Source organism: Silurus meridionalis, chromosome 15 (genome assembly GCF_014805685.1).
Source record: "Silurus meridionalis isolate SWU-2019-XX chromosome 15, ASM1480568v1, whole genome shotgun sequence".
NCBI classification, from domain to species: Eukaryota; Metazoa; Chordata; class Actinopteri; order Siluriformes; family Siluridae; genus Silurus; species Silurus meridionalis.
The window spans coordinates 6108618-6180706 of record NC_060898.1 but is presented as its reverse complement, the minus strand read 5'-3'; the positions used below and the strand labels follow the sequence as shown (position 1 = coordinate 6180706).

Sequence of the window (72089 nt, the reverse complement as noted above, 5' to 3'; positions counted from 1 at the left end):
TCTATTGTAGTGTACATTGTTTCAGTCATTTAGCATACAAATTCACTTGTTTCTATTGACATTCTCGATAGACCTACAGCCACTTCTGAAATGTGTCCTGAAGTCTTCTTTTTGAAGCATGGCAAGCACCTTCTGCGATTCGTGTTGGATCTCCACAATGGTGTCAAAATGGCGACCTATGAGCAGGATCTTTTTCGAGAAGACAGTAATTCAGTGATTCTGATCATGTGGAGTATAGATTGCTGAATGGTTTCGACATTTTGATTTCTTTGAAGGTCTTCCTGATTTCTTATCATCTTCCAGTGATGTTCTTTGCCTTTTGAAGCACGCAAGCCATGTCATGTCAAACGTTTCTGTGGGGGATTTGCCCAGTTTCATGCAGAATTTCTCATTTGCTCTTTGTATTACCTTGCTGTCCATGATGAAATTGCAAATATGGTAATGCACGTGGTCGAAAATCTCATTTATGATTACCTTTAACCTATGATAAAATTTATCCAGGCATGGCTTAAGTAGTCTTGTCCAAGATGAGCCCCCAAATACACTAGAAAAAAAGTCCACTTAATAATTTGTAAAAAAAAAATGCTGCAACTCAACTGTCAAGATGTAACCCAGAAAGACTTTTATTAGTGCAGTGACCAGACCTTAACCCAAATGAATACTACTGTAGATTGCTTATCACCTACAACAGTTTAATTTGTTATTCATCAACTATTGTTGAAGATCTAGATTGAAGCACTTTTCCACAAACTTCTGTACATAGAGAATTAGCTAGGCTCACTTTGCTCTCTCTGGTGCTCTGTGTGTGGGACCACTTCGCAGCCAGAGTGGTAATTATTGCTGCACTCTAAACTCTTAATTACTTTCTTACATTCCCTCACTTGATATGCATAGCAAATGCAGCAAATAGCATCATCAACATATAGGTAGTTGGAAGGCAAATGTATTCCATTTTCAATATTTTTGAAGTTGTTAAACACTGTATCCATGTTCTATCATTTTATACTATTTTATTTATGTAGATCACTTTTCATTAGGTATGTGCTTTTTAATAAATTTGCCTTGCCATGGTTTATTCAACATTATACCAGTGACTTTTGCATTAACTTTGGAAGTGGTGAGGTAGTTTTCAATAATGGATCGACCCTCCTGTCTGTGTCGATGAAACTTCTCATTTTGCTGCTTTGGTCCAAAGGATTATTTCAGTAGATTTCAAGGCGTCAGGTTGTTAAAGCCCAATTCCTGTTTATAGTAAAACTTTCAGTCTTCCGCAAGAGAATCTTTCACGAGCCATAAGATGTATCCAGACTTTACCAATCCATGTCCAGTCTAGTGGCTGTCTGGTTGATATGGACTGGTTGATAATCATTCTAGCATGTTGTGGTGACTCAATACTTAATGAGAAGATAAAACTGATCAATAGGTTTAAGTATTAGGTCCTCCATTGCATCGAACAAGCTGAATGTCCTGATGAATAAACGATTGCTGGTTGATTGTTGTCATTATGTTTATGTGGTTTATAAGTATATTGCAGTATTAACAAATCACTGGGACTGAATATTTTCTTCACATTAATATCAGAGATTTTCTAGAATGGAAATTTTGCTCTTGTGGGAATTTAAGCGGAAAATATTGGACACTGGCATTAGTGGACTGTGGCCAGCACATCGAACTGTTCAGTGTATATAATCTGTAAAATGTTAGCAGTGTCTGAAGCTTCAGTGCTGAGTTCAATAGGAGTGTGATTTTGCTGAAACGCTAAATGAGTTTGGACAGATTTGTCAGTGTGACAGCGTGACTGCTGAAATGGTGATGCGATGTCCACTAGTGCGTTCACCGTTTTCTAGCGATGCTGTCTCAGCATTACACATTTCTTTAAGGGCATTCAGTACCTTTAATGCACACCCTATTATGACGTTTCTTCAATTCGTGCTCATTTTTTTGTAGCTTCATTTCTATTTCACATTTTTACATATGCAGCTTTATTCAAGTGCATGAGCTGTAGGAAACTGGAATCCTGATAGCCACTTTATGAGAATATTGGTAAAAGTATGGCATTCTCAGACTGAAGTCAATTACATGTGTTACATTGAGTAACCAATGTAGAATTCATGAAATGGCATCAATTAATTATATTGCATTAAAATGCATATTAATTATATTATATTATTAATTATAAGGCATCAAGGAATAGTTACTGTGAGTTGTTAACAATAAACTCTGAGTGCTGAGAGTTTTTTAAGGTATTAGGGTAGACGCTGAGGAAGAAAGCATGCGTGACACTGTGATCATGTTTGTTTACAATTCACCGCACATTTTAATGACTCCTGACATCCATCCTCAAACTCTATATTAAAGGTACAATTTAGACATTAAAATTTAATTTAATTGTTTTTCTTGTTTAAAATGTTACATTATATATTATAAAGCATCAGATTTTTTATGAGTATGAGCATAAATGATGCTTTTACAATCAGGGCAGTTTCTACAGCAGCATCTTGAGAACAAATATTACAACAAAATGATTTTGTATTTCATAGACATGCTCTTTGCAGAAATTCATTGCATTTACTTCTGATTATTTGCTGCAAAAAAAAAGGCTTGGGGATTGTGGAGTAGTTTAAAGCTAGACTAATGTGGCGTAAAATCATGACCTTGGCAGCCCTGTCGTTAAATGCTCCACTGCTTGCTCATCCTCTGCTGAAAAGGCTGATAGAGAATGCATGGGGCAGCATGAAGGTGGGCGGATCAATGATGCATTGACTTATATCTGTCAAATAGCAATGCTTTTTCAATTGTTGATTACTTAAAATCAGGTAATTAGAATTGCAAGAGAATTTGAAATGTATGGAGCTGTGAATGCACTAGGGATGGGCCATCAATTGATTTTTTTTCAGCAAGATGATGGCATTTTGACAATTTGACCCTACTTATGGCTTTTTACTTTGTTGCCACAACACTCTGCTGCCACCTAGAGATCAAACTGTGTGAAATTCTGGTTTTACTTGATTTATTAAAATGGTACAATAAAACCCAGCCATTAGGGTTGCACAAGCCAGTGCGCTCTTAGTGCCAGTTACAAGCCCGGATAAATGGTGAGGATTGCGTAAGGAAGGGCATCCAGCGTAAAACATGTGCCAAATCAAATATGTGGATCACGAAACAGAATTTCATACTGATCGGTCGAGGCCCGGGTTACCAACGACCGCCACAGGTATCGTTAGCCAACAGGGTACCGGTTGAAATTGGGCTAACGATAGGAAGGAAGACTGTAGTGTGAGATTCAGGGAAGAGGTCAGACAGGGGCTTGGTGGTGGTGAAGAGGTGCTGGATAATTGGGCAACTACTGCAGAAGTGATAAGGGAGACAGCTAGAAATGTACTGGGTGTGACATCTGGAAATAGAAAGGAAGACAAAGAGACGTGGTGGTGGAATGAGGAAGTGCAGGAGAGCATAAGGAGAAAGAGGTTGGCAAAACAGAATTGGGATCGACAGAGTGATGAGAAAAGTAGACAGGAGTACAAGGAGATGCGACAGCAGGTGAAGAGGGATGTGGCGAAAACCAAGGAAAAGGCATATGAGGAGCTGTATGAGAAGTTGAACACTAAGGATGGAGAAAAGGATTTATAACAATTGGCCAGGCAGAGGGACCGAGCTGGAAAGGATGTGTTGCAAGTTAGAGCAATAAAGGATGGAGATGGAAATGTGTTGACTAGTGAGGAGAGTGTGTTGAGAAGATGGAGAAGATTGAGATGGTTTGGACATGTGCAGAGGAGGGACATGGGGTATATTGATAGGAGAATGCTGAGGATGGAGCCACCAGGAAGGAGGAAAAGAGGAAGTCCAAGGAGGAGGTTTATGGATGTTGTGAGGGAAGACATGCAGGTAGTTTGTTTGAAAGAGGCAGATGTAGAGGACAGAAGGTTATGGAGACGGATGATCCGCTGTGGCGACCCCTAATGGGAGCAGCCAAAGAAGAAGAAGAAGAATTAAAATAGTACAAAAAACAGCTATTGGCAGAAACAAGAAAAATAACAAAACGCTAAACACCCATAAATCATTTTAAAACAGTTCACTGCTTCTATGTTTAGAATGTGTAGAGGTATTTACCACAAAAATCCAGATAGAATGCTAATGTGTTTACTTTTTAAAAGATTATGACAATGATAAAATCACTATAAAGATAACATATATTAAGCTAATTTTTAGACACTAGGATGAATGTAATAGGATTAATAGATGGATGCACAACTTGAAGACCTCCTGGCTTGGCTTTTTTTATTGTGGGGGGACAAACCTGTCAACCCCCTTCCACAGCTATCACTTGTATTTGTTTTGTAATATGTTTTTAAATGCATTCTAAAAAGCTTGTTTCATTTATAAAAAGGTCCTATGTGTTGTATTTCTTCAACATATAAATTCATTATTCTGTTATTGCTGACAGAAGTGATCAATATTGGCAGGTACAGTATCTACTAAAAAATGAAAGGTGCAATCAAAAACAGTAAACTGAGTTTGATGATCTAGTCTGGGATGTCACATCTCATCTGATTACTTTAATTAAATATGTCAGGCATGGAGTAAATCCTTGTGTCAATATTAACAGCATTACCACAAGGTATAAGTACACTGAAGTAAGCATTCCCTTCAACTGAACTTAAATGATATTTTGCAGATAGCTATCACTTTAAAAATGATATTTGACATGTCCTCATGAGATATAATGATAAACACACACACACACACACACACACACACACACACACACACACACACACACACAAAGAGCCAAAAGAAATCTAATTTGGGTTACTTATTTTAAGAGTCAAGTTGCATTTAGGTTTAGGCATAGCACTGATTACTGAATTAATAATTATGTCAATGTCTATGCTGTTAGTCTCAGCCCAGAGGCTTCTTGAGGCAATCTTGAAAATGAGAACAAGACAAGTTATATATAATTACCATCAACTATTACATACTTTTGCATTTTCTCCCTTTTCCTTTCAGAGTCATTTCCATTGTCAGTCTGTCAACCTTTTTCTTCCCAACTTAAACAGCATAAATTATGCTTCAAGTCCCATAATAGCCAGACTAAAAAGCTCCTGCTACCTCACAGTCGAAAGGTAAGAATAGCACTTATTTTGCGGTACATCTGTGTATGAAGCACGAGAAAAAACACTCCTCACTGCTATTTCTCTTCTTGAAATGGAGTCGTAGACATATAGCGAAGTCTCGAAAATATTTTCAAAAGAGTCTGTTCAATAAAAAGAGCCTTTGAATAAATCAATGTAGACAGCAATTTGATCTCCTGCTCTGCTCCCAGACTCGAACCAGAAGCGTGCAAAGCTATATCTGAGGCTACTGAGTGAAAACAGTGAAAAACCTTGTTTAAATAACCAAAGAACAAAGATAAGCTTCTCCCCAAGACAATTTTATATGTAGTTCTCAGGATAATGGCTGGAAGCAAGTTACTGTGGTTGCAGTGTTGATAATAATTAGATTAGATTAGTAATACATTTTTAGTAGTTATACAACATTTACTGGTATAATGACTATAAAAACATAGAATTTGATATAATAACAAGAAGGGTCAGTTTTTAATTCTTAAATCTGATTGGTCAAAAAGTAGCTAAAAAGTGTACTTTTTTAATGCTCTCATTGTAATACGATGTGGTTTCTATAGCAACCACTCACTCACAGGGATGTGTATGGAGTTGCTTTCACTTAAGTTAAATAAATGGATTAAGAAAAAACTAACAAAGAAATGCTTTGTCATCAAATATGAGTTCATATAGTGTTGATTTTACTGTATATCTCTTATAACAATAAAAATGATCGTTCAGCAGAGTTTTAATAAGATTTAATGTAACTATACGTTGTATTTATAACTCAAAAGCATGACAATTTTCTCTGTTATAAACAACATTTTAAGCATTTGCTGTGGTAGAAGAGGCACTTCAGGATGCGCAGTTATAGCAAAACAATCAAGTTAAGGTAATGGCATCACGTTATCTAATGTAAGTTTTAATCATTTTTATTGACAAGTATCATTGGTTGCATGTACAAGGAATTTATCATGGAGTGCTGGTGCTATAAAAAGTATGAAAAATTATACAAAATAAAATAATAAATTAATAAAGAAACAAAGACATTAACTATACAGGGTATGTAACGTGAGGTGGTGCAAATAATAATGTAAGGATTGCACTATAGTGGACCTTGTTGATTGTGTTAATGTAACACATATGAAATGAACAGTGTGGGATTTACATTACTATAATGTTAGTGTTTATGGAAGCAGGTCAGAGATTATGTTTGGTCTTTGGTATTGCTGATGAGGTTGGTTGTATTTGATGTATTTAATTAGTCACCATTTTCAATCACCCGTGGTTTTAAGGTAATTGTGGAATGTAATGAAGGTACATTACATCTGATTTCTCACGGAACTGCATTTCTTTTTTGAATAACTTCTGGCCTCAAAGTGTTTCCAAAGATTTAAATCAATACATAAATCAATTACTTTCCTGCTCTGTGTTTGTGTGTGTGTGTGTGTGTGTGTGTGTGTGTGTGTGTGTGTGTGTGTAAGGAGACTGAAAAAGATGAAAAGAGTGCAAGTGACTCTTTTAAAGAACTTCGAATCATCATATATATCAGTGCAAAAGAAACACCACCAAGTCAATTGTGCAGTGGTGGGCTGTGCATTTGTAACCTGGGCCTTCAGTGGGGACGTACCCAACTTAATCCACCTCTTAATACCACCACTATCACATCGCAACTATAGAAACCATCAATACTATACAAGTACGCAATATAACAATGCGTGTCATTACAGAGAGAGAGTCATTTCACATATGGAGGGTGATCACCATTTTACTAAAGCAAGAAACCCAGTTAAGACTCCAAACCTCTACACTACCACCACAACACCACAACAAATCTGCCACCTACAACATCTGGAGAAGTTCAGAATCAATATTTGTCCAATATTAGACAAAAACATGTTACATGAAGTGGAGAACAAACCCTTTCCCGGGCTAAGACAAGCTAGCTAGCTTCAAGGTTGGCCGAACTCTCCTCACAATATCTAGCTTTTCTTGAAAATTTATTTTTTAAATATGTTCAAACCAAATCAATTTCTGTTCCTCCGTAGGCATAAAAAGTCTAACTCAGATGTATTAATGTGTGCAGAGCGCTTCAGAATTAGGCTGTAACAGTTTCCCTCTGACCAACCAATCAGAGGATGGAAAAATGCTGACACTATTCTGGGCTAGCTGGCCCTGTGAGGATAATATGGAATCTGATTGGTTAAAGAAACAGCTAATTCTTAATGAGACCATGGTCAAAACGCCAGCAGTATTGACTTTGAAGGCCCTGGGCAGATTAGACTGACATGGCAGCACATAGAGGCTGAAATCTGATTGGACAAAAAATCTAACATCCACATACACGTTCTGGAAGCAGTGCAGCCAAGAGAAACGCTACGAAATGAAGAGAATAAACTATTGGGAATAAATTAATACAATTTCATGGAACAAATATTAGAATTTAGGTTGTAAATGTAAGTCACTGCTTCTGATAGTGTTTAGGCCAGCAGAGAAGGTCTTGCTGGCCATGAACACACTGCAATTGTGTAGGTGTGAGCAAACATCTACATGAACTGCGGTTATCACATGTATTAAATTGCCACACAGGCTTTTATTTTCCCTGACAACCTACATTTTCGGTCAAATACCGTCTGAAATAACACAACACCCCTGGATGTCATATAAAATTGATATTCCATAACACAGTGTTAGAATACTTAAAACTGATGAACAGGCACAACAATACAGTTAAATAAACGTTTTAGAGTCAGTGTAATTCTCCTCTGCTTTCTCATGGACTTCGTCTTTCACAGAATGGTGCTCATTAAAATAAATCTGTCATCATTAGAGGGTAATTTGGGATTTGCGAGGTGGGTAAGCCTGGATTCTTTCATGGGTGCCAACAATGTGGGAACAGTTCACTTTAGGTGTAATTATATATTCTTATAGTTCCCAATGCTAACTGAAATGGAATAAAAGAAGCATATCTTATGCAATGTTCTGCCACTAAATTGTTAGAAAGGCAGTTGTTTTTAAACAAAGATGTTGCTTAACAAAGTATGATGGAAAATGTATGGCGAAGCAATAATATCAAAAAGAATGAAGAGATAAAAAAAAGTGTTATACCAATAAAGGTGCAGGTACACTATATGACAAAGGTATGACCATGCACCAGAGGTGGAAAGTAACGAATTACATTTACTCATGTACTGTAACTTAGTAGTTGTTAGTGATTTTCTTTCGTGTGCATGTTTAAAAACTAATTTTATGCGAAGGTGTTTTACATGAGTACATTTTAAATGAGCTACTTTTAGCATTTATCTTACTTGTACTTAAGTAAAGTTTCATTGAAGTACCATCACTTTTAATTGAGTAGAATATTTTTTTACTCTTTTCACCTGTGCCATGCCACTGTGCATAAGGTGAGGTCTTGGATTTATGGTTTACATGAGATTTTGAGTGGCCTGTTAGAGAGATCTGACCTCAAACTTAATGAACACATTTGGGATTAATTGGAACACTGATGTGCAACCCAGGACTCCTTACTGTACATCGGTACCTGACTTTACTAACATCCTTGTGAGTAAAAATTTTCCAGGAGCATACTTTAAAATCTAGTGGAACATCTTCTCAGAAAAGTGGAGGTTATTATACAGTAACTGCGAACAGGGACTAGATGTGGAATGCAATGTTCATTTAACACATAAAAAATCTTATAGTCAAGTGTTCACAAAATTTTGTCAGAATCTTTTCAGAATCTTGATTATTTTATGACATTATTTTATGACTCTTGATTATTACTCTTGTCATGCACCGATCTCTTTTTTTTAGCAGTATCATAATTATGTAATTATAATTTCATTGTATTATCATTTTCACTGTTGTTTTAAGATGACTGAATCTTTACAAACATGTTCTAAATGAAAAGCATGAACCCAGCCATTGGGGTTGCACAAGCCAGTGCACTCTTAGTACCGGTCCCAAGCCTGGATAAATAGGGAGGGTTGCGTTAGGAAGGGCATGCAGCGTAAAACATGTGCCAAATCAAATATGCCAATCACAAACCAGAATTTTATACCGGATCGGTTGAGTCCCGGATTACCAATCACCCGACCTTTTCATATCATTTGCATTGTTCAAGCATTCTTTGGAGCTACAATAACTCATTTCTGTTTATCAATCTATCTGTTTTTTCAGCAATTTGTTGACTGTTGATCTTTTTTCACTTCATCTTGCATGCACTGCTTTATCAGTCTACCCTTCTTTGCTTATTCCTTTGAAAATCTGGGTGCCATTATTGCCTTTATTTCTCTTCATTCTGACCATATTATATCTGTGGACTCGACTAAACAAGAACCTGTTAAGCGCATATGTTTAGCTATGATCATATTACTTGCAAGAACAATATGCTGTTTTATTTGTACCTGCCTTGTCAATAGTAAAATTTCATGGAAATCCTGTTTCTCCAGGTCTTTAAGACCTTTACTCTGCTTCAAATATCTTTTGCAAGACTGGAGCTATTGAGTCGAGGGGGTAAAAGGAGAAGGAAGTTAAATCAGGGGGATGGATGGAAAAGAAGGATAGCTGGATATTCTTTTCATCTAGAGGCATATTAGAGCCATACATAGTCATTTTGTGATTAAAAAACTAAACTAAACAAAGCACTTAATGATGAAATGAAAAATATAAATGTAAAATACAAAAACAAATTAGGGAAAACTACTTCGTCATTTAAATTTCGTGTCAAATTTAGTGCACTTACTGGAATGGCACAAGTTTGTTTTTGATTTCTTTAGTTATTGTGATCTGATTGGCATTTTAGTAAAATTAATTTTAAAAGCAGATGTAGACTATAATCTTGAGTTTTTATAGCATTTATATATTAAGGGGCTCTAGATGCTGCTATCTACAAAATGCAATGCTACGAAATTATAATGAATAAAAGCACATTGTAATAGACTGATAGTAATTTAAAGAATACTCAAAATATTACTTATTTAAAACAAATCAAACTGCTCAGGCAACTATATTTTCACCTTTTTTTTTACTGTATGTCAGGATTATGACATTAGATTATACCATTATATCACAGTCAAAACAGCCACTGCATCTCACCATGTAACATGATTGTCTGTGCACCTAATGTACTATATAGCATCACCTCTTCAGCACTTTTTGTCACAAATTTGTATTTTCATGTTTGTTCCTGGTTTCCATGTCCTCGTTTTTCATGCTCAGTTTATGAAATTTTTGTTACTTGGGGGGTGGGGGGTGGGGGGTTGTGTTTCTGTTTGATGTTTAAAAGTAGCTTAATTATAAATTGGCATCCTTTTTGTCATGCAGTTATAAGCCTCTGAATGACCTCACAAGCAAGAAACAGGCAAAATTCAGCCTGGCCAAAAAACTTCAGATATTGAAGAAACTATATTGGAAAGAAAGCAACAGTGGGGGATCCGATAATAACACTGGAGCTGCCCCCTGCTGAAGGGTTATTTCTGCATAAATCCCTTAGTGCATACAATGTACCTTCATCACTTTCCTTTATAATATGTTCAAAAGACAAAAGGACAAGAAGCAAAATTTTGCCCTCTTCCCTTTTTAATTGTGCCAGATGCAAATGTTTGAATGACAGGTGAAAAAAAATATTCTGCCTGGATATAACTCTGGAAGCCTGCCAAGACATGCAAAGCATTTAAATTCCAGGTGTTCAGCTGGAGATAACATAAGACGCAATGATTAAAGGTTATGGTCATATGTGTATACATATAGGATGTATATATTAAGCATAAACTTTTTCCAATTTTCTTAGTGTTCTTGTTCTTGGCTGAGAGGACTGAAACCTGATTTGGTTTTCTCCTGAAGCTCTTCCATCTCAACATGGGTTTTTTTTTTTTTTTTTTTTTTTGCTTAACACAGTTATTAAGAGTGGGTCAATTAGTTACATTGCCTTCCTGTGAGTGTGAAGCAGCCTGGCTATTTTTTTCAGACTTCTCTCATCAGACTGTACGACTGAGAAGGGGTCTGATGGCCTGATTTCTGGTTCATTCCTGATATTCAAGTATTCTATGCAGTTAAAGGCAAAGAAGCTTTTAAGGACTACAATATATCCTGTCCACAATCAAACCAGATGCTACTATTTTAGGCACATTGTATGACGGACTAATAGGTGTTCTGGCGGGAGATTTGCTAGTGTATGTTAAAAATATCAAAACAAGTCTTCCCTTTAGTACAACGTTGGAAACATTGGCTTCTTAAAGTACATGTGTGTATTTATAATTTAGGAACCCCATGGGTGAAGAATTTACTGGCTGTTATTTGTTGTAGAGCATTTAAGCTGGTCCAACAGTGCTAAAAATAAAAAATAAAATGTATGTGTACCATACCTGCATTGTATATAATTCCAGTACCAATATAGAGAGCCCAACCTGGAGACCTGTATGTGCTACATGCTCTCTGCTGTTCCTCATAGCACACAAAAAATAATTATTACAAATGTAATGTAATTATATAAAAACAACACAAATACATTAGATAAAATTAACTTAGTAGAGCTTAAACAGAACCTGGTCACACACATACATACACCAGAACATATATCTTAATAATGGAAAGAAAACAAATAGTGTGTAAGATATATAGGTGGAGGCGGAGAAGATAGAAAGGGAGTGTCAAAGGTATGTGCATGTTTGTGCGAGTGTGTGTGTGTGAGTGTGTGTGTGTGTGTGTGTGTGTGTGTGTGTGTGTGTGTGTGTTCTCCATTTAAAAGAGGGTTACAGCATGCTCTGCAGCGTTATTCAAGGTTTTAAGTCTCACTGCATCTGTGGCATTATGGGAAGGCAGAAGGTTTTCATGGACAAAATGATGCAGATGTTTCACATCCAAAACCTACTGATGCGTCAGGCTCTTGCGGAATGCCTGGGCACCCTCATCCTGGTGGTGAAAATGAAAATTGTTTGTACCCTACACCTCTGTAAATAGCATTAACCTTTTATCAATGGTGATAATTTAACAGTTTCTATTTAGCACTAAATCATTTCTAAAAAAAATTTTACAGCCTGGGTTTTTGCCCTACAAAGAGTAAAAACTGAGGTCATAGAAGGTCTGCTTTATTTCTGAGGTCAACAAATTTACTCCTTTGTCTTTATTTATTTGTCTGTTTGCTTTTTTGGTTTTATCTACAAAATAATTCAAAATAAAGAAATCTATATTTAATTCCAGTTATAAATCTGGAAGGATTTGGCCTAGATAAAACCTTGGGTGTAGCATCCATTAAAGAAGAAATGCTCTTACTTAAGTCCTTAAGAAATTGAGTATGAAAGATTACAATGTGCCTCAAGGAAACAGAAAACTGTTGCTATTCAATTCAATTAGAAAATGATTGAAATATAATAAAACATCTCCCACAGGGACACAGACCGATTTATTTAATACCATTGCATTTTGTCAGCACACTTCTTTCCACTCTAATCCAACTGTTTTTAACTTGTTTTTTTTTTTTTTACTTTATAACAACTAAAGAACCTAAACAACCCTGAACATGAATTTCCTGCATATGTATTCATTTACATAAAAAATGGCTGAAATTCAGACATTATTTGTGTAGTAATGCATAATACAAATCAATAAATTAACAATGAAATAAATACGCTGTTAATTAAGTTAATAAATAAATAAATAATCCCCAAAATAGGGGGCACATCCACTGACAGTATCTTTGCACTTCAGTATCCTATCATCTTTCACTCACACACACACACACACACACACACACACACACACACACACACACACACACACACTGACCTTTATGTACACATGGGTTTTAATAGCATTTCACTTTTTTTATGAAGGAATGTGTGCAATTCATGTCAATAACGTGAAAGTTTAGAAATAGATTTCTGCTGAATGGGGTATAAAATACACCTTAATGCCCGAGGTTTTCCTGTTTGCTATGTCTAGTTTGTTTGTTTGCTTGTAATATATGTATATATGTATATATATTTAAGTATGCTTTACACATTACTAAAGTTTGCAGTACCTTGTGGTATATACTGTATCATAATATAGTATGTAGAAATGCTGCAAATGATTGAATCTGCTGTATTTTCCACCTTTCCGACTTGAAAATCAGACTTGAATAATACAGTAATTCAACAAAATACAAAAAATATTTAGTAATGTACAAGGCATAAGGGGGAAATACATCTTGGAGAAGACTCCATTTGACAGGGCACCACACACATGCACACATGAACACACTCATTTGGAGGTCTAAGTGCAAAACTATGTACAAACAGAAACCCAACCTCAGGATTAAACCTGTAAAGTGACCATTGCTTTATTCTATGCCTTTTTTGTCAAAGCATTGAAAACTGATCTACAGTTCAGATTACACCGAAATTATGCAACAAATGACTATTGTAATAAACAATACAAATAATAAATACAAGCTTATATTCAGGGTAAAGTTTTGTGTATTGTTTCATTGATTAATTTATCTTATAAATCATTTCCATAACCATATGACTAAATAAATGAATTGAATAGTATCTAGTAAAAAGAATACTTTATAAGCCAAAAACCTCTGTGCACCTTCAAAAGATAAAAAAAGTAAAACAGTGTTCATCAAGTCATTGGAACACTGTGTGAAATCCTAAAATGATGATTAAGCCATTTTGTCATAACATAGTTTCTCCCCTTCATCAAGATGTTTGGCTGTGGTGCTGTTGCTCAGTTAGTATTGAGTAAAGGATCACATGGAATGTTTCTGACGGTTAATTTCGCATTTGGTTTCGCTGCCACACTTGGGATTTTGGTGTGTGGCCAGGTTTCAGGTGAGATGTTCTGAATGCGGTTTTTTCTTTGATAAACTGCAATTCCATCTAGGGTGTACTGGTTTTATTGCTAATAAATTCACTTTCATTTATTTTATCTGAGATTAGATTTTATGCACTCATAGTTTCTCTTTTTTCAAGTTCAAAAAGTTTAAAAGTTATGTGGTGGCAATTCTGCAGACAGAGAAAACATATGTATATTATATAGTTTTTGTTTCTTATTTTATTTTATTTTATTTAATGCACAATTTTCTGAGCAGATTTACATTTTATTGCAAATTATATGTTTGTGACAAATCTGGACTTTTGAATATCAAATAGAGCATTAGATAATTCATGAAAGTTATTTATACTTGGCAGTTTTAGTTTACTTTGTTTAAATCTTGTGTAAGTTGTTTGCTAATTTTTTTTTTTGCAAAGGGTGCCAATAATTTTGCTATAATGCTAGTAAGATTAATTGCAATTGCCAAGTTATGTAATTATCTCATCTGAATTCTGCATCATCCTAAAAAATGTCATTTCTTGTTGCATTACAGGTGGCCATTTAAACCCAACTGTAACCTTTGCCCTTTGCATTCTGGGTAGAGAACCATGGAGGAAGTTTCCTGTGTACTTTATATTTCAGACTTCTGGTGCCTTTCTTGGATCTGGAATAATATTCGCCATGTATTATGGTGAGTTTTTGTGAACGGGAAAATACATAAATGAATTATTTTTTTAATATCTAAGTTGAAAATATTTGTCACATAAAACTAATTAGCTAGTTCATAGAACTAGGACATCAGTTTGATCTCATAAAATGTATACTGTATAGTGTTTGATAGGTAAGCTCCTTTCTTTCTTTTCACTATATTTGGATGGTCCAGTTAATGATTTATGGATCTTTTTCTATTGATTATTGGCTCTGCTGCTTCAACAATTTTTAACTCAGTTCATTTTGTGCGATTGCAGATGCACTTTGGGAGTATCGCAAGGGAAGTTTGATTGTGTTTGAGGAAAATGCTACAGCTGGAATATTTGCTACGTATCCATCTGAACATCTCAGCTTGTTCAATGGCTTCTTTGACCAAGTAAGACACAAGTTTAAGTACATTTCACTATTTTAACTGACTTAAAAAAAATCTTCTGATATGATATACAGCATAAGCCATGAGAAAATAGAGAAAATAAATAAATAACAATAATAGTGATTTCAAACTATCCTGGCTTTTAAAGATTTCCCATGTACAACTTTTTAATAAAAATTTTTGGTTTTTTTGTGTAGGTGATTGGCACAGCAGCACTGATCGTGTGTATTCTTGCCATCGTGGACCCATTTAACAACCCAATCCTATGTGGGCTAGAAGCTTTCACTGTCGGATTCGTGGTTTTGGTTATTGGCCTTTCTATGGGATTTAACTCGGGCTATGCCGTGAACCCTGCCAGAGACCTTGGACCCCGAATCTTTACCTCAATTGGGATAGGGGTTAGGATGGGGTAGTGAAGTCTTCACGTAAGTACTTTAACTATATTAAGTAGAGGAGATATTTGAATGCATCAGATTCAATGCTTACATAATACGTAATAGCAAAGTGACTAATGATTAGCCACTTAAACATTATGTATTCTATAAACTGATATTTCTCTTACCTGTGTCACAGAACTTCCATAAAATAGCAATACAAAAGCAGAAAATGTGGCTATATTTAACAGTCAGCTTTTCCAACGTGATGGAAAAAAAACAATTCAAATTGCGAGTAGGATACCAAATTTGACTTGTGAATGCTTGCAACAGACATGAACTAGTTTACTATCAGGTAAGCAGGAGACTGACTATGCACCTATGTTATTTATATAATATAGAGGTAGTGAATGAAGATAAAAAAATTAATTAACTAATTCTGATCTGTTCTGTCAACAAGATTTTTCTTATTGGACAGATTTCTCGCTTTTTGTATTAACGTAGTTTAGTAAGGTAGTGGGTAACCCAGCCATTAGGGGGGCACAAGCCAGTGCACTCTTAGTGCCGGTCCCAAGCCCGGGTAAATGGGGAGGGTTGCGTTAGGAAGGGCATCCAGCGTAAAACATGTGCCAAATCAAATATGCGGATCACAAAGGAGAATTTCATACCGGATCGGTCGAGGCCCGGGTTAACAACGACCGCCACAGGTATCGTTAGCCGACAGGGTACCGGTGGAAATTGGGCTACTGTTGGAGAAGGAGGAGAAGGAGAGGAGGAAGAACTCTACAGAGACGGCAGGAAAAGAAGCAGTGTAGGAGAGTAGAGGTTCGGGTTGGTACTTTAAATGTTGGTACTATGACGGGTAAAGGGAGAGAGATAGCTGATATGATGGAGAGGAGAAAGGTAGATATGCTGTGTGTTCAGGAGACCAAGTGGAAAGGGAGTAAGGCCAGGAACATTGGAGGTGGATTTAAACTGTTTTATCATGGTGTGGATGGGAAGAGAAATGGTGTAGGGGTGATTCTGAAGGAAGAGTACAGTAAGAGTGTAGTGGAGGTGAAGAGAGTTTCTGATAGGGTGATGATCGTGAAGGTGGAAGTTGAAGGATGATGATAAATGTCATCAGTGCCTATGCTCCACAAGTTGGCTGTGAGATGGAGGAAAAGGAAAGATTCTGGAGTGAATTAGATGACGTGGTAGATGGTGTACCTAGGAAAGAACGATTGGTGATTGGGGCAGACTTTAATGGGCATGTAGGTGAAGGGAACAGAGGTGATGAGGAGGTGATGGGTAGGTATGGTTTTAAGGAGAGGAATGTGGAAGGGCAGATGGTGGTAGATTTTGCTAAAAGGATGGAAATGGCAGTGGTGAACACGTATTTTAAGAAGAAGGAGGATCATAGGGTGACGTATAAGAGTGGAGGAAGGTGCACACAGGTGGACTATGTGCTATGCAGGAGATGCAACCTGAAGGAGATTGAGACTGTAAGGTGTTGGCGGGGACAGTGTAGCTAGACAGCATCGGATGGTGGTCTGTAGGATGGTTTTGGAGGCGAAGAAGAAGAGGAGGAATGTAAGGATTGAAAGAAGAATAAGATGGTGGAAACTGAAGGAGGAAGAGTGTAGTGAGGTTCAGGAAGAGGTCAGACAGGGGCTCGGTGGTGGTGAAGAGGTGCGGATGATTGGGGAACTACTGCAGGAGTGATGAGGGAGGCAGCTAGAAAAGTACTTGGTGTGACATCTGGAAGTAGAAAGCAAGACAAGGAGACGTGGTGGTGGAATGAGGAAGTGCAGGAGAGCATTAGGGGAAAGAGGTTGGCAAAACAGAAGTCGGATCGACAGAGTGTCAAGTTTCAAGTCAAGTCAAGTTTATTTGTATAGCGCTTTTCACAACAGACATTGTCTCAAAGCAGCTTTACACAAATCAACAGTGATGGTGAATGGTGTGCATTTGTCTCTGATGAGCAAGCCGTGGCGACTGTGGCAAGGAAAAACTCCCTTAGATGTTATGAGGAAGAAACCTTGAGAGGAACCAGACTCAAAAGGGGAACCCATCCTCATCTGGGTGACATCAAGAGTTTGATCATAAATCTTTCAGCAATACAGAACACTGGAGAGTGAGAACTAACATGATTACTGGAGTAATTAAGATTATAAGTAATGTTCTTTCTGCAGTCTTAAACAGTCTATATGGTTAGTAGCTCCGAGTTTTATAAGCTCAGCATTTGTGATCACCACAGATCCAGCATCAGCTTCTCCATGCCAGAGCCTTTAAACACTCCAGGAGGTCCAATGTCAAAACTCCACACATGTAGCGGGATCCAAATGGCACTGGTACGCCTCTAGATGGTTCAGGATGTTTGTGAGTTCGGCATCTACTTCTTTAAAGGTCCGTAATCATCACGAGGTGGGAGGTGACTGAGCTGGAGCAACCTCAGGATGCCTCGGGATGGGGAGAGAAAGAGAAGCAGTGGAGAGGAATTAGCGTAGCTGCTGTTCATGATATTAACAGCACAAGTTGATAATGTGCATGTGATCAGATGTTCTGGAGCACAAGGTTATGATGTGATGTGTGTTATGTGTAGGCTTTGCTAAAAGATATGTTTTAATCTACACTTAAATTGGGTGAGTGTGTCTGAGCCCCGAACACTGTCAGGAGACTATTCCAGAGTTTAGGAGCTAAATGTGAAAATGCTCTACCACCTTTAGTGGACTTTGCTATTCTAGGAACTACTAGAAGCCCAGAGTTTTGAGATCTCAGGAGCGTGGCGGATTGTAGCGTGTTAAAAGACTGGATAGATACACGGAGCCAAACCATTTAGTGCTTTATAAGTGAGAAGTAATAGTTTGTAGTCTATTCGAAACTTAACAGGAAGCCAATGTAGGGACGATAAGATCGGGGTTATGTGATCATATTTTTTGACCTTGTAAGAACTCTGGCTGCTGCATTCTGGACTAACTGAAGCTTGTTTATTAATGAAGCAGGACATCCACCTAGTAACGCATTACAGTAGTCTATTCTGGAGGTCATAAACGCATGGACGAGCTTCTCTGCATCGGATATAGACAACATATTTCTTAGCTTAGAAATATTTCTAAGGTGAAAGAAGGCTGTTTTGTAACCTGATTGATGTGATTTTTGAAAGACAAGTCGCTGTCTAAAATAACACCCAGGTCTTTTACCGTTGAACTAGTGGTTACAGAACATCCGTCTAAATGCAGGTTGAGATGCTGGAGCATCTGTATACCAGTTTTGGGCCGATGAGCAAAATCTCAGTCTTATCAGAATTTAAAAGTAGAAAGTTATGGGTCATCCAATCTCTTAGTTCCTTAACACACTCAGTCATCCGGGTTAATTGAGCTGTATCGCCTGGTTTAGATGAAATATATAGCTGAGTATCATCAGCATAACAATGGAAGCTAATTCCATGCCTTCTAATAATATTTCCTAACGGAAGCATGTATATTGTGAAGAGCAGGGTCCTAGAACTGAACCTTGCGGCACGCCATAATTTACTTGCATTAGCCTGGATAGCTCTCCATTCAAATCTACGAAATGGTAACGATCGGACAGGTAGGATTTAAACCAGCTTAATGCCTGTCCCTGAATGCCGATGTAATTTTGTAAGCGATCTAGGAGGAGATCATGGTCTATAGTGTCGAATGCAGCACTAAGATCTAGTAAAACCAACAGCGAGATGAAGCCTTGGTCTGAAGCTAAAAACAGGTCATTAGTTATTTTAACTAGAGCAGTTTCTGTGCTATGATGGGGCCTAAAACCTGACTGAAATTCTTCAAAGATATTGTTCTCTTGCAGGTAGGAACATAACTGTGCAGCGACAATCTTTTCTAAAATCTTAGACATAAATGGGAGATTTGAAATTGGTCTGTAATTTGATAACGTGTTTGGATCCAGATTAGGTTTTTAATGAGGGGCTTAATAACTGCTAACTTGAGGGATTTAGGACGTGACCTAAAGATAGTGAGGAGTTAATAATATTTAGAAGAGGCTCACCAGTTGTATATAACACTTCCTTCAGTAATTTAGTAGGAACTGGAGCTGGAGCAACCTCAGGATGCCTCGGGATGGGAGAGAAAGAGAAGCAGTGGAGGAATTAGCGTAGCTGCTGTTCATGATATTAACAGCACAAGTTGATAATGTGCATGTGATCAGATGTTCTGGAGCACAAGGTTATGATGTGATGTGTGTTATGTGTAGGCTTTGCTAAAAGATATGTTTTAATCTACACTTAAATTGGGTGAGTGTGTCTGAGCCCCGAACACTGTCAGGAAGACTATTCCAGAGTTTAGGAGCTAAATGTGAAAATGCTCTACCACCTTTAGTGGACTTTGCTATTCTAGGAACTACTAGAAGCCCAGAGTTTTGAGATCTCAGGAGCGTGGCGGATTGTAGCGTGTTAAAAGACTGGATAGATACACGGAGCCAAACCATTTAGTGCTTTATAAGTGAGAAGTAATAGTTTGTAGTCTATTCGAAACTTAACAGGAAGCCAATGTAGGGACGATAAGATCGGGGTTATGTGATCATATTTTTTTGACCTTGTAAGAACTCTGGCTGCTGCATTCTGGACTAACTGAAGCTTGTTTATTAATGAAGCAGGACATCCACCTAGTAACGCATTACAGTAGTCTATTCTGGAGGTCATAAACGCATGGACGAGCTTCTCTGCATCGGATATAGACAACATATTTCTTAGCTTAGAAATATTTCTAAGGTGAAAGAAGGCTGTTTTGTAACCTGATTGATGTGATTTTTGAAAGACAAGTCGCTGTCTAAAATAACACCCAGGTCTTTTACCGTTGAACTAGTGGTTACAGAACATCCGTCTAAATGCAGGTTGAGATGCTGGAGCATCTGTATACCAGTTTTGGGCGATGAGCAAAATCTCAGTCTTATCAGAATTTAAAAGTAGAAAGTTATGGGTCATCCAATCTCTTAGTTCCTTAACACACTCAGTCATCCGGGTTAATTGAGCTGTATCGCCTGGTTTAGATGAAATATATAGCTGAGTATCATCAGCATAACAATGGAAGCTAATTCCATGCCTTCTAATAATATTTCCTAACGGAAGCATGTATATTGTGAAGAGCAGGGTCCTAGAACTGAACCTTGCGGCACGCCATAATTTACTTGCATTAGCCTGGATAGCTCTCCATTCAAATCTACGAAATGGTAACGATCGGACAGGTAGGATTTAAACCAGCTTAATGCCTGTCCCTGAATGCCGATGTAATTTTGTAAGCGATCTAGGAGGAGATCATGGTCTATAGTGTCGAATGCAGCACTAAGATCTAGTAAAACCAACAGCGAGATGAAGCCTTGGTCTGAAGCTAAAAACAGGTCATTAGTTATTTTAACTAGAGCAGTTTCTGTGCTATGATGGGGCCTAAAACCTGACTGAAATTCTTCAAAGATATTGTTCTCTTGCAGGTAGGAACATAACTGTGCAGCGACAATCTTTTCTAAAATCTTAGACATAAATGGGAGATTTGAAATTGGTCTGTAATTTGATAACGTGTTTGGATCCAGATTAGGTTTTTAATGAGGGGCTTAATAACTGCTAACTTGAGGGATTTAGGACGTGACCTAAAGATAGTGAGGAGTTAATAATATTTAGAAGAGGCTCACCAGTTGTATATAACACTTCCTTCAGTAATTTAGTAGGAATTGGATCTAACTGACATGTTGTCGATTTAGCTTTGGCAATAACATTATACAGCTCTTCCTGTCCTATACATGTAAAACAGTGGAGTTGTGGAGTTGAAGGTAACACTGTCTCAGGAGATGCTGTAAGAGGTTGAACTGCCACAATTGTTTTTCTAATGTTATCTATTTTTTCAGTGAAGAAAATCATAAAGTCCTCACTACTAAACTGTGATGGAACACAATTTTCAGAGCCCTGATTTGTAGTTAGTTTAGCTACTGTACTGAAAAGGAACCTGGGATTGTTTTTGTTGTTTTCTATAAGTTTGCTCAGGTGTTCAGCTCTAGCAGCTTTTAGCGCCCGTCTGTAGCTGAGCATACTGTCTTTATACGCGATTCTAAATACCTCCAATTTAGTTAGAGTGATGAGAAAAGTAGGCAGAAGTACAAGGAGATGCGGCAGCAGGTAAAAAGGGATGTGGCGAAAGCCAAGGAAAAGGCATATGAGGAGCTGTATAAGAGGTTGGACACTAAGGAAGGAGAAAAGGAGTTATACCGATTGGCCAGGCAGAGGGACCGAGCTGGGAAGGATGTACTGCAAGTTAGAGCAATAAAGGATGGAGAGGGAAATGTGTTGACTAGTGAGGAGAGTGTGTTGAGAAGGTGGAGGGAGTATTTTGAGCAGCTGATGAATGAGGAAAATCACAGAGAGAGAAGGTTGGAGGATGTGCGATTAAGAGGATGAAGAATGGAAAGTCGGTTGGACCAGATGACATACCGGTAGAGGCGTGAGATGTTTAGGAGAGATGGCAGTGGAGTTTTTAACCAGATTGTTTAACAGGATTCTGGAAGGGGAGAGGATGCCTGAGGAATGGAGAAGGAGTGTGCTGGTACCGATCTTTAAGCATAAGGGAGATGTGCAGACCTGCAGTAACTACAGGGGAATTAAGTTGATCAGTCACACCATGAAGTTATGGGAAAGAGTAGTGGAAGCCAGGCTGAGAGAAGAGGTGACCATCTGTGAGCAACAGTATGGTTTCATGCCGAGGAAGAGCACCACAGATGCCTTATTTGCTTTGAGGATGTTGATGGAGAAGTATAGAGAAGGACAGAAGGAATTGCATTGTGTATTTGTGGATTTAGAGAAAGACAGAGTGCCAAGAGAGGAGTTGTGGTATTGTATGAGGAAGTCAGGTGTGTCAGAGAAGTATGTAAGGGTGGTGCAGGACATGTATGAGGACAGTGTGACGGCAGTGAAGTGTGCAGTAGGTACGACAGACTGGTTCAGAGTGAAGGTTGGACTGCATCAAGGATCGGCCCTGAGCCCTTTCCTGTTTGCAGTGGTGATGGACAGGTTGAGGTCAGACAGGGGCTCGGTGGTGGTGAAGAGGTGCCGGATGATTGGGGAACTACTGCAGGAGTGATGAGGGAGGCAGCTAGAAAAGTACTTGGTGTGACATCTGGAAATAGAAAGCAAGACAAGGAGACGTGGTGGTGGAATGAGGAAGTGCAGGAGAGCATTAGGGGAAAGAGGTTGGCAAAACAGAAGTCGGATCGACAGAGTGATGAGAAAAGTAGGCAGAAGTACAAGGAGATGCGGCAGCAGGTAAAAGGGATGTGGCGAAAGCCAAGGAAAAGGCATATGAGGAGCTGTATAAGAGGTTGGACACTAAGGAAGGAGAAAAGGAGTTATACCGATTGGCCAGGCAGAGGGACCGAGCTGGGAAGGATGTACTGCAAGTTAGAGCAATAAAGGATGGAGAGGGAAATGTGTTGACTAGTGAGGAGAGTGTGTTGAGAAGGTGGAGGGAGTATTTTGAGCAGCTGATGAATGAGGAAAATCACAGAGAGAGAAGGTTGGAGGATGTGCGATTAAGAGGATGAAGAATGGAAAGTCGGTTGGACCAGATGACATACCGGTAGAGGCGTGAGATGTTTAGGAGAGATGGCAGTGGAGTTTTTAACCAGATTGTTTAACAGGATTCTGGAAGGGGAGAGGATGCCTGAGGAATGGAGAAGGAGTGTGCTGGTACCGATCTTTAAGCATAAGGGAGATGTGCAGACCTGCAGTAACTACAGGGGAATTAAGTTGATCAGTCACACCATGAAGTTATGGGAAAGAGTAGTGGAAGCCAGGCTGAGAGAAGAGGTGACCATCTGTGAGCAACAGTATGGTTTCATGCCGAGGAAGAGCACCACAGATGCCTTATTTGCTTTGAGGATGTTGATGGAGAAGTATAGAGAAGGACAGAAGGAATTGCATTGTGTATTTGTGGATTTAGAGAAAGCGTCGACAGAGTGCCAAGAGAGGAGTTGTGGTATTGTATGAGGAAGTCAGGTGTGTCAGAGAAGTATGTAAGGGTGGTGCAGGACATGTATGAGGACAGTGTGACGGCAGTGAAGTGTGCAGTAGGTACGACAGACTGGTTCAGAGTGAAGGTTGGACTGCATCAAGGATCGGCCCTGAGCCCTTTCCTGTTTGCAGTGGTGATGGACAGGTTGAGGTCAGACAGGAGTCTCCTGGACTATGATGTTTGCAGATGATATTGTGATTTGTGGTGAGAGTAGAGAGCAGGTTGAGAAGAGCCTGGAGAGGTGGAGATATGCGCTGGAGAGAAGGGGAATGAAAGTCAGTAGGAGTAAGACAGAGTACATGTGTGTGAATGAGAGGGAGGGCAGTGGAGTAATGCGGTTGCAGGGAGAAGAGGTGGAGAAGGTGGAGGAGTTCAGGTACCTGGGGTCAACAGTGCAAGGTTATGATGTGATGTGTGTTATGTGTAGGCTTTGCTAAAAGATACGTTTTAATCTACACTTAAATTGGGTGAGTGTGTCTGAGCCCCGAACACCGTCAGGAAGACTATTCCAGAGTTTAGGAGCTAAATGTGAAAATGCTCTACCACCTTTAGTGGACTTTGCTATTCTAGGAACTACTAGAAGCCCAGAGTTTTGAGATCTCAGGGAGCGTGGCGGATTGTAGCGTGTTAAAAGACTGGATAGATACACGGAGCCAAACCATTTAGTGCTTTATAAGTGAGAAGTAATAGTTTGTAGTCTATTCGAAACTTAACAGGAAGCCAATGTAGGGACGATAAGATCGGGGTTATGTGATCATATTTTTTTGACCTTGTAAGAACTCTGGCTGCTGCATTCTGGACTAACTGAAGCTTGTTTATTAATGAAGCAGGACATCCACCTAGTAACGCATTACAGTAGTCTATTCTGGAGGTCATAAACGCATGGACGAGCTTCTCTGCATCGGATATAGACAACATATTTCTTAGCTTAGAAATATTTCTAAGGTGAAAGAAGGCTGTTTTGTAACCTGATTGATGTGATTTTTGAAAGACAAGTCGCTGTCTAAAATAACACCCAGGTCTTTTACCGTTGAACTAGTGGTTACAGAACATCCGTCTAAATGCAGGTTGAGATGCTGGAGCATCTGTATACCAGTTTTGGGCCGATGAGCAAAATCTCAGTCTTATCAGAATTTAAAAGTAGAAAGTTATGGGTCATCCAATCTCTTAGTTCCTTAACACACTCAGTCATCCGGGTTAATTGAGCTGTATCGCCTGGTTTAGATGAAATATATAGCTGAGTATCATCAGCATAACAATGGAAGCTAATTCCATGGCTTTTAAAGATTTCCATGTACAACTTTTTAATAAAAATTTTTGGTTTTTGTGTAGGTGATTGGCACAGCAGCACTGATCGTGTGTATTCTTGCCATCGTGGACCCATTTAACAACCCAATCCTACGTGGGCTAGAAGCTTTCACTGTCGGATTCGTGGTTTTGGTTATTGGCCTTTCTATGGGATTTAACTCGGCTATGCCGTGAACCCTGCCAGAGACCTTGGACCCCGAATCTTTACCTCAATTGGGATAGGGGTTAGGATGGGGTAGTGAAGTCTTCACGTAAGTACTTTAACTATATTAAGTAGAGGAGATATTTGAATGCATCAGATTCAATGCTTACATAATACGTAATAGCAAAGTGACTAATGATTAGCCACTTAAACATTATGTATTCTATAAACTGATATTTCTCTTACCTGTGTCACAGAACTTCCATAAAATAGCAATACAAAAGCAGAAAATGTGGCTATATTTAACAGTCAGCTTTTCCAACGTGATGAAAAAAACAATTCAAATTGCAGTAGGATACCAAATTTGACTTGTGAATGCTTGCAACAGACATGAACTAGTTTACTATCAGGTAAGCAGGAGACTGACTATGCACCTATGTTATTTATATAATATAGAGGTAGTGAATGAAGATAAAAAAATTAATTAACTAATTCTGATCTGTTCTGTCAACAAGATTTTTCTTATTGGACAGATTTCTCGCTTTTGTATTAACGTAGTTTAGTAAGGTAGTGGGTAACCCAGCCATTAGGGGGGCACAAGCCAGTGCACTCTTAGTGCCGGTCCCAAGCCCGGTAAATGGGGAGGGTTGCGTTAGGAAGGGCATCCAGCGAAAACATGTGCCAAATCAAATATGCGGATCACAAAGGAGAATTTCATACCGGATCGGTCGAGGCCGGGTTAACAACGACCGCCACAGGTATCGTTAGCCGACAGGGTACCGTGGAAATTGGGCTACTGTTGGTCAAGGAGGAGAAGGAGAGGAGGAAGACGCCTACAGAGACGGCAGGAAAAGGAGCAGTGTAGGAGAGTAGAGGTTCGGGTTGGTACTTTAAATGTTGGTACTATGACGGGTAAAGGGAGAGAGATAGCTGATATGATGGAGAGGAGAAAGGTAGATATGCTGTGTGTTCAGGAGACCAAGTGGAAAGGGAGTAAGGCCAGGAACATTGGAGGTGGATTTAAACTGTTTTATCATGGTGTGGATGGGAAGAGAAATGGTGTAGGGGTGATTCTGAAGGAAGAGTACAGTAAGAGTGTAGTGGAGGTGAAGAAGTAGGGTGATGATCGTGAAGGTGGAAGTTGAAGGATGATGATAAATGTCATCAGTGCCTATGCTCCACAAGTTGGCTGTGAGATGGAGGAAAAGGAAAGATTCTGGAGTGAATTAGATGACGTGGTAGATGGTGTACCTAGGAAAGAACGATTGGTGATTGGGGCAGACTTTAATGGGCATGTAGGTGAAGGGAACAGAGGTGATGAGGAGGTGATGGGTAGGTATGGTTTTAAGGAGAGGAATGTGGAAGGGCAGATGGTGGTAGATTTTGCTAAAAGGATGGAAATGGCAGTGGTGAACACGTATTTTAAGAAGAAGGAGGATCATAGGGTGACGATAAGAGTGGAGGAAGGTGCACACAGGTGGACTATGTGCTATGCAGGAGATGCAACCTGAAGGAGATTGAGACTGTAAGGTGTTGGCGGGGACAGTGTAGCTAGACAGCATCGGATGGTGGTCTGTAGGATGGTTTTGGAGGCGAAGAAGAAGAGGAGGAATGTAAGGATTGAAAGAAGAATAAGATGGTGGAAACTGAAGGAGGAAGAGTGTAGTGTGAGGTTCAGGGAAGAGGTCAGACAGGGGCTCGGTGGTGGTGAAGAGGTGCCGGATGATTGGGGAACTACTGCAGGAGTGATGAGGGAGGCAGCTAGAAAAGTACTTGGTGTGACATCTGGAAATAGAAAGCAAGACAAGGAGACGTGGTGGTGGAATGAGGAAGTGCAGGAGAGCATTAGGGGAAAGAGGTTGGCAAAACAGAAGTGGGATCGACAGAGTGATGAGAAAAGTAGGCAGAAGTACAAGGAGATGCGGCAGCAGGTAAAAAGGGATGTGGCGAAAGCCAAGGAAAAGGCATATGAGGAGCTGTATAAGAGGTTGGACACTAAGGAAGGAGAAAAGGAGTTATACCGATTGGCCAGGCAGAGGGACCGAGCTGGGAAGGATGTACTGCAAGTTAGAGCAATAAAGGATGGAGAGGAAATGTGTTGACTAGTGAGGAGAGTGTGTTGAGAAGGTGGAGGAGTATTTTGAGCAGCTGATGAATGAGGAAAATCACAGAGAGAGAAGGTTGGAGGATGTGCGATTAAGAGGATGAAGAATGGAAAGTCGGTTGGACCAGATGACATACCGGTAGAGGCGTGGAGATGTTTAGGAGAGATGGCAGTGGAGTTTTTAACCAGATTGTTTAACAGGATTCTGGAAGGGGAGAGGATGCCTGAGGAATGGAGAAGGAGTGTGCTGGTACCGATCTTTAAGCATAAGAAAGATGTGCAGACCTGCAGTAACTACAGGGGAATTAAGTTGATCAGTCACACCATGAAGTTATGGGAAAGAGTAGTGGAAGCCAGGCTGAGAGAAGAGGTGACCATCTGTGAGCAACAGTATGGTTTCATGCCGAGGAAGAGCACCACAGATGCCTTATTTGCTTTGAGGATGTTGATGGAGAAGTATAGAGAAGGACAGAAGGAATTGCATTGTGTATTTGTGGATTTAGAAAGCGTCGACAGAGTGCCAAGAGAGGAGTTGTGGTATTGTATGAGGAAGTCAGGTGTGTCAGAGAAGTATGTAAGGGTGGTGCAGGACATATATGAGGACAGTGTGACGGCAGTGAAGTGTGCAGTAGGTACGACAGACTGGTTCAGAGTGAAGGTTGGACTGCATCAAGGATCGGCCCTGAGCCCTTTCCTGTTTGCAGTGGTGATGGACAGGTTGAGGTCAGACAGGAGTCCCCCTGGACTATGATGTTTGCAGATGATATTGTGATTTGTGGTGAGAGTAGAGAGCAGGTTGAGAAGAGCCTGGAGAGGTGGAGATATGCGCTGGAGAGAAGGGGAATGAAAGTCAGTAGGAGTAAGACAGAGTACATGTGTGTGAATGAGAGGGAGGGCAGTGGAGTAATGCGGTTGCAGGGAGAAGAGGTGGAGAAGGTGGAGGAGTTCAGGTACCTGGGGTCAACAGTGCAAAGTAATGGAGAGTGTGTTAGAAGTAAAGAAAAGAGTGCAGGCAGGGTGGAGTGGGTGGAGAAGAGTGACAGGAGTGATTTGTGATAGTAGGGTATCTGCAAGAATGAAAGGGAAAGTTTATAGGACTGTGGTGAGACCTGCGATGTTGTATGGATTAGAGACAGTGGCATTGAGTAAAAGGCAGGAGGCAGAGCTGGAGGTAGCAGAGCTGAAGATGTTAAGGTTTTCGTTGGAAGTGACGAGGATGAACAAGATTAGAAATGAGTTTATTAGAGGGACAGCACATGTAGGATGTTTTGGCGACAAGGTGAGGGAGGCGAGATTGAGATGGTTTGGACATGTGCAGAGAAGGGACATAAATTATATTGGTAGAAGAATGTTGAAGATGGAGCCACCAAGTAGGAGGAAAAGAGGAAGGCCAAGGAGGAGGTTCATGGATGTGGTGAGGGAAGACATGCAGGTAGTTGGTGTGAAAGAGGCAGATGTAGAGGACAGGGTGGTATGGAGACGGATGATCCGCTGTGGCGACCCCTAATGGGAGCAGCCGAAAGAAGAAGAAGAAGAAGAAGAAGAAGTAAGGTAGTGGGTGTAGGCAGGGGTTAGGAATGCAAGAAGGCATGGGGACATTTAGAAATGTACATATTTACATTTACTATCATACTTTCTCAGAATAAAGGTGCTGATTCTTTGGATATTAAACAACTTATACAGTAAAGTAAGGTATTATGTAGTATATAAAAATAAATGAAAGCTTAAATCCACATTATTCTATTCAGTTCACACAGAGGCCCATGTTAATTAGATACAATCAAAAAACATACATTCCTGTGTATATTGTTGCACTTGGTTTAACCAACTTGAAATACACTTAATTCATTTACTTTTTCTTATTTCCCTCCTGCTGCAGGGCAAATGATTACTGGTTCTTTGTTCCGACCTTTGCACCCTTTATCGGTGCCATAGTGGGTGTTTTAGTGTACCAGCTGATGGTAGGATTCCATTTGGAAGGAGAAGCCCAAGACAGGGAAGAAGCGCAAGAAGCACAGGCTCACAGAGAGAAAGAAAGTTTGAAGTCCTCCGAAGCATCTGGGTAAAATTCTATTGTGTAAAATCTCTTTTTTTTGTTAGAGCCTTTTCTCACAGGCTAAATCCTTTATGGCCCTCATTGTCCCTTTGACATTCAGATTTCATATTCACTCTACTCTCTGTGCTCAATCCAAGACAGTATAACTATCATGTTTTTTTTGGCACAGAACGTTTGGTTGGCTTTGTACAGTCGTTTGAGTATCATGTTCTAATGAAGAGCTAGACACGTCTAGACATGGCTAAATCCTATATTAAACCCACAATCTGCAAAATCATAACTTTTGACGTTAGTATTGTTCGAGAAAAGCTATGTCTTTAATTCACTAAAACCAAATCAAAAAAGCATTTCAAACAAGGAATTGTTTAGTTTTATCTGAAATATTGTGTTATAATGTTGACATTCTTCAAGTGTATTAATAAGACCTACAAGAAGGAAGACTTCATACAAGAGCCAAAACATGATCATATGTTTATACCATAATTCTAGTACAAACAACGCTTTCATAAAAAGACAAAATTGATGAAGCAGAGTAATACAGTGCATCTGGAAAGTATTCATAGCGCTTCACTTTTTCGACATTTTGTTGTTAGTTTCTTTTCAAAATGTATTAAAACACAATTTCTATTCTGCAAACAAAACCCCATAATCACAATATGAAAGAAGTGTGTTTGAAATCTTTGCAAATCTATTACATATAAAAAAATCTTAAAAATCACATGCACATAAGTATTCACAGCCTTTGCTCGATACTTTGTTGAAGCACCTTCGACACCAGTTACAGTCTTGTCTTTTTAAATATGATACTACAAACTTGGCACACCTATTTTGGGGCAGTTTCTCATATTCTTCTTTGTAGTAACTCTCAAGCTCCATCAGGTTGGATGGGGAGCGTCAGGGCACAGTCAATTTCAGATCTCTCCAGAAATGATCAATCGGGTTCAAGTCTGAGCCCTGGCTGAGTCACTGAAGGACATTCACAGAATCATCCTGTAGCCACTTCTTTTTCTCTTGACTGTGTGCTAAGGGTCCTTGACCTGTTGGAAGCTGAAGGTCCAGAGCACTCTGAAGCATTTTTTCATCAAAGATGTCTCTGTACATTGCTGCATTCATCTTTCCCTCGATCCTGTCAAGTCTCCCAGTTCCTGCCACTGAAAACCATCCCCACAGCATGATTCTGCCACCACCATGCTTCACTATAAGGATGATATTAGTTAGGTGATAAACAGGTGATAAGCAGTGCCTGGTGACTTCCAGACATGACACTTGGCATTAAGGCTAAAGAGTTCAATCTTTGTTTCTGATGGTTCCTTCAGGTGCCTTTTGGCAAACTCCAGGTGGGCTGTCATGTGCCTTTTACTGAGGAGTGGCTTTTACAGACAGGCCTGATTGGTGGAGTGCTGCAGAGATGGTTGTTCAGAGAATTGCTGGAGCTCTTTCAGAGTGACCATCAGGTTCTTGGTCACCTCCCTGACTAAGGCCTTTTTGCCCCGATCGCTCAGTTTGGCAGGACAGCCTGTGCTCATTGAGATTTTCAATGCTGCAAAATTTTTCTGTACCCTTCCCTGTGCCTCGTTACAATCTCAGAGGTCTACAGACAATTCCTTGGACTTCATGGCTTGGTTTGTGCTCTGACATGCACTGTTAATTGTGTGACCTTAAATAGACAGGTGTGTGCCACAAGTGGACTCCAATTAAGTTGTAAAAACATCTCAAAGATGATCAGTGGAAATAGGATGCACCTGAGCAAAATTTTGATTGTCATGGCAAAGGCTGTAAATACGTGTAATTTTTTCTTTTTTTTTTTCATTTTTAATAAATTTGTAAATATTCCAAATAAACTTTTCGGATGCACTGTATGTATCTACTGCTAAAATATAAACACATTTTGTCGCTAATATTTGCATATTTCCTTTACTTTCACAATTATATGAAATGCAAAGACCAATTTCATTACCTAAAAGGACCTTTTTGCAGCATTCATTATAACCTGCATACATTTAGAGACTTTTACAGTAAATAAAACATTATAAACATCCAAGTGTGGCCATTGCATCAAGGCTGACATTAACTTTCTTCTCATCTTGGCCAAAAAATTCACTTTAAGCCTTGAGGCACTCGTAAAACGCGCTGTTAGGGTCGTTTTCAGCTTCATCAAGCGTAAATTGGACAAGTCGAAGGCCATTTCTGACAATGATGCTATAAATAAAAATGCTTAGCTGACTTATTATAAGATAACACTACTACGTGGGCATTAAAATCAGCTCAGTTCTTTAATGGGCTTTGCATCACAGCTTTAAAGAGATCTTTGATATTGGCTTGATATTGATATGACATAAAAAATGGAAAGGATTAGTTCTTGCACTATGGAATTGTTTTGTGTGTGTGTGCAGTTCAAATCTCCATAAGTTATTCTGTTCACCTTTTATTTATTAGGAAAATATTGATGGGTTGATTTTTTTTTTTTTTGCGATGACTCTGACACTCATCCACAGGGCACAAGGACACACTGAATGGTTTAATGAGCATTACAATCATATTAATCATATGCTATAACCTGGATCTGAACTCAGTAGAACATTATAAGACATTTTGGAGTGATTAGAGTTACAAAGTGTTCTCTTCTACATCATTAAAACATTTAACAAAGCTCTGGGAGACGGTGTGTAAAGACATTGTCCATTTTATGATCTAGGAAGAAGTATGCAAAAGCTAATTGTAAATTCCAAAATTAAAGAGATGCCACAGAAAAAGGCAGTTATGTTTGCGTTTTGACCTTAATTAAAGTTGTGACTATTATTTATACTCTGATCTACAGCCAATTTTCATTATTATTTTATTGGACACAACTTATTTGCCAAGTGTTATTAAAATATTGATAATTTAATTGAAATAATAATTACTCAATTGACATTGACATTTTCGTCATAATGGTAATTTTTATCTTTAAATATTCAAAGGATTTACTTTATTTTACCTTCTTACCCAAATAAATGATTTTCAGAATGTGGGCCATGGTTTCTACTTTGCATGAAAATGCATTTCCATAGGCATAAAATAAGTAGCATATATACAGCAAAACTGTGCACAATGCTCTTCATATACAATAAAAACATTTTTATATAATTCATTGTGCTTGTGTTTGAATTTATTGGATCCAAAAAGCCAAGACAAGAATTTGAATCACATTTACAACTTTCTAGCTGCCAGATTGTTTTCTTTAGCATTCAGAACAGCAGAAATTGGTTAAATGTATGGCACTGGACTACAATTCCAATCAGCCACTGCACATGACTGTCACATGTCGGTATTTCACTTACACCTGTTCCTTGTCTCCCTTGATAGCACATGTTTGTAAGTATCACTATTTACAGCATTTATTTTTTATATCTACCATGGTTGTTGCTGCTCACTGTCTTTGGCTTCTTGTTCAGATTGGTTTTTCATGTTTGTGGGGTTTTCATTGTGTTTTTGTTTGTATTAGCTTTTTTATTTATGTCCTTTAAATTAAAAAGAATATCTACACTTTACATGATATGTGTGCAGTTGCTTAACTTGGTCAACTGTGATGGCTAGATAACTAGTCATCATGGTGGATTAATTTAGGCTTAACGTATTTTGAGAAATAGAACTAGTGAAGTTGTTAGAAAATGTCATGGGTGAGTGTGGACTTAAGTAATAACTAAAGAATTAGGAATAAATATACACATTGTCTACTATACCCCAATTATGAATATTAATGATGCAGCTGAGGTTGAGAAACTGTTAATCCCGTAAAAGTTTCAAAATACAGGTACACGTAGTGATTGTTTTGCACTCTTACCACACACTCTATTGTTGAACTTGGATGTGATCTCCCCAGATGCAGCAATTCTTACCTAAAATGGTCTGTGCCATTTACTGACTATGAGCTGTGGCTCTACGCTTAGCAGTGGTAGAATGTTAGATTCATGTTGTTGGTACACAGGTTCATATACTGTAACAAACAAGTGCCTGGAGCTATTTAATTGGCAATATTATCAGTAGGGGGGTGATTATTTTCGACTGAACCCTTCCAATCCAAAGTCGCTAATGCATTGTTGCTATGAGTGTATTAAATCTGTGTTTGCAACCAATTTACTAGTCAACTAGTGTGACCATCTCACCAGCCCTTTGTACTTGTTACACTTTCTGATCTGTCTACACAAACACGTACAATCCACTCCCTAAAGTGCAAGGGCACTTCTAAAGGTGCGGTAATCTTTTATTTTATTATAGGCATATCTGAACATAATCTTCAGTAAATAGATTGCCCGGCTTGCATAGTGAGTGTACTTTTATACTGAACCATTATAAAAAATTGTTTCCTGGATTTTTTCCAAATTGCAATCACAGAGTGCAATGTTGACATTAAATGCTGAAAGGCTCTTTTCTACTGCAGACACGATATGTTTAAAAGTTGTCAGTCCAAGTTTTGAGTGTGAAAGCGTTGGGTGCGATCAACAGCTAAAGTGTGATTAAAGGCCTGAATGCCGAATTTGCAGCTATTTTTAATAAAATTATTTAATTTGCAACTATTTTTATTGAATCAAACTGAACACAAAAATCCCATCCATTCTTTTTGCAAATCCCCAGTCGTTTTCTAAATATCTCAAACTCTTTAAAATTGTCTTTCTCCCAAATACCTAGGTATGTTTTTGACTAGATGAATAGATGCAAATTGGGCAGCATTTCACTCTCATTATTTTAATCAGAGTATTTCAATTAAAAAAAAGCCCAGGTAGCAGCACTTCATCAAAAACTACGGAGTAAATACTGCACTGCTATATGTAATTATAGTATTTTGTAACAGTCCAAAATATGGATACTGTAAACAATGAATATAGAGACTAACTGCAAATTAGTGCACCATTTTTCTGGTTGATCTCCTTTATTCTGTGATTAAACATTTCCATCCTGATGCGAGTGATCTTTTCCAAGATGATTTTTGTACAAAAAACATTTAATCCAACTTCCTCAAACCTAAAGGAAGAATATCACATTTGTTGTTCTTGTATTTAGAGATTTTACAGCCATTTTAATTATTAACTCATCCCCCTGGTAGTATTGTTCCCAAAATTGCCAACCAGCCTCTTTTATTTAAAAAGTCAAGTGAAATGTGACAGAACTTCACAAGGGAATAGAGAAACCTGACATTTCAGAACTCCTCAATGGCGTGGCCTTTTAGCAATGTGCATCACCAAACACACCTAATATCAATCACAACTCCCTTCCACTTTAAGTGAACAATAATCCCAGAAAATTGAGAACTTAAAATAGCTTTCTCTTAAGTTTCCTGGCTCCAGAGTGTGTGTGTATTTAAGTGTGTGTTTAAACTTATTCGGTATATTCTTATCGCTATAGATGCATTAAACAGAGGTCATTCTTAAACACACCATAATAATAAGAGAAATTCCATACCAATGAAGAAAACTTTCAAATCTTTATGTAAAAACAACAACAAAACAACCATACTTAAAAGACAAGTGAACATCAGGGGGTCAATTATGGTCCAGAAATGACAAAAGTTAACATTAATACTGACCAAATCAATAATCATAACTTCCTTCACCAAAACAGTATGAGGTGCATAATAATGGGTTTGTGTATGTATATATTTCTAACATTGAGTAAATGCAGAGAATTGTGATGGTGTTTTATTTTATAGCCACCCATTACCTTACATTCCCCTTTTCAAAGCTAAACCAGACATGAATTCAGGAGTCTAAATAAACCACCTACACCATTTAAGTGTCTTGATAATGGTAAGTTTTTGGTAAGTAATTTTGTTTTTGAGAGCATCATTAAATATAACAAAGATTATACTGGCTCAGACAGAACTCGGAGTAAAAACATATTTTTTTTTACACCAATGTCTTTGCTCAATTTCCTAATGGCCCCATGAAGAAAACCAACAGTGACACCAAATGACCAAAGACAGTACTGCAGGAGGAGTTAAATCAGGTGCTAAAATTCTTTGTAACGTTATTGGACTCTGCACTAGAATTTTTTTTTCTTATCCTAGTTTATGATCTGTCTAGATCACATATGATCATTCTATTATTATCAAATGTGATTTAAATGAATTTTATTTTTAAGTGAATATTTCACCTGAGCCTTATTTCATAGCAGACTTGATTCACAAATATTGGATTGTGATTTTTGTTTTATTTATTTTGAAGAGATCTGAAGCAGATCACTAAGCATGACTAAGGCTTTACTGAATCTAAGAAAAACGTGCATTAACTATTCAATACCTCTTATATCTCAGGCCATTATTACAGATCAATTACATTTATGCAACATTCCATTACACTGAATTGTTGTATTGATTTTACTTCTATTCCTAAATTAATAAGAATAAATAGTTCTAGGCTTTTGGTCTTCATGTAGACCTAAAATTATGCCAATTTACAATTTAGAATAATACATCTTTTAGGTTAAACGGAATGAGTTTTCTATTGAAAACCGAAAGAGGGAATAGCGCAGTCCTGATATCAGCACAGCAAAAAAAAGACAAATGACTCCAAGAGAAATTAAGCATCTCAGTCATTTATTACTCCAGAGAAAGTATCCACAGAGTGATTAGGCATATAATGAGACTATCACATATTTCAGTGAGATTAAATTTTTTAAACACGGATGTATAAATGTTGTGTGCCTCAGATAGTATGTAAGGAAAAGCATTTAGTCTTCTTGAGACGAGCGAGACGGACTGATAAAGCAGACAGGGCAGAGTTTGAGGCACATGTTTCCTGTGGACGTTTAGGGCTTGCAGCGCTGGATGAAGCGTGGGTACAGGCACACGTCTCGAATGTGGTGACGGTTGAGCAACCAGGTGAGAAAACGCTCGAGGCCAAGCCCGTATCCACCGTGAGGACACGTGCCGTACTTCCTCTGAAACGCACAAAAGAAACATGTTTAGCTACAGTTACGCATCGTATGAACATTTCAAAACATATTCAGATCAAGGTGAAGCATATCTAAAGCATAACCAAGCTTTTTATGAAATGTCCCAACAACGCAGCGAAACTGTTAGAATGCGATTAAATGCATTAGTTACACAATGCAGAATGTTGGCTGCTTTAATGCATGGTTTAAAGATATGCAGTCTTGTTAAAGCATTGTACTATAAGCACGTCAAGGACACTTTAAAGCATATTATTCATGTAAAGGATTGCTAAACCCGAGTTAACTGCAAACCTCTGGCTGTAACTTTTTAGAGCAATGCCAAAACATTTTACAGCTTGTTATAGTACTGTAATGTACAAAATGAATGTTAAAAAACACACCACTTATTTTCCTATAATGGTGTTTTCTCTAATACCACAACTGTTTGACAGCAGTTACTTTTATTATTTTACTTTCTCAATAAAGTATATGACATTGTACTTTTTTTAATGTCTCATCTTGCAAAATCTGCAATAAAAGCTCCTTTTATTGCTTACGTTATAGCTATAAATTCTTCCCTTACCAGCCTTTCTTTCTTTCTAACAAGTCCTCTTTCAAGAACGGTTTTATTATACTGACTGATACTGGCATTGGTGCTGAAGTACACAAATTTCAAATAAAGTATTTTTACAGACAGCTCCACCGCTTCACTGGTGATCACTAGGCAAGTCTCTTTGTAGATTGTTATTAGAGGTCAACCGATTAATCGTTTTTGCTAAATAATAGACATTGAAAATTGATTGCTGGAACTATTGGCTTTCTGCAAAAACCCATAACGATAGTTTTTCCTGCTTGCGTCCATTGCTGGAGTGGCTGAGAAGGTCCACTGTCTTTACGAGAGCGGCCACTAGAGGCGAATTGCTGACACCACATGCTGATTTTTTTTTACATGCGAGACAGCGTGCTGCACAGAGAGCGCTGTTATATTTAATGTTTAAAATTAATTAAATACATTTATCAATGAATGTATTCATATTTATTTATTTAAGCACATTTTCATAATTCAGTAATGTTTATTTTTATACAGTACTATTTTATATGGAGTGTTTGATTTTTATCTAGTATCTATCTTAAAAATCGGTTAAACGGCAAGTATGATCCAACCTAGCTATCGGTATCTATAAAATCAGTCGTCCTGTAGTTGTTACTATAAAATCGATAAAGTTTTAGAACAACCACGTATAGAAGCATGTAATCTGAATTGCAGCTTCTTAAAAGCATCTTCAGGCACATAATATTCATGCTAGAGCATAGCTTAAAGCATATAACAAACACTTAGAATATTTTGCTTGAACTGTACACACACCTGGTCAGTGTACCAGTAGTAGGGAGTGGGGTCGATGCCTTCTCTCTTATAGCCCTCGAGGAGCTCCTCGGCATCCCAAATACGCATCGATCCTCCAACGATCTCACCAACATTAGGCATCAACACATCAACCTGCATCCACACAAACAACATGACTTACTCCTGGACACATAATATTATATTAATGATTAACAATCTAATGATTAATTAGTTAGAAACTAGTTGATATGGATACAAGTGCATTCAGTCGTCTTCATTCATTCATTATGAATGACTTGTTTTTCAAGGAGTATGTGCTGTTGAGGCAAAGTAGGCCTTCGTAACACCTAACAACCAAATTAGGATGCAAATATGAGTCTTTCCCAAAACTGTTAAACATTAAACTGTTGGTTACTTAAAAACTAACCTTCATCTGGGAGATCACAGCGATATGCATGTGAATATTTGATCTGGTAAATGGTTGCATATGTCAGATTTATTGCATGACTCTGTTGCAATAGCTGTTGCTATCAAACATTGTTTACTTAAGTCAGTGTAATGGTGAAGGAACAGATCAAATAGGCCAATTGATGGAAGGTTTGTGAAGAAATTTCATGTTGCCTTGTATAAGTATTTTTTGTATTTTTTTTTTTAAATACAGTAGTATTTTTACTAAATTTAAGTAAATGTTAAAACTAATTTTGATGTATCTTTGCCCAACCCTGGTGACAGTGCATTAAGAGCACAGTTACAGCGCCAACCTCAGTGTGCTAAATCTAATCAACCTGTGTGTTTCCAGAAATCGCAGTTGATCTAAAATATAATGCATCACATAATACATGCTGTATTCACTCTAATACATTGTATGTAAGGTATAGTTAAAAATAATAAACGCTTGATAACCGATTAAACAAAGATTTTTTTTTTGGTCGCTAACCGATTCAGTGAGGCGTCGATCCTCGGGACAGCGCTGCATGTAAAATGATTTAATCTCAGCTGGGAAGCGACAAAGCAGGATGGTCTCGTTAATGGCATCCGTCATCAGCCTCTCAGGGGCTTCAGGGATATCCTACAACAGAACCAACAGCGGGAAAAATAATAACAAGGATGCCAAATTATGCAAAAGATTTAACAGGATCTGCAGTGAACAGTCAAAATGTTGACATCACACAGGAGATAACGAGCAAGATTTTCAAAATTTCTTTCCTTTTCTGGTGTTTAAATAAATCCACAATTGTAAAAATTTGTTTGTTTTTAAGATCTGTTGCTTTAATTCTCCGCATTATGTCTGTCATCTTTCACATCAATCTTTTTAAATGCATTCATTTTGAGTAGTTCATTTCTACAAGCTGCAATGAAATTATGTTTATTTTAACTTGCACACAAACCTCTCCAAACTCGTAGTAGGTCCCGTCATCCTTTTTAATGTCGTGCTCCTTAAGCCATGTAATGGCCTCGGAGTAATTCATTCTCTTAAATGGTCTCTTGGGGGGCTTGAAGTTCTACACACACACACAAACCAAAAACATTATACATTATATATTAGTGTATAGTTACTACTAAAATCATCAATAACAGAGTGAAAATTTGCTATGTTTAAAGTCGCTGCACCCTCTGGTGTAAATGGATGCTGAAACTGAATGATAAAAGATTGTCCCCAAATTATTATTGAAATCCAACTGCACTAAGACAACAGCATGGATTTTCATTTCCAAAATACATGTACACCGTATTTGGATAAGTAAAAGAAAGTCTAGTTGAATAGAAAAAATATTACAGGTTTTAATATATTGCTATTATATGAATAGTGATATAAAGGTTAGAATAGCTCAAGAATTCAGAAGTCATACAGGGTTGAGTTCGTAGAGCAGCGGAGCAGCAGGAGATTTCAGGACTCGATCCACCACATCGCACACCAGATCCTCTAATCTGTTCAGCAGATCTTCAAAGGTCATGAAGGGGCACTCAGCCTCAATGTGGGTGTACCTGTTTTTCCCCAATGGAAAACTCAATAGCATTAGTCCAGTACAGTGTGCTCTTACTGTTAATGTAATAATAGTAATAATAATATTGTGTCTGTTTGCTTTTTGACTCACTCGGACAGGTGTCTGCGTGTGCGAGACTGCTCAGCGCGATAGGACTGGGCGATGCAGAACGTGTCTCCAAGGGCTGGGATGCACGTCTCCAGGTAAAGCTGAGACGACTGGGTCAGGTACGCCTGCTCTCCAAAATAATTCAGATTGAAGAGGGTGGAGCCACCTTCCACCTGGGTCTGCACCAGAGTGGGAGGAGTGATCTACGGAAACACACACATGCACACTTAGCTTTCCATCAATAACATCCAAAATCCAGCCTTTTTATCGTTGTTTTTATTTCACTTTTTTTTTATTAAACAAAAAAAAAAAAAAAAAAAAAGCAAAATTACTTCAAATCCCGACTTCCTGGAGATCATAAAAAAAAAAAAAATCTTCAAATAAACTGATATAATATTCAATAGGGTATTTCACTCCCTTGCATTTATTTATTATCAAAACAAATTGCACACTTCATACACATGTACATGAAAAGAACAAATCAATAACAGATAACCCAGAATACAGACTTCTGTATACTCAGATACTTAAATGTTATTTATTTTATGAAAGGGTAAGCGTTTGCCCTTGAACAAAGATTCTGAGCGTTATCTTAAATGCATTATTTTTATTTCATTTTTACTTTCAACAAATGGATCTAGTATTAATAAATGCTAAATGATAAGATGTGCTGGAACAAATGAAATGTTTTTTTAGGGCTGTTGAATAATAAAAGACAAATCCATATTAGTTACATCTAACAAAATTTGTAGCTATTTACATGATATATTAGTAATTGATATTTCTAAAAGTAAATATTTTTCAAAAAAAATTTTTACCTCATAATAGCTGCGGCTGAAGAAGTGCTCTCGGAAGCAGTGGGTGACTGTGGAGCGCACTCGCAGGATTTTGGACACGTTGTCTCCACGGATCATCATGTGCCTATTGTTGAGCTGAACATCCACATCCGACTCCTCATTCAGCAGATTGTCGGCACCACCGGCTGGAGCGAGACCGATCAGCTCCCAGAAATCACAGTGCAGCTCATGGCCTCCCGGAGCCTAGGATGCACAATTATAATAGCAAAGACTATAACATTTACAATACAGTAATCACCTTCTTTAACCCGGTTCGAATCTCACTCCCCCGGTTTATCGCGGAATTTCATTCGCCACATAACTAATTGGTTTGGCTTTTTTTCCTCTGTCTCTCACGGATAAAACGATAGACCAAAAAACTTTTGGGTTTTATGTTTAAATAATGAAATTTATCAATAAAACTATAATTATTATTTATAAAATGAAGTCAAATGTTAATACAGTACAGTACTGTATACGGGGATTACTGTATATACATTGAAATCACTAAATATCCTTCATGAAGCTCAAGGGCAAGAGTTTTATTTTCTGTTACATTTCTAAAGTTTTTAATAACCTAGACCCAGTATAATGCCATCATTAGTGTATATCCAAATTATAATAATGAATATGTTAATATAATTATAATAGCAGGGAAGTGGTAGCCTAGTGGTTAAGGCATTAGCTTTTGGATCCAGGGGGTTGTGAGTTCGAGTCTCAGCCACACCAGGCTCCCACTCTTGGGCCCAAGAGCAAAGCCCTTAACCCTTCATGGATGCTCAGTTGTGGGAATGGGGGATAAAGTACTGCACCATGGACAGTCCCAAGCCTGACTATGAAAGAAGGAGGGTGAAGCCAGCAGGCCCTTGCCACCCAATGCCGCCGGAGGAAAAAAATTATATTAACATATAACAAAAAACCTGGAAGAGATGATTAAACCAGATTACACCATGGTCAGAAGGTATTGATTAATTTAATCTAACAGCACAGCTCTGACTCTGCCCCTTGGATTAATATCACGCTTTACTGCATTATTGTTTCTCTCATTCACATGGATTGGTATGGCTTCCCATAACCAAAGAACTGGGATATGTATAATTATTGTTTAGCATTCTGTAAGACTATCTATGTAACATGTAATAAAAAAATCTATATAAACTAATAAAAGCTATTATGTTTCATTTTTAATTACAAAAACATTGTTGTTAACAAAATAATCTGATGCTGTGGCACAAAATGAGTCCATCATGTCTTGCATAAAAGTAACTCATTTCTGGGCGAATGATTTTGATCTAATTAACACTTTTTAGAAATAAAAAGTAGTAATGGTATTTTTTACTGATGGAACAAACAGAACAGTACAACAGTGAATTGTTTTTCTACAAAAGTGTTACCTGTTTTCCCTCAGGAACCGGCTTCACTGTTCCATACAGAGCTACCGTGCTTTCAGTAGACAACATGAGCCCGTTATAGCACTGACACTAATGAAGGAAAGGGGGGGAAAAAAAAAACGTTACACACGCAAGCACGGCAAACGAAATGCACACGAACAAGAAACACAAAGAAAAGATAAAGCTAAAGGTAGATTTTATTTTAACTAATTACCACTACATCAGTATTATAGTTACAAACAATACACATGAATCCATTTCAGGTGGTTGATTACCAGTTTATCGATGAGTATAGACTGCAGGAATCCTGTTCCATCTCTCAGCACAATGAACAGAAGGTTCTTTCCTAAGATACATACAAAATAGTCAATTTTTGGTACAAATTACAAAAAAAAAATAATTTCTAGAGTATTGAAATTGCCAAATGACATATTCTGTTTACCTGTGATTTCAGAAATGGTTATAATAGTAACCCAGCTTATATAGTTTAGTACAGTGGTACCTTGACCTACGAGTGAATTAATGTATGAGGTTTTCTGAGGTACGAGCAGTCAAGGGAAAACTTTGATTTGTTACGCGAGCAAAAAACTGAGGTACGAGCTCGAGACGCCGCTACTAGATTGCGAAGCGAAGCCAGAAAGCGAAGACGGTAACGAAAATTAAGATAAGCAAAGGAAAAAGTAAAAAATGTAAAGTTTAGGGATCAGTAGTGATAGTAAAAAAACGAGTTTTCCCTTCTCCTCCTCCGCTTATAGAGAAGATGCTAACACCACCATGCTTCACTATGGGATTGTTGTTCTTAGGGCCATGAGCCTCAAACCCTGCCCGGTAGAAGATGCTAATCACACTATGCTTTACTACTGGATGGTTGTTTTTAGGGTCATGAGCAGTAGTGCGTTTTCATGCATAAAATGTTTAAATTCTGGGGTTTATTCTATGGCTAGAAGTTTGAATTATACTCTCATTATCCCAAAGAACAATTTTCTGCATGGTTGCCATGTCTCTGAATGCCTTTGGGAGGTTTTTCCTATTCTCTTTACTCTTGCAGCACAGTTTTGTAGAACATCCAGGCTTTGTTTTTCTTTCCTGTGAACAGTTTAACCCATTGTACTGGATTTCGCTAATGTCTTCAGATTTACCCTCGGACTCTTGATTGGTTAATACCTTATTTACCAGCTTAAGGAATTTAGCTGAATGGCATCTGCTAGGCAGAATCAAAGAGTTGTGTCATACTTTGATCATTATTAGGGCCAGAGCACCGATGGTGTGAGGACCCTATTGTAATTGTGTCAACGGGTGGTGGTGCGCCTGGGCGCGAGGGCCCGTTCATCGCTGCTTGCAGCTTTAATTTTTTTTTTAATTGCTCAAAAACTCACGAAATTTTGCACACACAGTGTATATCCAAATTATAATAATGAATATGTTAATATAATTATAATAGCAAAGACTATAACATTTACAATACAGTAATCACCTTCTTTAACCCGGTTCGAATCTCACTCCCCGGTTTATCGCGAATTTCATTCGCCACATAACTAATTGGTTTGGCTTTTTCCTCTGTCTCTCACGGATAAAACGATAGACCAAAAACTTTTGGGTTTTATGTTTAAATAATGAAATTTATCAATAAAACTATAATTATTATTTATAAAATGAAGTAAAATGTTAATACAGTACAGTACTGTATACGGGATTACTGTATATACATTGAAATCACTAAATATCCTTCATGAAGCTCAAGGGCAAGAGTTTTATTTTCTGTTACATTTCTAAAGTTTTTAATAACCTAGACCCAGTATAATGCCATCATTAGTGTATATCCAAATTATAATAATGAATATGTTAATATAATTATAATAGCAAAGACTATAACATTTACAATACAGTAATCACCTTCTTTAACCCGGTTCGAATCTCACTCCCCGGTTTATCGCGAATTTCATTCGCCACATAACTAATTGGTTTGGCTTTTTTTCCTCTGTCTCTCACGGATAAAACGATAGACCAAAAAACTTTTGGGTTTTATGTTTAAATAATGAAATTTATCAATAAAACTATAATTATTATTTATAAAATGAAGTAAAATGTTAATACAGTACAGTACTGTATACGGGGATTACTGTATATACATTGAAATCACTAAATATCCTTCATGAAGCTCAAGGGCAAGAGTTTTATTTTCTGTTACATTTCTAAAGTTTTTAATAACCTAGACCCAGTATAATGCCATCATTAGTGTATATCCAAATTATAATAATGAATATGTTAATATAATTATAATAGCAAAGACTATAACATTTACAATACAGTAATCACCTTCTTTAACCCGGTTCGAATCTCACTCCCCGGTTTATCGCGAATTTCATTCGCCACATAACTAATTGGTTTGGCTTTTTTTCCTCTGTCTCTCACGGATAAAACGATAGACCAAAAAACTTTTGGGTTTTATGTTTAAATAATGAAATTTATCAATAAAACTATAATTATTATTTATAAAATGAAGTAAAATGTTAATACAGTACAGTACTGTATACGGGGGATTACTGTATATACATTGAAATCACTAAATATCCTTCATGAAGCTCAAGGGCAAGAGTTTTATTTTCTGTTACATTTCTAAAGTTTTTAATAACCTAGACCCAGTATAATGCCATCATTAGTGTATATCCAAATTATAATAATGAATATGTTAATATAATTATAATAGCAGGAAAGTGGTAGCCTAGTGGTTAAGGCATTAGCTTTTGGATCCAGGGGGTTGTGAGTTCGAGTCTCAGCCACACCAGGCTGCCACTCTTGGGCCCAAGAGCAAAGCCCTTAACCCTTCATGGATGCTCAGTTGTGGGAATGGGGGATAAAGTACTGCACCATGGACAGTCCCAAGCCTGACTATGAAAGAAGGAGGGTGAAGCCAGCAGGCCCTTGCCACCCAATGCCGCCGGGAGGAAAAAAAATTATATTAACATATAACAAAAAACCTGAAAGAGATGATTAAACCAGATTACACCATGGTCAGAAGGTATTGATTAATTTAATCTAACAGCACAGCTCTGACTCTGCCCTGTGGATTAATATCACGCTTTACTGCATTATTGTTTCTCTCATTCACATGGATTGGTATGGCTTCCCATAACCAAAGAACTGGGATATGTATAATTATTGTTTAGCATTCTGTAAGACTATCTATGTAACATGTAATAAAAAAATCTATATAAACTAATAAAAGCTATTATGTTTCATTTTTAATTACAAAAACATTGTTGTTAACAAAATAATCTGATGCTGTGGCACAAAATGAGTCCATCATGTCTTGCATAAAAGTAACTCATTTCTGGGCGAATGATTTTGATCTAATTAACACTTTTTAGAAATAAAAAGAAGTAATGGTATTTTTTACTGATGGAACAAACAGAACAGTACAACAGTGAATTGTTTTTCTACAAAAGTGTTACCTGTTTTCCCTCAGGAACCGGCTTCACTGTTCCATACAGAGCTACCGTGCTTTCAGTAGACAACATGAGCCCGTTATAGCACTGACACTAATGAAGGAAAGGGGGGAAAAAAAAACGTTACACACGCAAGCACGGCAAACGAAATGCACACGAACAAGAAATACAAAGAAAAGATAAAGCTAAAGGTAGATTTTATTTTAACTAATTACCACTACATCAGTATTATAGTTACAAACAATACACATGAATCCATTTCAGGTGGTTGATTACCAGTTTATCGATGAGTATAGACTGCAGGAATCCTGTTCCATCTCTCAGCACAATGAACAGAAGGTTCTTTCCTAAGATACATACAAAATAGTCAATTTTTGGTACAAATTACAAAAAAAATTTATTTCTAGAGTATTGAAATTGCCACTGACATATTCTGTTTACCTGCGATTTCAGAAATGGTTATAATAGTAACCCAGTATTCAGCTTATATAGTTTAGTACAGTGGTACCTTGACCTACGAGTGAATTAATGTATGAGGTTTTCTGAGGTACGAGCAGTCAAGGGAAAACTTTGATTTGTTACGAGCAAAAACTGAGGTACGAGCAGTCAAGGGAAAACTTTGATTTGTTACGAGCAAAAACTGAGGTACGAGCAGTCAAGGGAAAACTTTGATTTGTTACGAGCAAAAACTGAGGTACGAGCAGTCAAGGGAAAACTTTGATTTGTTACGAGCAAAAACTGAGGTACGAGCAGTCAAGGGAAAACTTTGATTTGTTACGAGCAAAAACTGAGGTACGAGCAGTCAAGGGAAAACTTTGATTTGTTACGAGCAAAAACTGAGGTACGAGCAGTCAAGGGAAAACTTTGATTTGTTACGCGAGCAAAAAACTGAGGTACGAGCTCGAGACGCCGCTACTAGATTGCGAAGCGAAGCCAGAAAGCGAAGACGGTAACGAAAATTAAGATAAGCAAAGGGAAAAAAAGTAAAAAATGTAAAGTTTAGGGATCAGTAGTGATAGTAAAAAAACGAGTTTTCCCTTCTCCTCCTCCGCTTATAGAGAAGATGCTAACACCACCATGCTTCACTATGGGATTGTTGTTCTTAGGGCCATGAGCCTCAAACCCTGCCCGGTAGAAGATGCTAATCACACTATGCTTTACTACTGGATGGTTGTTTTTAGGGTCATGAGCAGTAGTGCGTTTTCATGCATAAAATGTTTAAATTCTGGGGTTTATTCTATGGCTAGAAGTTTGAATTATACTCTCATTATCCCAAAGAACAATTTTATGAGCAAATTTTTGGTCATTTTGGCCATTTTCAGATGTTGTATTTTAACGATCTCCTCCTAAAGATTTGTTCAGATCAACACCAAATTTGGTATGCATAATCTAAAGGCCTTTGCAATGTGAAATTGCGAAGATCTAGAGTTTTCGTCGAAGGGTGTGTCCATGGTGGTCTGACAAATTTCAATGATTCGTCATGAAAAAAGAAGTTGCTTTTTTTTTTTTTTGCAGGGAGTGGTAGCTCCAGTGGTTAAGGCGCTGGATTACTGATCGGAAGGTCGGGGGTTCAAGCTCTAGTATCGCCAAGCTGCCACTCTTGGGCCCTTGAGCAAGGCCCTTAACCCTCTGTGCTCCAGGGGCGCCGTATCATGGCTGACCATGCGCTCTGACCCCAGTTTCCAAGCAAAAACTGGGATATGCGAAGAACAAATTTCACTGTGCTGTAATGTATATGTGACAAATAAAGGCTATTCTATTCAACACCAAATTTGGTATGCATAATCTAAAGGCCTTTGCAATGTTAAATTTTCGTTGAAGGGTGTGTCCGTGGCGGCCTGACAAATTTTGCTGTATCACCATTAAAAAGGAAGTTGCTGTAACTCAGACATACAATGTTTGGAACTCAGGCATACACTGACCGATCAGCTCCAAACTTCACGTTTGATAATAGTCCTGGCCTGATTACAATATTTATGACAATATACATTTACGGTCCTACTGGCAGCAGGAAGTGTGGCACTTTGAAATGACTGTGCTATAATTCTCCTGTCTTTACTCGCTTACATGCACCTCGCCCACTGTTTACTGTTTTCCTTAGGCCAACGGGTGGCGGTGCGCCTGGCCGCAAGGGCCCGTTCATCGCTGCTTGCAGCTTTAATTAGGGCCTGAGCACCGATGGTGCGTAGGACCCTATTGTAATTGTGTTGTTTCTTTATTCTTATTATTTGCATTTTTTTCCCCGAAAACTCACGGAACTTTGCACACACAGCGGAAATGTCGAAACATAAGGTACATCATGTTCCTCGAAAGTGGGTGTGGCAAAATGGCTCAACAGCGCCTGTGCGCCTGGAGCTACATTTCACGCATAAGCACGATAATTGGTACACACATGTAACACACAAATATCTACAAAAAAGTCTCTTGGTATGAAATCCAAATCCCAACAGGAAGTCAGTTACTTTTAATTTTCTCTGTAAATTTTGTGTCATTTTTGCCATTTTCAAATGTTGTATTTTAAGAAACTCCTTCTAGAGATTAATTTGGATTAACACCAAAATTAGTCAGTGTAATCTTAAGGCCTTTGCAATGTTAAATTGCAAAGATCTTGAGTTTTCGTTGAAGGGTGTGTCCGTGGCCGCCTGACAAATTTTGCTGTATCACCATTAAAAAGGAAGTTGCTATAACTCAGACATACACTGTTTGGAACTCAGGCATACACTGACCGATCAGCTCCAAACTTCACGTTTGATAATATTCCTGGCCTGATGACAATATTTATGACAATATACATTTATGGTCCTACTGGCAGCAGGAAGTGTGGCACTTTGGAAATGACTGTGCCATAATTCTCCTGTCTTTACTTGCTTACATGCACCTTGCCCACTGTTCACTGTTTTCCTCAGGCCAACGGGTGGCGGTGCGCCTGGGTGCGAGGGCCCGTTCATCGCTGCTTGCAGCTTTAATTTTTTTTTTAACTGCTCGAAAACTCACGAAACTTTGCACACACAGCGGAAATGTCGAAACTTTATGTATGTCATGTTCTTCTAAAGTGGGTGTGGCAAAATGGCTCAACAGCGCCACCTATACACTTTCAACGGTGTGTGCCTCGAGCTATGTTTCACGTACATGCATGAAAATCAGTACACACACGTAACACACTACTACCTACAAAAAAAGTCTCTTGGTACGAAATCCGAATCCCAACAGGAAGTTGGGTATTTTTAATTTTATGAGCAAACTTTTGGTCGATTTTGCCATTCTCACGTTGTATTTTAACAAACTCCTCCTAGAGATTTGTTCAGATCAACACCAAATTTGGTACGCATAATCGAAAGGCTTTTGCAATGATAAAGTGCCAAGCTCTAGAGTTTTCGTTAAAGGGCGTGTCCATGGCGCCGTGACAAATTTCAATGTCTCGCCATGGGAATAACAGTTGTAACACAGGCATAAAATTTCTGATTGTCCCCAAACTTCACATTTTTGACAAGAGTCCTGGCCTGAACACAGCCGAAGGCCAATATTCCATTGGGTGTGGCAAAATGGCTCGACAGCGCCACCTATACACTTTCAACGGAGTGCGCCTGGAGCTACGTTTCACGTACAAGTTAGATAATCGGTACACATATGTAACACACCAATATCTACAAAAAGTCTCTTGGTACGAATCCGAATCCCAACAGGAAGTCAGTTACTTTTAATTTTCTCTGTAAATTTTGTGTCATTTTGCCATTTTCAGATGTTATATTTTAACAAACTCCTCCTAGAGATTTGTTCAGATCAACACCAAATTTGGTACGCCTAATCTAAAGGCCTTTGCAATGTTAAATCTTGAGTTTTCGTTGAAGGGTGTGTCCGTGGCGGCCTGACAAAGTTTGCAGTATCACCATCAATAAGGAAGTTGCTGTAACTCAGACATACAATGTTTGGATCAGCTCCAAACTTCACGTTTGATAATAGTCCTGGCCTGATGACAATATTTATGACAATATACATTTACGGTCCTACTGGCAGCAGGAAGTGTGGCACTTTGAAATGACTGTGCTATAATTCTCCTGTCTTTACCGCTTACATGCACCTCGCCCACTGTTTACTGTTTTCCTTAGGCCAACGGGTGGCGGTGCGCCTGGGTGCGAGGCCCGTTCATCGCTGCTTGCAGCTTTAATTAGGGCCTGAGCACCGATGGTGCGTAGGACCCTATTGTAATTGTGTTGTTTCTTTATTCTTATTATTTGCATTTTTTTCCCCGAAAACTCACGGAACTTTGCACACACAGCGGAAATGTCGAAACATAAGGTACATCATGTTCCTCGAAAGTGGGTGTGGCAAAATGGCTCAACAGCGCCTGTGCGCCTGGAGCTACATTTCACGTACAAGTACGATAATTGGTACACACATGTAACACACAAATATCTACAAAAAAGTCTCTTGGTATGAAATCCAAATCCCAACAGGAAGTCAGTTACTTTTAATTTTCTCTGTAAATTTTGTGTCATTTTTGCCATTTTCAAATGTTGTATTTTAAGAAACTCCTTCTAGAGATTAATTTGGATTAACACCAAAATTAGTCAGTGTAATCTTAAGGCCTTTGCAATGTTAAATTGCAAAGATCTTGAGTTTTCGTTGAAGGGTGTGTCCGTGGCCGCCTGACAAATTTTGCTGTATCACCATTAAAAGGAAGTTGCTATAACTCAGACATACACTGTTTGGAACTCAGGCATACACTGACCGATCAGCTCCAAACTTCACGTTTGATAATATTCCTGGCCTGATGACAATATTTATGACAATATACATTTATGGTCCTACTGGCAGCAGGAAGTGTGGCACTTTGGAAATGACTGTGCCATAATTCTCCTGTCTTTACTTGCTTACATGCACCTCGCCCACTGTTCACTGTTTTCCTCAGGCCAACGGGTGGCGGTGCGCCTGGGTGCGAGGGCCCGTTCATCGCTGCTTGCAGCTTTAATTTTTTTTTTAACTGCTCGAAAACTCACGAAACTTTGCACACACAGCGGAAATGTCGAAACTTTATGTATGTCATGTTCTTCTAAAGTGGGTGTGGCAAAATGGCTCAACAGTGCCACCTATACACTTTCAACGGTGTGTGCCTCGAGCTATGTTTCACGTACATGTATGAAAATCAGTACACACACGTAACACACTACTACCTACAAAAAAGTCTCTTGGTCCGAAATCCGAATCCCAACAGGAAGTCGGGTATTTTTAATTTTATGAGCAAATTTTTGGTCGATTTTGCCATTCTCACGTTGTATTTTAACAAACTCCTCCTAGAGATTTGTTCAGATCAACACCAAATTTGGTACACATAATCGAAAGGCTTTTGCAATGATAAAGTGCCAAGCTCTAGAGTTTTCGTTAAAGGGCGCGTCCATGGCGCCGTGACAAAGTTCAATGTCTCGCCATGGGAATAACAGTTGTAACACAGGCATAAAATTTCTGATTGTCCCCAAACTTCACATTTTTGACAAGAGTCCTGGCCTGAACACAGCCGAAGGCCAATATTCCATTGGGTGTGGCAAAATGGCTCGACAGCGCCACCTATACACTTTCAACGGAGTGCGCCTGGAGCTACGTTTCACGTACAAGTTAGATAATCGGTACACATATGTAACACACCAATATCTACAAAAAAGTCTCTTGGTATGAAATCCAAATCCCAACAGGAAGTCGGGTATTTTTAATTTATGTCATTTTAAATTTTGTTGTCATTTTGCCCATTTTCAGATGTTGTATTTTAACAAACTTCTCCTATTTGTCAGATCAACACAAAATTTGGTACGCCTAATCTAAAGGCCTTTGCAATGTTAAATCTTGAGTTTTCGTTGAAGGGTGTGTCCGTGGCGGCCTGACAAAGTTTGCAGTATCACCATCAATAAGGAAGTTGCTGTAACTCAGACATACAATGTTTGGATCAGCTCCAAACTTCACGTTTGATAATAGTCCTGGCCTGATGACAATATTTATGACAATATACATTTACGGTCCTACTGGCAGCAGGAAGTGTGGCACTTTGAAATGACTGTGCTATAATTCTCCTGTCTTTACTCGCTTACATGCACCTTGCCCACTGTTCACTGTTTTCCTCAGGCCAACGAGTGGCGGTGCACCCGGGTTAGTAATGCGTTTAATGGTGCGGTGCACTTTTCAGATACTTTGATCCAGACTTGGTTGGATATCCTTGCAAAATGTGATTCTTGGTCTTCCTGCTTGTTTAGGTACATCCTTTAATAAACACTTCCTTCTAGGAACACTATAGTATACTATATTTCTAGTGTACTATATTTCATTACATTTAGGTGGACATGGTTCAATGTGACTTCTGATGATGCATTGGTTGATAATTTATAAACCAATTTATGTGTATATATATATATATATATATATATATATATATATATATATATATATATATACACATACATACTGTATATATATACACATACATACATACTGTATATATATATACACACACACACACACACACACACACACACACACACAAAGCCCTTAACCCTTCATGGATGCTCAGTTGTGGGAATGGGGGATAAAGTACTGCACCATGGACAGTCCCAAGCCTGACTATGAAAGAAGGAGGGTGAAGCCAGCAGGCCCTTGCCACCCAATGCCGCCGGGAGGAAAAAAAATTATATTAACATATAACAAAAAACCTGAAAGAGATGATTAAACCAGATTACACCATGGTCAGAAGGTATTGATTAATTTAATCTAACAGCACAGCTCTGACTCTGCCCTGTGGATTAATATCACGCTTTACTGCATTATTGTTTCTCTCATTCACATGGATTGGTATGGCTTCCCATAACCAAAGAACTGGGATATGTATAATTATTGTTTAGCATTCTGTAAGACTATCTATGTAACATGTAATAAAAAAATCTATATAAACTAATAAAAGCTATTATGTTTCATTTTTAATTACAAAAACAATTTTTGTTAACAAAATAATCTGATGCTGTGGCACAAAATGAGTCCATCATGTCTTGCATAAAAGTAACTCATTTCTGGGCGAATGATTTTGATCTAATTAACACTTTTTAGAAATAAAAAGAAGTAATGGTATTTTTTACTGATGGAACAAACAGTACACACACAGTGGAAATGTCGAAACTTTAGGTATGTCATGTTTTTCTAAAGTGGGTGTGGCAAAATGGCTCAACAGCGCCACCTATACACTTTCAAAGGTGTGTGGCTTGAGCTATGTTTCACTTACATGTATGAAAATCGGTACACGCATGTAACACACTACTACTCACAAAAAAGTCTCTTGGTACGAAATCCGAATCCCAACAGGAAGTCGGTATTTTTAATTTTATGAGCAAATTTTTGGTCATTTTGGCCATTTTCAGATGTTGTATTTTAACGATCTCCTCCTAAAGATTTGTTCAGATCAACACCAAATTTGGTATGCATAATCTAAAGGCCTTTGCAATGTGAAATTGCGAAGATCTAGAGTTTTCGTCGAAGGGTGTGTCCATGGTGGTCTGACAAATTTCAATGATTCGTCATGAAAAAAGAAGTTGCTTTTTTTTTTTTTTTGCAGGGGAGTGGTAGCTCCAGTGGTTAAGGCGCTGGATTACTGATCGGAAGGTCGGGGGTTCAAGCTCTAGTATCGCCAAGCTGCCACTCTTGGGCCCTTGAGCAAGGCCCTTAACCCTCTGTGCTCCAGGGGCGCCGTATCATGGCTGACCATGCGCTCTGACCCCAGTTTCCAAGCAAAAACTGGGATATGCGAAGAACAAATTTCACTGTGCTGTAATGTATATGTGACAAATAAAGGCTATTCTATTCAACACCAAATTTGGTATGCATAATCTAAAGGCCTTTGCAATGTTAAATTTTCGTTGAAGGGTGTGTCCGTGGCGCCTGACAAATTTTGCTGTATCACCATTAAAAAGGAAGTTGCTGTAACTCAGACATACAATGTTTGGAACTCAGGCATACACTGACCGATCAGCTCCAAACTTCACGTTTGATAATAGTCCTGGCCTGATTACAATATTTATGACAATATACATTTACGGTCCTACTGGCAGCAGGAAGTGTGGCACTTTGAAATGACTGTGCTATAATTCTCCTGTCTTTACCGCTTACATGCACCTCGCCCACTGTTTACTGTTTTCCTTAGGCCAACGGGTGGCGGTGCGCCTGGGTGCGAGGGCCGTTCATCGCTGCTTGCAGCTTTAATTAGCCTGAGCACCGATGGTGCGTGGGACCCTATTGTAATTGTGTTGTTTCTTTATTCTTATTATTTGCATTTTTTTCCCCGAAAACTCACGGAACTTTGCACACACAGCGGAAATGTCGAAACATAAGGTATGTCATGTTCTTCTAAAGTGGGTGTGGCAAAATGGCTCAACAGCGCCTGTGCGCCTGAGCTACGTTTCACGTACAAGTACGATAATTGGTACACACATGTAACACACAAATATCTACAAAAAAGTCTCTTGGTATGAAATCCAAATCCCAACAGGAAGTCAGTTACTTTTAATTTTCTCTGTAAATTTTGTGTCATTTTTGCCATTTTCAAATGTTGTATTTTAAGAAACTCCTTCTAGAGATTAATTTGGATTAACACCAAAATTAGTCAGTGTAATCTAAGGCCTTTGCAATGTTAAATTGCAAAGATCTTGAGTTTTCGTTGAAGGTGTGTCCGTGGCGCCTGACAAATTTTGCTGTATCACCATTAAAAAGGAAGTTGCTATAACTCAGACATACACTGTTTGGAACTCAGGCATACACTGACCGATCAGCTCCAAACTTCACGTTTGATAATATTCCTGGCCTGATGACAATATTTATGACAATATACATTTATGGTCCTACTGGCAGCAGGAAGTGTGGCACTTTGGAAATGACTGTGCCATAATTCTCCTGTCTTTACTTGCTTACATGCACCTCGCCCACTGTTCACTGTTTTCCTCAGGCCAACGGGTGGCGGTGCGCCTGGGTGCGAGGGCCCGTTCATCGCTGCTTGCAGCTTTAATTTTTTTAACTGCTCGAAAACTCACGAAACTTTGCACACAGCGGAAATGTCGAAACTTTATGTATGTCATGTTCTTCTAAAGTGGGTGTGGCAAAATGGCTCAACAGTGCCACCTATACACTTTCAACGGTGTGTGCCTCGAGCTATGTTTCACTTACATGTATGAAAATCAGTACACACACGTAACACACTACTACCTACAAAAAAGTCTCTTGGTCCGAAATCCGAATCCCAACAGGAAGTCGGGTATTTTTAATTTTATGAGCAAATTTTTGGTCGATTTTGCCATTCTCACGTTGTATTTTAACAAACTCCTCCTAGAGATTTGTTCAGATCAACACCAAATTTGGTACACATAATCGAAAGGCTTTTGCAATGATAAAGTGCCAAGCTCTAGAGTTTTCGTTAAAGGGCGCGTCCATGGCGCCGTGACAAAGTTCAATGTCTCGCCATGGGAATAACAGTTGTAACACAGGCATAAAATTTCTGATTGTCCCCAAACTTCACATTTTTGACAAGAGTCCTGGCCTGAACACAGCCGAAGGCCAATATTCCATTGGGTGTGGCAAAATGGCTCGACAGCGCCACCTATACACTTTCAACGGAGTGCGCCTGGAGCTACGTTTCACGTACAAGTTAGATAATCGGTACACATATGTAACACACCAATATCTACAAAAAAGTCTTTTGGTACGAAATCCGAAACCCAACAGAAAGTCGGGTATTTTTTAATTTATGTCATTTTTAAATTTTGTTGTCATTTTGCCCATTTTCAGATGTTGTATTTTAACAAACTTCTCCTATTTGTCAGATCAACACAAAATTTGGTACGCCTAATCTAAAGGCCTTTGCAATGTTAAATCTTGAGTTTTCGTTGAAGGGTGTGTCCGTGGCGGCCTGACAAAGTTTGCAGTATCACCATCAATAAGGAAGTTGCTGTAACTCAGACATACAATGTTTGGATCAGCTCCAAACTTCACGTTTGATAATAGTCCTGGCCTGATGACAATATTTATGACAATATACATTTACGGTCCTACTGGCAGCAGGAAGTGTGGCACTTTGAAATGACTGTGCTATAATTCTCCTGTCTTTACTCGCTTACATGCACCTTGCCCACTGTTCACTGTTTTCCTCAGGCCAACGAGTGGCGGTGCACCCGGGTTAGTAATGCGTTTAATGGTGCGGTGCACTTTTCAGATACTTTGATCCAGACTTGGTTGGATATCCTTGCAAAATGTGATTCTTGGTCTTCCTGCTTGTTTAGGTACATCCTTTAATAAACACTTCCTTCTAGGAACACTATAGTATACTATATTTCTAGTGTACTATATTTCATTACATTTAGGTGGACATGGTTCAATGTGACTTCTGATGATGCATTGGTTGATAATTTATAAACCAATTTATGTGTTATATATATATATATATATATATATATATATATATATATATATATATATATATATATATATATATACATACATACTGTATATATATATACACACACACACACACACACACACACACACACACACACACACACACACACACACACACAGCCTGTAATGCTATGCTATATATTATTATGGAATTACAGTGTGTAGTAGTAGTATATTTGTTGAATTATCAGACTGAGAAGGTTTCATGGTACACAAATAAAGCCCAGAGCTAGAAGACAGGAAAAAATACTGTAATAATGTATTTATATTACATACAGAGTGTGTGTGCGCGTGTTACCTTGCCGGCGTATCCTGTGCACCCAGCCGAACACTTTGACTCTCTGTTCCCTCAGAGCCTCCAGCTGACTGATCTTAGCCTGACACAAAAGAGCAAAAGAGTTAGCACATACATTTAAGCACTGATGATTCAATAGCAGTCACACAAAACACTTTTTAAATGAGATTAGCTCATTTTTGTCATTTTAATCCCATATCGACTTTACCGTTTTGGGTTCTGGAAGGCTGGGGTCATTCTCAATAACTATCTTCTTGGCTTCTTCCAGATTTTTCTCTCTCCTCTCAGCATCTTCCACCTGACAATAAACACACATTGTTTATAATTCTCCCCCTCTGAACAAGTTCCTAGAGCGTAACAAACTCACAATAATGGACTGGTACATGAGTAAAGCATCAGCACATTGTGAGTGAATACCTCTTTCTTTTCTTTCACATCCGTCTTCATTTGTTCCTTATGGAAGAGTTTTTTCACATTCTTCATCTGGGTTTTCGAGATAACAGCCCAGCGCTAGATAGAGAAGGAAACACAAAATAATTCAGATTTGAACTCTCTCGTAAAGGATTAACATACATTCACCTTTTTTTTCCCCTTACCTCTCCTTCTTTCTGAGAATCGACATAGATGGTCGGAAATGGCTCTTTTCCAGCAAAAAACAATGCCTACGAAGAAAAAAATTTGAATCCTCGAAATTATGCTTACTAATAAATACCGAACTGCAGTATGCAAACCAGCACATGAATAATGGAGTCTTGTGTGTGTTCATCTGTGTGTGTGTGTGTGTGTGTGTGTTTTTTTTTTTTTTTGGGGTTACCTTCAGTGGTGTTTTGAATGGTTTTTGTTCGGTCCCGTCTCCATCCTGATCACTGCCCTGTTTATCAGAAACATACAGCTCCCCTGGGGAAAATAAAAGAGCAAACTAAATAACCAACATGTACAGATTCAGTAATCTTTTCATTTAATTGCTGGTTACATTCTAAAAATATATATAAATCTTGCTCAACTTTAACAGCTTAATAACCTCATTTTAGCTCATAGTAAGATTTGCTAACAATAAACCCGGGGATTTGAGAAAATTCCCATGTTCTCGTCATGCCTGAACAGAAACATTCTTGGTTGTCAGTTTGAGGAAGTAAGAAATGTTAGGAAGGTTTACTATCTAGCTTGAAGGACCAATTGTAAGGGAGTTTCACTATCTGGTGTACGCTGATCAGTAGGTTGTACTCGCCCCGGCGTGTCAGTTAAAACACGGTATAGGATTCAGAACGCTCACACTTTACCGGGTTTAGGATGGATTGTGTGTGGTGTGATTCTTCATGTCATCTGTTAACTGCTGTTCGGTAGGTTCCTCTGCAGCAGAGGTAGCTCTTGGTCATCCTTTCCTAGGATGGTCCTTATGAGTGTATGTTTCATCATAGCATTTGATGGTTTTGGAGACTGAACTTGGGAATACATTTAAAGTTCTTGAGACCTTCATTTCTTTAAGCGATGATGAACTGTCTTTTTTCTTTACTTAATTAAACCATAATATGGATTTGTACAGTAGTTTTAGTAAGCCGACCAGCTCTGTTCCCACCCTTTCCTCTGCACAACACAACTGATGGTCTAGAGCATGCTAAGAATGCAGGAAACGCCGCAAATGAACCCTTGACCAGGCACACTTGAGAACTGAAAACCACGTGACTTCCTGTAAATCTGATGAAATAAGTCCATGAGAACTGTCATCAAATATAAATGCAGTTAGTTTGGACGATATAAATCATAAAACATTCTGGGTTGGCACATTTTTTTTACTATATAACTGCATACATGTTCATTTATAATTTGGATGTCAAGTCAAGTTTATTTCTATAGCGTTTTTTACAACAGACATTGTCTCAAAGCAGCTTCACAGAAATCAACAGTGAAGGTGAACGGTGTGCATTTATCCCTGATGAGCAGCCGTGACGATGTCTTCAGTATTAATTTCTATCTCTTTTTTTTTTCTTACATATGGAATCAAATGTCAAGTAAATCTTCTCAGTGTTAATCGATACTTCTGCCCACTGCACTATGGACTTCTCCATATACATGATGATGTAAGATGATGCATGATGATAATGAACATCTAGCTAAAATTATAACGTTATGTTATGGTATCTAATATGAAAATATAAATCACAGAAGTGCGCCGATGCTAAGCTAAGGCCAATGCTACAGGAAGGCGATCTGATGCAACACGCTGCGTAATTTGCTGCAATAGCACGGATCCCTGTTGCATGTAAGACACCATACTCACGCAGCGATATTTGCTCTGCACCTTGGCTCGTCTCGTCCGCCATTTATGTCTCCGATCTGTGGATGAATCTCACACACAAGCTGTCACAAATAAAACAAAATCAACTTTCGGCTTTGATCGAACGTCAAGGCTGCCGGCTCTGTCTAAAACGTCAGCATTTCAATGAATAAGAATACGCATGCGCAGATTGACGTGTAGCGTCGTGGTGTTGGACTCACTGATTGGGTAACTTCAAGTCTAAAGGCGGGATTTTTAAGAACTCCACTTCTGATTGGCAGATTTTTAGGGCCCGAGCACCGATCCGAACAACTTTCACAATCAAACCTATTAGCTCCGCCCAACAGGAAGTCGGCCATGTTGGGTTGTTTTATAAGTGCATGCGGTGAACTTTTAAATACTCCTCCTAGGAAATTCGTGCGATTGACATCAAACGTGGTGAACATGATGACAAGACATTGTAGATGCTAAATTGCGAAGGGATTTTTGATATCTCGAACGGTGCTGCCATGTCGAGGCGACAAATTTATGGCGAATTCAGGGAAACAGGAAGTGTCTAATATCCAAAGCAAAAAATGTCTTACTGGGATGACACGCGGTGTCTATGTTCGGCCAAGGATTCCGATCGCATCGATTTGCCTTTTATGAATCTCAGACATAGCGCCACCAACAGGCGCCAGGAAGTGTGTCAGTCACAAAAGGTGTAATTTTTTGACAGTTGCATGTGGTGAACTTTCAAATACTCCTCCTGGGGTATTCATGAGATTGACACCAAACGTAATCAACATGATGCCGAGACATTGTAGATGATAAATTGCAAAGGGATTTTTGATATCTCGAACGCTGTTCTCATGGCAACGCGTCAAACTTTACTTTTATTTCAGGCATATTTAAGGCTTTAGGCGTGCTTAGATTAACTTGCAATTTGACACATACATCACATTTGTCGGCTGTTAAGTGTGGACAAAAAGGTCGGACAACGTTGTGTCTCTTAAGTGGCTCACTTGCGCCCCCCTTTTGTCTAAAATGTGGGGTTTCTTTTACCTACAGTCCCCAAATGGGTCAGTAACAACATAAAATAGTCCACTGATATTTACCCACTTGATGCACTTGCCCACCGTGCATTGTTTTCTGGGAGGCACCGTATAGCAATACACAAATGTGCGAGGGCCCGCCATCGCTGCTTGCAGCTATATTATTTCTATTATTATTATTCCTGAGTGACTAACTGACCAATGTAAAAAATATTTTCGTATTCGTGTCAATACATTATCATTCATTTATATGCTTGTTTAAATGCCTATGTATGCAATTATTTATTTTAATTTAAGTTTATGTTCAGTGTAAAGAGAATTTATGGATATATATATATATATATATATATATATATATATATATATATATATATATATATATATATATATCTCCACTTTAAACCTTGGGCAACAGGAGTACTCAGCACAGGCTCATGGGCCCACGGATCTGAGAGGCTCTAAATCTGGAGCATCCATCTGAAGTTGCTCTTTCTGACTTTCCAAGTGGAAAATTCTCCATGAGAAACATAAATGCTCATAGATGCTCATATTAAACTTTTACTTTATTTGGTTTTAACTAGACAATAATGAGTACATTTTGAAATATAGCAGTGATAAAAGACCAGTTCAGTGAGAACACTAAAACTAGTGTTTAGATAGATAGATAGATAGATAGATAGATAGATAGATAGATAGATAGATAGATAGATAGATAGATAGATAGATAGATAGATAGATAGATAGATAGATAGATAGATAGATAGAATTTTGACATTCCACATAGACAAGGGGGAAACGCATAATAAACAGTAGGGGGCGCACAGCTCCGTGTTAAAGTAAAGTTAAACGACTCCAGCCGCACATGCTGGCATTCCAATGGCGTAGGAAATGTTATTTGACTCGTTTTGTTTCGTTTTTCTTGTCATTTTTAATAGCATGCGTGTAAATCTAACTGGATATAATGTTCCCTAAAGTGGGAATGTGCACCACGCGTATTTATATTTACGACAATCTTGTTTCACTTTCTATATCTTTTCACGACCTCGGCGTTTCTCAGAGTTTTGATTGGCCCACGTGGCGGATGTCGTCACGAACAGGCCGGAAAGCGTACGATTCGAGAAAGGGGTTTTCATCAGCATTTTTGTTGTTGTCCTGGTAATAAGATCGTGTCTTTGGGTTCGGTCCGAGTCCGTTCGGAAAACAGGAGTTTATGTGATAACATGGTTGGGGTGAAAGTAATCGGGAGCGATTCGGAGTTCCAGCCGGAGCTGACCGGTGCCGGTTCCAGACTGGTGGTTGTGAAGTTCACCATGGCAGGGTAAGGAGTCCCGACCCGGCCCTCAGCTTAGAGAATGAACCGCGTTCGAATCGCTGCTTGCTCCGGATCTCTGAGTGACTAGAATCAGTACCGGCGTTTACAAATCCTTTAGCATCCATTTGAATTTTGGTTACTGTAAATCTTCCCGGCTAAGTGCCGTAGCCCGCTCACCCTACCCCGCCGGCTTTACAATGACTTAGCAAAACGGCTGTGATTAGCCTGGCTAGCCACATTAGCACTGTAGCACACTAGTCCAGTCACAGTCATTATTTCAGCTGTTTATTTCTCCTTAATGATCCAATGGCACTTTATTAGACATGTTACAGTCTACTAGCATGACTTCACATTATAGTTAAACGATCATATAACTGAGTATCAGTGTATCTTTAACATCTAACAACAAATACCACCACTTTTCCTTTGAAATGTCTTTCCCAGGTGTCGCCCATGTGTCAGAATAGCTCCAGCTTTCACCATGCTGAGCAACAAGTACCCACATGTTGTCTTCCTTGAAGTCGATGTCCATGTTTGTCAGGTGAGAGGATTTCTTGCGGATTTGCAGCGTGTTTTCTGTTGGTTTTATTACTCTGGCATTGTTTATACAGACTGTCTGAATGTCTTGGTGATTAACTGTCAGCTGAGCATAATGGATGTATTTTAATGAAGAAATGTCCTTAAGTCATGACGACCACCACAATAGATGCAAAGCTTTAACTAGATCACTTGGTACAAATTCTTCTTCTTTCCGCTACTCACTTCAGGAGTCACTACAGCAGATAATCCATACCCCCCCTGTCCTCTACATCTGCCTTTAAATCAACCACCTGCATGTCTTCCCTCACCATATCCATAACCTCCTTTTTGGCCTTCCTTTTTCTCTCCATCATCAACATTTGTCTACCGATATATCCCACTGCACATGACCACACCATCTTAATCACTCTTCTCTCACCTTGTCTCCTACCTGCTCTGTCCCTTTAATAAACTCTGTTCTAATCCTGTCCATCTTTCATTCTGCCAGCTCCGCCTCCTGTCTTTCAGTCAAATCACTTGATTCAAATTAATCTTCTAAATATATAGACGTGTGTGTAGAGTGTACTGTATTCTCTTTGTCCGTTTTACTGTTGATTTCTCAGACTACTTGTTGTTCGAATTATGCAAGAGTTCATTAAAAATAAGAGAGACAAATGGTGCAGAACCACTAAAAACCAACTGATGCTTCATGCCAAAGGCCTACGACTATAATGACACTTCTTTTTTTTTTTTAATTCACTGTAAATGTATATTAGGGTAGAATTATTATTAGTACTGCTACTGACTCAATTGAGCCCCAGTTCAATAATTATTAGTGACGTTGCCACGTAATCATGCTTACTTCGTTACAAATCCACTTGACCTCCCAGACAGAGTTGAGTTTTTTTTCTTTCCCATTTTCTGTTTATCTGCAAGGTGACTGACTGTAAACTGCATGTCCAGGTTATGCAGCAAGCCTCAAGTTTTCTTGATAAATGAAACCAAACATCATTTTATTTCACAATTCACAAATCAACTGGCCCATGTAAGGAACGGCACTCTATTATATTGCAAATGATTTGTGATACCATGTTTACTACTCCTAATAAATTGAATATTTTGTTTAGACTCCTGAGACCTCAAGGGGTGCAGCTCGACACGGCCGTTCTTTGGCTCAGGTTGTGCTTAGTGGCTCTGTTTATCAGCTCACGTCAGCAAAACATAAACGGCTTCTTCCAGCCTGAGACACACTGCGTTTTTTTTTTTTTCTACTCCCTGCAGTGTGGTCGAGTTAGTCGATTTGTTCCTGCATTTAGACAGTATTTTATGTAGGTTTGAACCAACAGTCTTGGAATGGCTGTTTTGGTCCAGTATGATTATGATCTCTGTGCAAACAAACCACATAAAGGAGCAACTTAGGATTTGTTTAAACAAAAACCAGAACACTGTACATATACGCATTTTCTATTTCAAAATGTGCGATCCTGTCACCTTCAAGCTTCACTCATGTTTCTGATGCCTAACCTTTGTATGGGTGTTGTGTTTTTTTAAAGGGAACAGCGGCAGCCAACAACATCTCTGCTACACCGACGTTCCTGTTTTTCCGAAACAAAGTGCGTGTGGATCTATATCAGGGAGCAGACTCCTCAGGCCTCGAGGACAAAATCAAACAGCATGTGGAGAACGACCCGGGGAGTAACGAGGACTCGGACATTCCCAAAGGATACGTGAGTGCTGTAGAAATGATGATAATAATAAAACTAAAGCATGTGATTTATATTGCGCTTTTCAGTGAAGTGAGAACAGGAACAGAATTATAATTATATTTATTATAATTATCACCTTTTGTACGAAAGGTTTCACATTCAGTTGTATTTCCATGCTTCACCACTAGAGGGAGATCCAAAGTTTACCACTCATGATAAGTTGCCTATGACAGTGGCACTGACAGAGGTTATTCTTCATGAAGGGTATAAAAGGCCAGTACACTAGACAGTAGCAGGTCACGCAACCTACCGAACAGCAGCTAGCAGATGACAGCAAGAATCGGCACACACCAGACAGTGAAACTTCCTTACAATTGGTCTATATACAGTTTTACTATTTACAGTTACTAGATAGTAAACCATCCTAACACCTTTACTCAGTATTTATTCCAATTGGATGGATAGCAGATGTAATGGAAGTTTTTGTTGTGTGCATGTAGATGGATCTTATGCCATTTGTGAATAAAGCCGGATGCGAGTGTCTTAACGAGAGCGATGACTGCGGCTTTGACAACTGTCTAATCAAAGACTCAACCTACCTAGAGTCAGACTGCGATGAACAGGTAAGATACACTATTACACTCATTGTTAAAGTAATGTCCACTCAGCAGTTATTTTGGCAACAAGTCTTATTGATTTTTTTTTTTTTTAATGTCTTATATTATGCACACTCTTAATCTATTCTATACTATATTATTATTATTATTATTATTATTATTTACCCTGATCAGGCATAACATTATGACCACCTGCCTAATATTGGGCATTAACAGCATTAACTTTCTCAACAATTTGAGCTACAGAAGCTCGTCTGTAGAATCGGACCACAGGGGTCAGCTTTAATCCCCACATGCATCAATGAGCCTCAGCCGTTAATGACCCTGTCACCAGTTCACCACTGTTCCTTCCTTGGAACACTTTTGCTAGATACTGACCTTGTCCATCATGCAGCCTGATGGAAAAGCACATTTTGGGTGTGTTTAGGGCCGAAGACCTGTATATCCTTATATTCTGTAACAACAAAGCAGATCGTCAATAGAACAAATGCTAACGATTGTCAATAATTTATGGTCCTCGGCCCTTACATTTTTCCAAAATCTATATTATTAATCAAGCTGCATGATGATGCAGCCTTATTTATTTTATTAAGAAAAATCCTCAGATATGCTTAATCCAAACTATTATGCTGCTCTCTACATGTGCAAGATGCCAAAATAAAATAGAACAAATATCATGATCAATTTTGTAACGAGTTAAGAAGTCGTCATACTGAGATTTTAATTGGGAGTGACGAGTATGGACAAGATCAGAAATGAGTTTATTAGAGGGACAGCGCATGTAGGAAGTTTTGGGGACAAAGTGAGAGAGGCTCGATTGTGATGGTTTGGACATGTGCAAAGGCGGGACGTCGGTAGGAAAATGCTGAGGATGGAGCCGCTGGGAAGGAGGAAAAGAGGCCAAAAAGAGGTTCATGGATGTGGTGAAGGAAGACATGCAGGTAGTTGGTTTGAAAAAGGCAGATGTAGAGGACAGGGTAGTAGGAGACGGATGATCCGCTGTTGCGACCCCTTAAGAAAGCAGCTGAAAGAAGTAGTAGTAGTTAAGAAGTGTATATATGGGAAGGGACCGAAGAATCTGGTGCAAGTGTTTTTTCCCAATTACTCATTTTATTTTTGCAGACAGTTGGGTTTATTTACGGTCGGGTAGGAGTTGCATAATACTGTCACAATGTTGCGTTTACTTCGTACAGCCTCTGGTGGCACTCAAGCGAATGTTCAGCCAACCACAGAGAAAAACAAGGTTTAGCCCTGATCATAATAATTTCCTGTTTGAATAATTGAGAGCATTAACTTTCACAAACTTTCAGTTTGCTCTACTTATGTTTAGTTACAGACTGTTGTACTACAGCATCAGTATTTGTTATAGCATTATAAACTTAGCATTTAATATTTTTAAAAATCATCATTTTTCGTGGCTGGGTGGTGTTAAATGCTGTTGGTTCCTATTACTTGCTATTATAGCACTCATGTTTCCTAATAGTGTAGACTTGATTCAGACGTGAGTGTGTCAGGTTGTCAGTACTGAGATTTGGTGTGTGACTGAATAAGAAGCGAAAGTAAAAACTGTAATGTGAAGCAGGAAGTCTCTCCACACTTGGGTAGGGTTCGGATTTAATAACAACCTTGTGGTCAGAAAAGTGTACCAAAGGTATCAGATGCCTCCCTGCTCATAGGCTGGGTCTGAATGTGTTTTGCGAGACTACCCAGGTGATTGTCTACACAATGTTTATCACAGAAACACAGTTATTCTAATGTTTTCTGCTATGCTTTCTGATTGCAGCTCCTCATCACAATTGCCTTCAATCAGCCTGTAAAGCTTTTCTCTATGAAGATGCAGGTGTCAGTTTTGGGTAAGACACTCGGTCCAGCTAAACTCTTTTGCACATTTTATAATATTCAGTCTGACAGGTTTTGGTATTGTTCAGTCTCATACTCAGCAACATAAATGTCTCTCGCTCATCAGCCAGTTGTGGCCATGTCCTTACTAAACTGATCATGGCTTATATGCCAAGGGTACTTTGCTTAGGAAAATACTTTTAAAATTTAAAGTAAGTGCTTGATAGATGATGAAAGAATCAAAGAAGAGAAAGATAATAAACAAAAGCCACTGAAATATTTGTATTTATTTATCTGGGTTAGTATAGGTTGTTAATAACAGCTTTCTTTCTGTTTTTTTGTCTCAGCTCAAGCGCCAAAGTGTGTGAAGATCTTCATTAATCTCCCTCACTCCATGGATTTTGATGACGCTGAGAGGAGTGAGCCGACACAGACTCTAGATCTTTCAGAAGAAGACTATAAAGACGAAGGCCTCATCTCTCTCAGATATGTCAAATTTCAGAACGTCAACAGTGTCACTGTATGTTTGTTCATTTTTTTATTTATTCATTTTTATATCCTCATCATGTTTTTGACAAACTCGGATTAACACGTTCAATATTGTTGTACTGTGTGAAGTGTTTTTTTTAGCACCATAATTTGTTGTTCAGCATCTCACCACTAGAGGACAGCACCTTGATATACTCCGATTCATCCATCGCATAATTTTGTTCGTTTTGTTTCCAGCTGTTCATCAAGTCAAACCTAGGGGATGAAGAAACGACAAAAGTGAACTACCTGACGTTTATAGGAACCCCAGTGCAGGCCACCAACATGAACGACTTCAAACGGGTAATGCAGCTTTATACCTGCCAACAATATAAAATATATCTAAGAGATGCAGTGTGGTGCTGTGTGTGTACTGTCACGGTGTGGTATTTAAACTGGCTTTGTTTTTGTTTTGTTAAATGCAGGTTGTAGGGAAGAAAGGAGAGAGCCATTGAGGGAGGGAGACTGGACAAATACAAGTGCGCTGGAACTGTTTCACTGCTCTCATCAGAGCATTAAAAAAAAAAAAAGAAGGTTGAAGAAAGAGTCTCAATCTGCACATTTTTATCTACCATACATCCAAAACATGTAAATAAAGTGAATCCTTTTTCAAAGGCATCAAGGCTGTTATTCTCTGTTATGAATGCATCTCGCAAATTTTGTTCCAAAATTTAAATATGTAAACTTAATGAATAAATAGTTCCAACATCTGCACTGGTTTTTAATCCAACATGTCTGACTGAGGTCTAAGGCTCACATTTCCTTCCGTCTTTCGCACAACGTTCCGGAAATGATGCTGCTTGAAAGGGAATATATGAGTTACTTGTATTAAATATATCCCCAAAATTAATGTTTTATAAAATATATTGCATCGGTAATCGAATATGTCGAAATGCAGAAAGATCGTCGTGTTTTATGTCCAGCCATTTAGCGCATATCTACATTTCAAGATGTGCAATTATTCAAGGGTGAAGGGTCTTGAAGAGGATCTATAGGGAACTTTGGCAACATTTTGTAAAATTCATAATTATAAGAAACAAACTTATGCTTTGAGACGATGTCGACTGGAAACCGTGCTATACAAATAAAAATGAATTGAACTGAATTAGGAAGATATTCTGCTGTAGGCTTACGAATGGAATCTTAATTAATTTTCAGAGGGAGACATTAAACAATCGTTAAGAGCTTTAGGTTTGTTATGCTAAGACTGCTTTTGTTTTGTCTAGGATTTTAAATTGCCAGGTCATTTTCTTATATGGTTGTTTCACTGAATATTACTGAATTAATAATTTCATGAAACTGGACTCTGAGGCTTAACTAGATGCAGACTCACATTTCCTTCACTCTCGCCATATTTTCCAGCCGAACACAAATTCCTGTTTTGTAAGCACTAATGGTGATTATTATGGGTCTAAGCACAAAGTACTGGAAATGACACTGACTGGAAGGAATATACATGTTACTTGTATTAAATATATCATCAAATATCAACTTTTAGAAGTTATTTTGCATCTTGAGATGAATGGCAGGAGAAATTGCATTTTAGAGTTTGGTTTTCTTATATGGTTATTTATCTGAAAATTACATCAGACAGACAGATTTAAGATTCCTGGACTCTGAGGGTAAAATGAACTCAAGCTCACATTTACTTCACTTTCAATCCAAACAAAAATTCCTGTTTTATACGGACTAATTGCGATTATTTTTGGTCTAAGATAGAAGTATAGGAAATTATACTGACTGGAACTAATATGAGTTACTTGTATTAAATTTATCAACTGTTTTAACATGTTTTTTGTATCTTGACATGAATGGCAGGAGAAATAGTCAGACGTCCTATGCATTTTATGTCCAGCCATTATCTAGCTATTCATGATGTGCAGTTATTCAAGGGTTCAAAGCTTCCTGAAGAGGATCTACTGGAAACCTTCTCTGGAAACATTCTGTAAAGTTTATAAGAAAAATTCTACACAGAACCTTTATGAATTTTCAGAGCGAGACAAATTTAAGAACAGTTCAGAATTGTAGGTTTGTTATGCTAAGTCAACCCCTGCCTTTTGTCTAGGGTTGTAAATTGTCTGGTCATTTTCTTATACGGCTGTTTCACTAAATATTACAATGGAGGAACAGAATGAAGATTTCATGAACCTGGACTTTGAGTCTTAAATAAATGCAGGCTCACATTTTTTTACTCTATTGGCATTCTTTTGAGCCAAACAAAATTCCTGTTTCGTAAGGACTAATGGTGATTATTACGGGTCTAAGCACAAAGTACAGGAAATGATACTGACTGGAGGGAATATACGTTACTTGTATTAACCAAAAATCAACTAGTTAATAATTGATTTTGCATCTTGAGATAAATGGCAGGAGAAATAGTCAGATGTGTCATGTATATTATGTCCAGCTATTTAGCAAATATCTATCTTTTGAAGGTTTGCAATTATTGAAGTGTTCTAAGCTCCCTAAAGAGGATCGACTGGAAACGTTTTTGGTAAGCACAAGATCTGTTGCAGGCTTCTACACAGAACCTTTATGGAGTTTTAGAGTCACCAATAAGAATTGTAGGTTTATTATGCTAAGACTACCTTTGCCTTTGTTTTGTCTTGGTTTGTAAATTCTCAGGTCATTTCCATATATAGCTGAATATCATGTTGGAGGGACAGAACAAAGTTTTCATAAACATGGACTCTGAGGCTACAATGGATTAAGGCTAACCCTAACCCATTCATCCTTGAACCCATTTGTGGCAACAGATCTTTTCTCTTCACAGGGGTGTAATTTTAAGAGATTGTATTCTTAGGCTATAATCCCAGGAATGCATCCCTCGATTATTTTTTGTTTGAATGCAACATTTTTGCTGAATTGTTGCCGGCCATGGCAGTCACTTTATGGCAACAGTTACCTATTTAACAACTGCTACTTCCAATCTGATAATGCACCAGGTCACAAAGCAAAAATCGTGTCAAACTGGTTCCATTAATATGAAAATGAGCTCACTGTGTATTAGTGGCCTTGCAGTCAGAACATCTGAATCCAATATGTACTTTAGATGTGGTAGATCATGAAATTCACAGTGTGAATGAGCAGCTGAAAAACAAATCTGCGGCAATTATGTGATGAATTTATGGCAACATTAAACAGAATCTCCAGAAAGAAATTGTTTCTAACACCTTATGGACATAATGGAGTCCATGCCATTGAGACTTTTCTGAGAGCAAAACAATACTGGTCCTAATTAAGTGGTTGCTGAGTGTATATGGTGTATGGTAAAATCCATATTCCTTGCCACTTTACATTTGTGTTTAAATTGGAAGTTAGTTTAAGGATCCGAAGAGGATATTATCCTGATTTGGTACTGTATTTGGGAAGAAATGTTTGTTTAAAAGCACTGATAAGAAAGACTTTCTGGTGCATTTACCAGCCCAGTGTTTTCTAAAATGATTTCTGTATTTTTTCCCCTTTCATTTATAAATACTGCAGTTTCTGCATTGGACACATGGTGGCACCAAAGCGCTTAAGATTACTTCATGTTCATTTTAATTTTTTTCATTGATATTTTTATCCTTCAGTAAATTTCTCTTCTTACTAGAAGTGTCAAACTCAAGTCTTAAAGGCTCACAACCCTGTTTTAATATTATAATTTTTATATTTAAATATAAATATATATATATTCTGTTTCATCAAAAGAATGTCCGACTTAAAAAAATCTATCTATCTATCTATCTATCTATCTATCTATCTATCTATCTATCTATCTATCTATCTATCTATCTATCTATCTATCTATCTATCTGTCCGTCCGTCCGTCCGTCCGTCCGTCTGTCTGTCTTTTTTGGTTTCCTTTTCTTTTCTTTTGTTTTTTCCTTTAAATTTTAGTTCAGTCAGTACATAACAGGAAAAAATGAGGTATGTCAATTTACGGGTCTTTCCAACAAAAATATTGATTGAATCCAGTGAATGAGGATCAAAGTGTTGATGTGTAATGCCATTACTTCTGAAATTATAGCATATTTAAATTTTCATTAAACAGCCTGAAATCCCCTAATATTACTACTAAAAAAATATGCTTTTGTATTAATAATAAATATTTCATCCATTTCATGAATCAGTGTTAATATGTTAACACCTAATTATGGTTCTAGAAAAAAAAAAAAAAAACCTGAACTGCCCATAATGCTCCCCGTGTTGCATAGTATTTCTGCTATTTGCTCTTTTGTTTTGGTTTTGGTTTTAATTAACCAATGTAGCTTATACTTTCCCAGAATTTACAAGGCATGGGAGACATGCTCATTAAGAAAACTAAAGTCTGCATGTAAAACTAAGTCAATAAAACATAGAGGACGAGGGTTGTTAAAATTGGGCAAACGGTAATTACAAAACCTTGACATTATACAGTGGGACAAACAGCACATTTGTGTTTATTCAGGTTTCCCATGTTGAAGTTATGAGTATTGTTACAGTACAAAAGCTAATTACAGTGTAATTACTATACAAACATTTTGCAACTATAGGCGTCATAATATAGCGTTGTACATGATGATTAAATAAAGTTCACAGTGTATAAATTAGGGTAGTGTGTGATTTAAAGAAATTTCTATGGAGTTTACACTTTACTCACATGTGCAAGGGGGAAAAACAGACCTTGGGTAATGGGGGAAATGGCAGCAGTATGAATAGGCTTGCATTTTGATAGATTTGAGTAATTAGCAACATGTGAATCAGCAGCTAAATAATTTGGTACTAAAGTAATGTACTTAAGTAGATTTTTCTGGTATCAGTATTTTACTATTTTTTTTGACAATTTTTTTACTTTTACTCATAACATTTTTACACAAATATCTGTTTGGTCATTTTTCATTTAACCTATTTCTTGTCATTGCATGATTTTTTAATCTAACACTGGCATATCTTTCCTGACTCTCACACACCACAGACGTAGGCTGGTTTATGAAGCTCACAGTGAGCAGGGCAGAAGGCAACAAGAAGTTTGGGGGTAATGTGGATGAGACAGAGGGTGTCAGCGATGTAAACATGACTAAGAACAGATCATCATTATCTTTTCTCTGCTTGTGTTCTATTTGGTTGTTGTTCAGTATGGATACATTCATTAGATAACAACATTGTTTTATTCATTTGTATTAAAATATTAATATGATGTGAGGTCCAGTTACAAGTGTGACACACATACAGGTTGTAGTTATTGCTACCTTTTGCATGTAAGAGCCCAAACTTCTTTACTTAAACTTGAGACAAAAGTGTAGTCAGCACTTTACCAAAGTCATTTCAAACATGAGTATCTGTACTTTTACTTGAGTGAAGGATATGTGTACTTTTGCCATCTCTAGTAGGCAGGTTAGTTCAAGACTAAAAGACGGAATAGCCACAAATGGTCGAATCAAAAGCATATTAGTAACAATATAGAGGGCTAGAAAGCATTAAAGTGTAGCAAGATTTTATAACAGCATTATACATGTGTAAGCCATAAGATTTTTGGGAACAGGAAGTAATCAAAATGTGTCTTTTTTAGAATTCACAGGAGTGAGACATCTGCTGGCAGGGAGGTGTCATCGCTGGCTGACGTGACAATGCCATTCAAGAGGTCAATAATTTAAACATATACTGTACTCTAATAATATTACAAATCTTAACATTATCTATTAATTTAGCAATAACATTATTCCAGTATTTGCGATCAAATCAAAAATTGTAACCAAATCAAAGGATGACTATACTAAACCACAAACCTTATATGGGAGGTTAGCTAATGTTTTCAAACATGTACAGTAAACAAGAATCATTTTGATGTAGCTGGAAATTAATAGTAAAAATAAAAATATATAGTATTTTTTTAATGCATATTCTCATGATTTTAAATAAAATTAAATAATTATCACATGAAACCCAGATATTTGTATTATGTTGCAAGCAGTTGAGATCAGTGAAAATTAGTAGATTGTAATTAATTCCCATAATTCTGATGATAAATTTATTTCATTACCTTGAAGCTCTTCTGATCACAATTGCACAAAAATATTATTGTAGGGGCAGAGAAGGGGAACTTTATATTGTGGAGTATAGTCTAATTTACATAAGATGCAATAAAAAGAAAAAGAATTGTGCTGGGTTTACTTGTTGGTCTTCGCTAGAGAAATTAAAAACTTGAACTTTAATTAGACATGCAAGTGGAGACCCTTTGATCAGTGTTCAAGGAGCAGCATGTTAGCAAAAATTGCACAATGTCCTGAAAAGTAATTGCATGATGATTAAACACTGTGCAAACAAACAAGAAGGTGAAAAAGAATTTTGGGCCCAAATGAAGAACATTAATTAATTTCAAGGATATTTTCATGTAATTGCATACACCTTTATTAGTTCTTAAAAACTTGAGTTGATGATATATGCAAACAAAAAAATCAATCTTGATGTTTGTATGATGAAAGCAAACAGGTATAAGAAATTCTGGTTCAGGAATATTTTCAACAAA

General features: G+C 38.1%; 3 protein-coding genes and 2 long non-coding RNA genes across 5 annotated transcripts; 2 read left to right on the top strand and 3 right to left on the bottom strand.

Annotated features, from left to right (window-relative positions):
- The first annotated feature begins 11912 nt into the window (after window positions 1-11912).
- aqp3b (aquaporin 3b) lies at window positions 11913-28997 on the top strand. The gene is made up of 7 exons (XM_046868274.1): window positions 11913-12020; window positions 13792-13918; window positions 14455-14592; window positions 14870-14988; window positions 15183-15383; window positions 24908-24936; window positions 28811-28997. Exons 1-7 carry the CDS (start codon window positions 11913-11915, stop codon window positions 28995-28997), a joined length of 909 nt encoding a protein of 302 aa, XP_046724230.1.
- Window positions 28998-35537: 6540 nt separating this feature from the next.
- nars1 (asparaginyl-tRNA synthetase 1) lies at window positions 35538-58222 on the bottom strand. Its single transcript, XM_046867820.1, has 15 exons — window positions 58051-58222; window positions 56587-56669; window positions 56369-56434; window positions 56190-56282; window positions 55981-56070; window positions 55776-55854; window positions 45284-45354; window positions 45014-45100; window positions 40153-40374; window positions 39338-39537; window positions 39092-39227; window positions 38630-38743; window positions 38179-38310; window positions 37263-37394; window positions 35538-35902 (listed from the first exon to the last, which is right to left on the bottom strand). Exons 1-15 carry the CDS (start codon window positions 58091-58093, stop codon window positions 35771-35773), a joined length of 1680 nt encoding a protein of 559 aa, XP_046723776.1. The 5' UTR covers window positions 58094-58222; the 3' UTR covers window positions 35538-35770.
- Window positions 46657-49053, bottom strand: LOC124397928. The gene is made up of 3 exons (XR_006927987.1): window positions 48983-49053; window positions 48173-48175; window positions 46657-46968 (listed from the first exon to the last, which is right to left on the bottom strand). It is a non-coding gene; the product is annotated as an uncharacterized LOC124397928 (long non-coding RNA).
- LOC124397927 lies at window positions 52728-55432 on the bottom strand. Its single transcript, XR_006927986.1, has 3 exons — window positions 55043-55432; window positions 54230-54232; window positions 52728-53038 (listed from the first exon to the last, which is right to left on the bottom strand). It is a non-coding gene; the product is annotated as an uncharacterized LOC124397927 (long non-coding RNA).
- A 1716-nt stretch (window positions 58223-59938) lies between the features above and the next one.
- On the top strand, window positions 59939-66220 carry txnl1 (thioredoxin-like 1). Its single transcript, XM_046868629.1, has 8 exons — window positions 59939-60399; window positions 60838-60934; window positions 62466-62639; window positions 63119-63241; window positions 65019-65088; window positions 65422-65594; window positions 65801-65905; window positions 66028-66220. The coding sequence occupies exons 1-8, from the start codon at window positions 60302-60304 to the stop codon at window positions 66055-66057; spliced, it is 870 nt and encodes a 289-aa protein (XP_046724585.1). The 5' UTR covers window positions 59939-60301; the 3' UTR covers window positions 66058-66220.
- Window positions 66221-72089: the final 5869 nt, after the last annotated feature.

Excerpts from the sequence above, each read along its gene's own strand:
- aqp3b (XM_046868274.1), top strand. The coding sequence starts at position 11,913 with ATGGGAAGGCAGAAGGTTTTCATGGACAAAATGATGCAGATGTTTCAC. Across the intron at positions 13,919-14,454 it reads GGTGTGTGGCCAGGTTTCAG|GTGGCCATTTAAACCCAACT; the intron begins GTGAGATGTTCT and ends GTTGCATTACAG. Across the intron at positions 14,989-15,182 it reads TCAATGGCTTCTTTGACCAA|GTGATTGGCACAGCAGCACT; the intron begins GTAAGACACAAG and ends TTTTTTGTGTAG.
- nars1 (XM_046867820.1), bottom strand. The coding sequence starts at position 58,093 with ATGGCGGACGAGACGAGCCAAGGTGCAGAGCAAATATCGCTGC. Across the intron at positions 56,071-56,189 it reads ATGTGAAAGAAAAGAAAGAG|GTGGAAGATGCTGAGAGGAG; the intron begins GTATTCACTCAC and ends GTTTATTGTCAG. Across the intron at positions 40,375-45,013 it reads CGGTTCCTGAGGGAAAACAG|GCTCCGGGAGGCCATGAGCT; the intron begins GTAACACTTTTG and ends TGTGCATCCTAG.
- txnl1 (XM_046868629.1), top strand. The coding sequence starts at position 60,302 with ATGGTTGGGGTGAAAGTAATCGGGAGCGATTCGGAGTTCCAGCCGGAG. Across the intron at positions 62,640-63,118 it reads CGGACATTCCCAAAGGATAC|ATGGATCTTATGCCATTTGT; the intron begins GTGAGTGCTGTA and ends GTGTGCATGTAG. Across the intron at positions 65,906-66,027 it reads ACATGAACGACTTCAAACGG|GTTGTAGGGAAGAAAGGAGA; the intron begins GTAATGCAGCTT and ends TGTTAAATGCAG.